The 71,484-nt window shown below is 42.8% G+C and overlaps 3 protein-coding genes across 4 annotated transcripts; all 3 read right to left on the bottom strand.

The window, feature by feature from the left end:
- Window positions 1–21,113: 21,113 nt before the first annotated feature.
- On the bottom strand, window positions 21,114–55,844 carry crppa (CDP-L-ribitol pyrophosphorylase A). Of its 2 annotated transcripts, XM_069720702.1 has the most exons (11): window positions 55,448–55,844; window positions 54,408–54,687; window positions 52,826–52,975; window positions 50,410–50,514; window positions 48,488–48,533; window positions 46,923–47,020; window positions 41,906–41,983; window positions 41,700–41,792; window positions 38,557–38,688; window positions 24,667–24,719; window positions 22,483–22,566 (listed from the first exon to the last, which is right to left on the bottom strand). In XM_069720702.1, the coding sequence occupies exons 1-10, from the start codon at window positions 55,696–55,698 to the stop codon at window positions 24,678–24,680; spliced, it is 1,275 nt and encodes a 424-aa protein (XP_069576803.1). In that variant the 5' UTR covers window positions 55,699–55,844; the 3' UTR covers window positions 22,483–22,566; window positions 24,667–24,677. The 2 variants fall into 2 exon arrangements, with proteins under 2 accessions (XP_069576802.1, XP_069576803.1); XM_069720701.1 differs by lacking the exon at window positions 24,667–24,719 and having other exon boundaries at window positions 21,114–22,566.
- Window positions 55,845–56,882: 1,038 nt separating this feature from the next.
- On the bottom strand, window positions 56,883–59,266 carry sostdc1a (sclerostin domain containing 1a). The gene is made up of 2 exons (XM_069720703.1): window positions 59,019–59,266; window positions 56,883–57,919 (listed from the first exon to the last, which is right to left on the bottom strand). The coding sequence occupies exons 1-2, from the start codon at window positions 59,233–59,235 to the stop codon at window positions 57,462–57,464; spliced, it is 675 nt and encodes a 224-aa protein (XP_069576804.1). The 5' UTR covers window positions 59,236–59,266; the 3' UTR covers window positions 56,883–57,461.
- A 2,019-nt stretch (window positions 59,267–61,285) lies between these two features.
- ankmy2a (ankyrin repeat and MYND domain containing 2a) lies at window positions 61,286–68,507 on the bottom strand. The gene is made up of 10 exons (XM_069720708.1): window positions 68,369–68,507; window positions 67,811–67,875; window positions 66,054–66,192; window positions 65,840–65,938; window positions 65,168–65,328; window positions 64,373–64,587; window positions 64,004–64,139; window positions 63,683–63,811; window positions 63,424–63,553; window positions 61,286–62,813 (listed from the first exon to the last, which is right to left on the bottom strand). The coding sequence occupies exons 1-10, from the start codon at window positions 68,433–68,435 to the stop codon at window positions 62,707–62,709; spliced, it is 1,248 nt and encodes a 415-aa protein (XP_069576809.1). The 5' UTR covers window positions 68,436–68,507; the 3' UTR covers window positions 61,286–62,706.
- Window positions 68,508–71,484: the final 2,977 nt, after the last annotated feature.

Here is a 71,484-nt window from a genome sequence, read left to right as displayed (position 1 = left end):
TCTGTTTTCACGATGAAAAAAACCAAAAACATTCTCTCCCATTTAACTTTTACACAAAGCAGACAATCTGTCTGTTTTAGTTACTTCATTTATTTTTTCATTTCCATGTTAGGGAGCACTTCCCCTTGGCCAAGATAATCCATCTGTCTGACAGGTGTTTTCGCATGAAAAAGCTGATTAAGCATTATTATTTGCATAGGTGTGTCTTGGGACTAAAAAAAAAAAAAAAAAAAAAATGTGCAGTTTCATCTTGTAATTTTTAGGGATTTTTTTTTTGAGGGACGTGCATTCGGTACGTGGTGTGCAGCATCTGTCAGGTGGACGGATTGTCTTGGAAAAGCAAACATGGATTCTAACAAATCTGTCAACAAAATTAGGGAGAAATCAACTCTTTGTGTGCACAGAAGTCTTGAGATGTTTTACTTCATCTCGTGACAAATGGGAGGAAAAACCAAGTGTTGTACTTTTGTTGAGTGCAGTTTATAGACATCGTGTTTCTCTAATATTCATCTGAGAGCATGCCAAGCACCAAAAGTACAAATACAGGACATTTGTTTCTTAGAATAATTATCGAGAGCTCTGAAATGTTCCTCCGATGGCCGCTCCTCCCGACGCTCCCCTCAGTTTACATCAGACTTTCTTTTTTTTTTTTTTTCTACTGAAGGCATGTTTAAAATTCACAACTGTTTGCTTGACATTTCTCTGCCGGCAAATAAATAGCGTGTCTCTCCGGCAGCCCCGGAGTCAAGGGTTATTGCTGTTCGGTGTCAGTCAGATTTAGCTCTTGCCCAATAGAAACCCAGGTGACCTCTGCATATTTTTGCACTCGGCGGGGTCGCCGGGGCTCGAGCCTCCGGGGAGCCGTTCGCGCTCTCCGTCTCCTCTCACGCTGGGAAGTGGAGTTCCAAAGAACCCCCCCCCCCCCCAATCCCCGCCCCTCCCCACCCGACTGCTGTGCAGAACAATCCCATGTCGTCGACCCAATCAGGGCGACTGGAGCGACTGGCTTGGGCCGTGTGGACGTGACGCATGGCCGGGACAATAGGAGGATACAGAGAGTGCAAAATACAGACGGGCTTGGATCGGTTGTTGTGCAGTCTAGTGCCGATTTCCTGTATTTTATGTTGTGACACCTAAAGCCAGCCGAGGTCCTCCTTTGTATGATAATATAGAAAATGTGTTGCCTGTGGATCAGTTCCACGGAGTCACGCTATAAACTGACCGGACTCAAGTCCTTTTTTCTTGCTGCCTGTGTGTGTGTGTGTGTGTGTGTGTGTGTGTGTGTGTGTGTGTGTGTGTGTGTGTGTGTGTGTGTGTGTGTTGTCGTGACATCTGTTGAAATCATAGCCCTGTTTTTCAGCAGGACCCTGTCCCGTCCTGTTTGCGGTTGCCACAGCAACCGGTGCTGTGTGCAGGAGGCAGAGCAGGGTTTGGTCCGAGCTCGCTGGGACTAAAAAGAGGAGGCGGCGGTTTGGACGGGATGGACTGGCCTTTTTCGGTTCCAGGGCTTTTCCAGAACCTCCCGGGGGCTTCATTAAAACAAAAGGAGGAGGCGGAGGATGAGGAGGAACTTCCTGTTGGAGTGTAACAGACCAACACCGTTCACATAGGAACTGCACATTTTAATCTGGACAAACAGGGTCTGCACGCCGGAGTAATGTTGTGTGTGTGTCAGTACACCAAAATACTGCAACACAAACGAGCTACAATTAATCACTAAGCTTTGATGAAAAATCTGAACTAGAACAGCATCAAGCACATGTCTTCTGTCAATTCACACTTCCGTCCTACATATATTTCCTCTGAAGCCTTTGAACTCGCACCGACGTCCTGTAAACGAGAGAAATTTAACCCCACGTTGCCCGTTTCATGGTTAATCTCCCCCAACTTTGACCATATGATTGGTCCATAAAGTCACTGCTACACAGTGTTTAGAAACTATTACCGTGCTGTATTTAATCATCACATTCAGTATATGATCACACCAGTAGCTGTAAAGGTCTCTCGTACACAGTTTACAGTCTAGTGATTGCTGTGATTTATAACTTAATTCAGAGAAATTACATGATGTCCTTTCTCTGGACCTGGAGTTATGGTCCATAATTAATATTGCGATATTTCTAGGCTGTCCAACGAACTATAGCTCACTATTATTGTGATGATGTTTAGTCCAATGTGACCACAGTCATGGACAGTTAGCTCCTGAGGTCGGGGTGTCCTTCGTAGGACCTTTACCCCGTTCAGGGACTCGGAGGAGTCTCAAAGTATGTCAGGACTAAACAATAGAGTTTCCTTGACAATCATGAAATCTCCTCTTGTTAGAAATGGCACGGGTAGCTGGTGTGTTTAAGTTGGAGCAGTTGGACAAGATGAACCTGTCACAAAGGAGACTGAATACGAAGTAAAACAGAAAACACAACAAACTGAAGGGGCAGAGTACTCGATTGTAATCATTTACTACGTTCCACTTAGAACAAGCCGCATTAAATCAAGTTCAATATATCGCTCACCTCTTGGTCGAATCAATTCGGAACCCAGTTGCATATTCTAATATCAAATCTGAATCCTCTCAGATCCTTTCACAAACTTTCATAAGGCGTAGTGCACTTTTTGGTTTGCGGTAGCTACCAAATTTATCTCTTTATTACAATTAAGCGAGCTAGTTGCAACCCAAAAACTGGATGAGCAGCCGAAGATATGAACTATTTGATTGATCCCGATTGTTGTGAAACATCAAATCAAACATCTGCAACATTCTGACTTTTGCACCTGATTTTTCACAAAGTCCTTTGTGTTGAAGCTTCTTTTACATTTCTATTTGGTACATTTACATACACTTTTCTCTCCGCTTTACACCTCCCCCGTCTCCCCTCCCTCCCACCTCCCGCCAAGAGCTGGATCGACCAATCAAATGGTTTGACAGGCGGGTTCGCAAAACCCGTAGTTACGCTGCAAGCCTACTGCAATCTACACCCTTCGCTGCATAAGTGCACCCAGACTTTTTTTTTTTTTTTTTTTTTTTTTTTTTTTTTTTTTTTTTTTTTTTTTTTTTTTTTTTTTTTTTTTTTTTTTTTTTTTACATGTAACTTCAGAGAAGCACAATCTGTCAAACTGTCAGTGGTTGACTTGCATTATGGGTAATGTAAGTGCTTTTGACAAGGAAGAAGAATGGAGTGGAATAAAAAGATCACATCTATAGCTCTAGTGCTTAAAACGCGACCCACTGTGAGTCCAAGTGCAATGCAAATCAAATGATATAAAAAAACAAAACAACAACACCCTTTTACTATAAATAAAGTGATTCAAAAGTTTCAGGCAATTGCGTGAAGCCAAACACACATTCATGTCCTTCACTATTGAGCATGACAACTTCATAATGGGGAGCTTGCGGGGGCGACTGGAAAGCATCTTGATACCGTTTTGTTTCAAAACAGAGAATAAGCCAGAAAAGTGAGAGCCAGAAACATCAACACGGAAAAGTAATCCATGAGTCTTTGGCGATGATAAACAAATATATCAACTGCCTGAAGATCTCCCGTAGTCGTTTTGTGACAATGAAAATGTGGCTGTACGCAAAAGCTGAGTCGAAAAGTGACTTTATATTAAGATTACAAAGAGTAAAAAGACAAAGTCGGGGAAGCAGGAGAGCAACACCTGGACTTTGACAGTTGCAATAACCGCAGTTTATCATCCAGCAGGAAACAATAGGGATGTTGTCAGTCTGGAGCAACGGACTCGCTCAGGAACCTGGATGGGAAGTCTGCCACTTGGATAACAGATAGTTTTCCACTGCATTGATTTACATCTCCATTTTTTTTTTTTTTTTTAGCTTTTATCCTTTGTAACTTTGAGAAAGATCAACAATATTCTTTGGTTAAAATCCATTAAAATTAAAAGTAACAAGTGGTTACGTCTGAGCAGCTGTGACCCGTTAGGGTTCCTGTGACACATAATGGAGCCCGAAGACAAATATTGCACCACTGGATAAAGAATACTGTGATTTTGATCAAAAACTTGTGTTGGCCTCATTACCAAGTGTTCTGAGAGATGGATAAATAAACTCTGCAATAAATAAACGTTCCGTCTTAAATTTAATTTTGTGTTTTTGCCACATGTTTCACAGCTATTTGCCAAGTATACAAATAAAATCTGTAAAAATATTCAATCCCCCTTGAGGTATTGGTTTATTTTCTATTGTCCGTCAACCAAAAAAAAAAACCCTCTGGGCAAATTTGTCCAAAACTCCACTTCACTGTACAAACACTAAATACAGAGAAGCGTTAGAGACCACATGACGGTTGGTTTTATTACACCATAAATAATGAAGAAAAAAAGGGTGCTGCATGTAATCAATGTTATAGATTAATTAAGAATATCTTGCCACAATTAAAACTCCATTACACTGCTGTTTCAGAAGATTGAGCTCAATAGATAATCCTCAACACTTTTCCTCTCGATCTTTTTTCAGTCCTGTTTATTTCATCACTTTGGAAGTTTCTATACAGAGAGTCTGGCTAAATGTTAAATGCTCGTACAGCTTGATGTTTCCATAAGACCTCCGTCACTAAGCAGCTCTGGCTCCAGTTAAATTTTTCACAGCAGATATTTTGACTTGTAACGTGAGTGTGAATGGTTGTCTGTCTGTGTGTGTGTGTGAGCTGGTGATTTGTCCGGGGTGTACCCTGCCTTTCAAACAGTGTCACCAGCACATAACATGACTGTAATGTCATGACTGGTTCTCTTCCCCCCCCCCCAATCCCCAGTGCGGGAACCCACCAGTGGTGGATGACGGGTCCTGACCGACATTTGGGTGGCAGCTTGTGGAGTTTCGGTGCACAACGGACAGCAAATGGAGGTCGACGCCGTATTGGTTAAAGGCTGCTCCAATAGCTTCAAAATGAAATAAAAACATCCTTAATGGAGCGTGGCCCTATGCACATATTTACACAGTGAATATTGGTTTTGGTAATAACCTTAGAGGTCCAGGCTAAAATGTATTTTGCATTTGTTATGTCCCAAGCTGGTCTTTTGCATTTCTATTTTTCCACAACAGATGTAAGATTCAAACATTATTTACTTTAGTTGAGCTGCCAACTGAGAAGAAAACATGTTGTTTTGTATATATTAAAGCCTCGTTCACGCCGCACTCTCAATCATTTGAATGTCGCTGATCCATCTGAGCAAGTGCATGTTCCTGGTGGAATACTATGAATTGATATGGAGCCTTTTTTTATGTCTGATAGGCCTTCAAAACTTATGGCTCTGTTAATCAAAGCAGACGCAATAAATTCCCACCAACATAACGTCATCCAGACTTTCATCTGTAGTTATTTTTAGGCAACAGAAAAAACACGGGTTAAGATTAGGGAAATATTGTGGTTTTGGTTAGAAACATGCACGTTGTGTCTCAAGTCACTTCAACAGACAGCTGCCTGGTCCTAATTATAACCATAAAGTTGAACGATTCTGAAGTTGCGACACACGAACACTGCATTTGCAAGATCGGATCTTTTTTTTTCTTTTTTTTTTATGTTACAAACATGTAAAAACTTCTTTTTTTTTTTAAATCAAATGATGATGATGTTCTATTATTTTGTGCCACTTTAATCCCGATTACTCACCGGTTCACTTACGGAGACCTGGGAATGTGTAACATCGCAAACAAAAACACCAGACGTCAGATGGTTTGAAAAAAAAACAAGAAAAACAACCTTGAAGTTAGCTAAATATATTTGAAAGCACAAACAAAAGAGAACGGTTATATTATCACCCAAACTATTTGCTGTAAACAACCGTCACAGTTTACAGACCGACTTCCTGCTTCAGCTTCATGTATCGCAACAAAGGATTACTATACTGACAAGTGAGGTCGCTTACGTCCAAACTGCGGTTAAAAAGTGTTTTTGATATTCTGTCTTTTTGTTTGTTTACGATGGATCTGATTGTCTTGAGTGTTTTTTGTCCCGTCAGACTATTTTACCCAAAAATACCAAATAAAAGACTCGATTTATAATAACTTGAAATCACTCGTTAGGAGAATCGAACGGGAGAATTGCTTAAAAATGTGCTTCCCTGAACCAGAAGGTAGAAGCAGGGTGACCTTTTTTTTTTTTCGGTTTCTGAGCGGTCGACATTAGAAAAGCAGTAAAGAGCGCAGCAGCTCGTGTAAATAGCAGAACGATGGCTCTGTGATCACACGGCTCCATTTTCCTTCTTAATGAAGTGTGTTACACAACCGGGCCATGTTTATCTTCCAGCTGATTGATCCTTTATAAAGTACTGATTAGAACCAACTACTTACACAACGCTGAGTGGGAAGCAGAACACACACACACACACACACACACACACACACACACACACACACACACACACACACAAACTTGCAGGAACACACACAAAGTTAAAAGACACACAATTAAGGAGGAGACACGAGGTCAAGACCGTGTACAAACACACACACTGACGCACACAGCTGTAAATTAAAAAAACATGCAAAAGTCGAAAGAAGACACACAGTATAGATACTGTGCATAGACACACACAGACAGACACACACACACACACACACACACGCGGTGGGCATGGCTGCCTCATTCTCACACCCACACAAACACTAACACTCATTCCTGGATCCCAGGCTCTCGTCGGATGTGTTTACATGCCGCCATCACTTCGTGGTCTGGCGCGAGGCATCGAAAGTGATCAGAAACGGGACCAACAAAAAAGCCGGGCCAAGCCGGAGAGTAAATAAGTAATAAATCTATCCCACATCAGCGGAACGTTTCTCTGTAAACACGCTCTTTAAAAAACAGAGCGTGTTGTGGCGTCCCGGGGCTTGATGGGAAGATGGCCGACATTCCTGCCGCTCTCCACAAGAAAGAGCGGCGATAGAAGAAGAAGAAGAAAAAAAACAAAAAAAAGAGCGGCGAGTTTACAGGTTTTTTTTTTTTTTTTTTTTTTTGGGGCCGGTTTCAACGGAGCATCTGGTGGCTTTCATCACAACAAAGCACAATCAGTCAACGTCTCTTGGTTAAGACATGGAGGAAGACTTTACAACAACGTGTGAGGACGAGCGGGTGTTGTTGTGCCAGAAAATTGTATCTCACTAACGCTGTGTTTTCCCCAGAGATCTGTACTGTACGACACTATAATGAGGGACATTTCCTCTTTAATATATCCAGTGAACTCCAGGGCGACAGCTTCCTCACAGGATGATAGTAATGTTTGTCATGTGTTACGAGAAGTCTATTCATCACTTTAAATCACTTGGAAGTTTAAAAAAATAATAATAATACATTTTAAAAAAGGGGGCGTGTCTGTTTTTTTTCCACAGCAAAAAATATAAATTCAGAGGAAACAAGTGTTTCGGAAGAAAAAGAAACGCGGAAAATCGCATTAGACAAAAAAAAAAAAAAAATGTATTGGAATTTACTTGATGAATGTTAAGTGCAATATTCACTCATCTTTAAACTGTACTTTGGTCAGAAGGTTAGTTTAATATACAATATGGATGATTAACTAATTATATATTAAACAAAGAAAACAAAAAATAAAACAAACAGGCATTATTAAATAAGTAGCTGAAGAAAAAAAAGAGCCACTCAATGATGAATCAAATTATATCAGTTTATTTTACAAACTGATTGGTGGTAAAATAACACAATAACTCTTTGGAGGTTGAATTAAAGTATAACTTCATATTTACTTTTACACTGTGTTTCCATTTGTGCTTTTTAAATACTGAATTGTGATTATTTTGAATGTTGACTGGTGTCTGCTTCGCTTAATTCAGACAAAATCATTTTCCGAAATACTGTAATTCCAAATATGACATTTATTTAATTAAAGATGGAAAAAATAAGTAAATCATTATGTATTTAATTTGGTGAAGATTCACTTGTTTCCTTTCGCTTTCATGAGTGTGTTGTCGAGTTTATAGCTTCTATTTTCTGTAAATCGTTGCTGCCTTCAGTGAAGCATCTTATCAACAATACTCAGTCTGACTTTTGTCTCTGCAGCATCTCTGCAAAACTGGACAATCACTTTGTAATATTTAAAATCAGCCTCCCCTGGGTGCATTTTGCCTCCCGTGTGTCGTCGTCCCCCCCCAGCCGATTCGATCGGGGGTCACACATGAGCGACGGCGATCATTTTACTGGTCAACATCGGGTCCGTTTAATAGAGATGGAAAGAGGCTGGGATTTCTGGGGGAGTTTGAAACTGATCCCTCTCTCTAGCTTGTAAAAGTTGCACACTTAACTGGACGCATGCGAGGAGGTGAAATTGATCGTAGCAGAGTGGGTGTGAAATATACGCGCAAGCTCCGGGGGCCACCTGGAGGCGCACGTACGTGTGTGTGTGTGTGTGTGTGTGTGTGTGTGTGTGTGTGTGTGTGTGTGTGTGTGTGTGTGTGTGTGTGTGTGCATGAGAAAAAAAAAAGTGTGTTCCAATCCAGGACACCACGCACCGCTGAGAGCTGGAGGTGAAAGCGAGGAGCAATAACCCCCCCCCAATAACTTCTACGGCTCAAATTAGAGGTGAGTTTTTTTTTTTTTTTTTTCTTAAAAGAGGCCTCCCACGCCGCTATCACCACTTCCACCGCCGAAGACTCCTAATTATCGGCCGCGAGTTCGCTCCGGAGGCCGCACCGCCGTGTCATCGACAGACGGACGACAACCCCTCCTCTTAAGAACGGGAACAGTATCGTAAAAGACCTCGATGATATAAAACAAAGTGATTGGCTTTGACGTGGGAGGAGATTGTATCTCAGTTGGGGTTTTAAAGAAAAAAAAAAAAGAGGGGGAAACCAGTTCTGAATTGATCCTGTGCTTTATGGCCTGCTTCCCCACCCCCCACCCACCAACCCCACCCCCCTCTGCGCTAGGTCGCTGGATTTATTCCTGCGTCTGCACAGCAGGACATAAATCATCGTCGGACTCTCTTTCTTCTGCTCCCTCTTTCTTCTCCCTCTGAAAGCGAGGGATGTGGCTGTCTGCAGCGCCGAGTCCGGCTCTCTCCCCTCCGGAAGAATTAGGCCCGCAGACATTACCACATTGTATTTTGCGGTGCATAGTTTAAAAAAAAAAAAAAAAAAAAAAAAAAAAAAAATTGGGGGGGGAACCAGTCCTGGCTCCACCACAGTCACAGTCCTGCGGGCCCCTCGGGCCTCTTTCCCTCACTCTGTAATTAGATTAGCCGGGTCCCCAATCTGGCAACCCAGGGCTCCAATCTGGCAACCCGGCTACCTTTTTTGCGGGCGGAGCAATATCTGGTCTTAAGAGGAGGAAATGACCTAAATGTTGGTCAGTATGGTATTCTGTTACACCCAATGGTGTGCTGGCAAAACAACTTGGGTAATGAAGACGTTGGAGGGCGAAGGAGAAAGAAGAGGGGTGAGAGGGAGGGAGGGGGGGGGGGATTTACAGCCGAGCTCTATGAAAAGTGCTGGGCCGACCGAAAGGCTTGTGGTCGGGACAGCCATTTTGGGAGGAGAGCTGGCGGCTGAGGGAGCCATCGCAGGTCGGGTCAGTTCCAAAACAGCCAATTAGGTGCTCAGGGGCTGTTGCATATCAATAAATATCACCGGACCGTGTCGCTACTTGGAGGCTTGCAGTTAATTTGCAAATGAAAAAGTGGATCTTTTCAGTGGCTGAAACATTACGGGCCACTTTCTGTCTCCCTCGTCTGCCTTCCTCTTGTGCGAGCGTTTCAGCATCTCCGAGCGTCTGAGCAGAAGGCCGTAAAATATCGTAGCGCCGTTGGAAAAGGGAAGTCGTCAAGCCGACCGATGACGCCAAAGCTGAAGCCAAAAAGAGGTTTGAACGATTTTAGGAGCCAGAGAGTCTTACAGGACACTTGTATTTCTGTCAGTACGAATGCTCAGCTCGCTGCCAAAGAGATGATTAAGAAATATAAAGAAAACACAAAGTGAGCCTGTTGCATAAAAAACAGAAAAGCAGTTAAAAGTGAATGAGGACAGTCAAACGGTACAAAGCTTCCCGCAGCGAAACACATGTGCGGACAAGAGTAATCCAGCCGTGCACTAAATTCCACAGCCAGCCATCTAGATGGGACGTGACAGTATAAAACAGACGAGGACGTCTGGAGGTTTCACTGACAGGAAGTGAGTGCTGTGAATGATTTGGCCTCATAAATCATTTTTTTTTTGGGGGGGGGAGATGCAGGGAGCTTCCAAAAAACCAGGAGACTTTTTTTTTTTTTTTTCATTGCACAACAAATGAGTTGATCCCCCGAAGGGTGCTGCTGTGAGCCGCGGTGTGTGTGTGTGTGTGTGTGTGTGTGTGTGTGTGTGTGTGTGTGTGTGTGTGTGTGTGTGTGTGTGTGTGTGTGTGTGTGTGTGCGCGCGCACATTATCGTAGCTCCCACGCTCCAACACAAATCAAGATGTTATGGCAGGTTGCGATGACTGACTCGCTGTTGTTGTGTTTGAGGTTTTTTGTTGTGGGGAAAATAGTTACGATCCTTCACCGTGGTCCAGAGGGAGCCGAGGCTCGGAGCTCGGGCCTGGTGAAAGGAAGAGGGGGAGGGCGGGGTGGGGTGGTGGTGGGTAGGGGGTGGAAGGGGGGGGGGGTCCTGAGTCAGAGAGACATGTTCATGGGAAAGATCGAGTGGGAATTTGTCTCTATGGTGTACTTGGTCTGTGAATGTATGTATGTGTGTGTGTGTGTGTGTGTGTGTGTGTGTGTGTGTGTGTGTGTGTGTGTGTGTGTGTGTGTGTGTGTGTGTGTGAGAGAAACAGGGAGTGCAGCTGAGTCCGAACACATATTCCTGGAAATTTTGAGAAATTAACACGTCACTTGTTCTACCTTTACAGCCATTCACTCCTACATTTTGGTTTTCAGCACCCTGAAAACAGACCTTTTTTATTTAAAAGATTCAATTTTTTTTTAATTATTATTATTATTATTAAAGTTACCCTGCAATATACTAAAGATAACAGACGTGTGGCACAGCTCTTGTTGTAAGAGTCAATTTGTAAAAAGGTCACTTAAAATGCAGGCAGGCAAGAAAAAATAAAAATATATAAAAACGAGATCCAGTTTGACAGAGGTCAAAGGTCAGGACATTAACAAGGCGATAAGAAGCCAGGAAAGTTAAGGCAAAGTGCATAGAGACAATCTGGCAAAGAAATTAATGGATTAACCGATAGTATATATCCACCGATGGAGCCGGTGAGTGTGCCGTCCATCGGGATGACCCCTCCATCATGTTTATCATCGGTCCTGTGGAGCCTATCCCGGCTGATTCCCATCAAAGGACGGGTCGCCGGTGCGTCGCCGTGCCGACGACCGTTCACGCACACACCTTTGGCAAATTTAAAGAAAACTACCACACGGTCTGAAAATGACCTGAGATTTAAGAGTAAAGGAGGAACAGGTGAGCTGTCACAGTTTGGTCACGGGGGGTGGGGGGATTACCTGATCTGAGGACCTGAGGAGCAGGTGAGGTGGACATGAGGAGGACAGGAGACTGGACATGGAGAGAGAGAGACGCTGGGGACCTCTGCTGGGAGGAAGGAGAGAAACAAAAGGGCTGAATGACAAACGGAGAGGCAGAAGAACCACAACACACCGAGAACAGGACCAACGGCTGAGGAAGAACCGTGACGAGGGGGAAGTTAGGCCTTACTAGACAACAAACAACAACAAACAACAGAAAAACTTCAAAGATCGCCCAGATCCCTCCGAGTTGCTGCAGTTTACTCCAGGAGAACTTATTTGTCCTTTAAAACAAGACAACAATAAATCACAAGGTTCAGAAAAAGGAGCCGTCCTTCATTATTATAAGTTCGGTGACTACGTCATTCAGAGCGGCTGTCAATCAAGATGAAATACAACCTTTTTAAAATCCCATCAAATAACTAATTCAAATTAAATGAAGATGCATCAACGTGACAGGAGGTACATTCATTTGAGGAGTTTTTAAGTTCACCACCAGAGGGCGATCAATAGCCTGTTGCTTAGCAACTGTGTTGACCACCTTACAGGGCAGGCATCCCAACCGTGAGGTCACTTTTCCTATATTGGCGTCCCCGAATCTTAACGCGACATGTTTTTAAAAATTTTTTATTCCTATACAAATTAACGTTCATTAGTGAGATAGAGGGTTTTATGCGAGTTGATATTTAAACTTTGAGCAACTTTTTTTCTTTTAAAGAGTAAATAGTTCATCAAAGTCTGGTACGATTATTATTTTTTTTTTTTGTACTGGACTTCATGCGTCTGAAATCACACCCTTAATTTACTTCTCCCTACAGAAAGCAAACTCAACAAGTGAGCAGTAAATTGAGATTTTTCTAATCGTATTATTGCGTCATCGCCATCAGCTCGCGCGGTGCTACCAAACGGGCGGAAAAAAAAGAAGCTGATTCGACATTTTACTCATGATGTTGGAGATTATTTCTTTTTTTTTTTACGAATGATGGTGAATCAGGTCAGCGTGGGACATCGTTAGAGCAGTGTGTGTGTGTGTGTGTGTGTGTGTGTGTGTGTGTGTGTGTGTGTGTGTGTGTGTGTGTGTGTGTGTGTGTGTGTGTGATCTTGTGATGGATGGACGTCCCGTCTCGCCCGCTGGAGGAGGAGGAGGAGGAAGGTGCTTCCAACTAACTCGGTTTCGGCTGTCGATTCGCAGAACTTTATTGGCGTTAAAGTAAAAAAAAAAAATAATAATAAAAAGAAACATTTCCTAAATCGAGAGAAGACATTTTTTTTTTTTTTTGTACTAAATCTCATTTTTGCTCTTTTATCAGCGAGCAGTTCAGTAGCTGCTCTTTCTTTCCTTTTTTTTTTTCTTCCCTCTTTGATTATTTCAATCTTTCTTCCCTTCTTCCTATCTTGCTTGTTTTTCCTTCTTTCTTTCCTTTTGTCTCTCTTTCTAAAGTTCCTTCCTATTTTTTCTGTTTTCATCCTTCCTTCCTACTTTATTTCCTTTTGCTGCTCGTTTGCACCATTCAACCTTCCTTCCTTCTTTCCTTCCTTTTCCCCCTTGTTTCCTTACTTCTGTAAATATTGTGAACAATACTTTCTACACGTTCCTTCCTACTTTTACATGTTTTGGCTTCCTTCCGCTTTTCTTTTTTTCCCTCCCTTCCTTCATCGTCTCCTTTCAACGCTTCCTTCTATCCTCCCTTCATTCTCCCACGTTTATTCCCTTCGCTGTTCGTTCGCCATTGTTCTTTTCAGTTCTTCCTTCATATCTCCGTTTCCAATCTTTCCATCCCTCACTTCACTCGTTTGAAATCTCTCACGTCTCTCTCTGCACTCAAACAAAACATTTTCTCACAATCTCTCACGTGTCACATTTCACCCGCTCGCCATTTTTGGACGTCCTCGTTCTCAGCAAAAAAAAAAAAGAACGAAAAACCCACATAGTACGTCCGTGTGCACATGCTGAGAGGATGAATCACGCCCATTAACCACCGGGCCGTATCCAAAACAAAAATAATCAGCGCTGATGTGCAATCCCGTCCTCCCACCAGCGTAATTGTAGATAATTGTTGGACCTAATTTGGACCGATTCACCACATTACTAAACTCATCCAACCTTTTGGCGCTGGTGATGTAGACAACGTGTTGGATCTCAGACTGCTGACGAATACTCGAGAACATCGGCTTTGGAGGAGAAAGCTCAAAACTTCGCTGCAAATGAAGCACAAGAAGAAAAATAATATATCGGGCTGCAAACATCGACTGTATATGAAAATGTTCGTAGTCTCCACATTAAAGTGCAATACCACTGAGAGCCACTAGAGGGATGGCAAAAAAACAAACAAAAAAAAAACACCTGTGGTTCTCATAGACTCGCATTCAAAAAGCATCAACGTAACTCACTAAATACAAAGTCAACACTACAATGAGTATAAACACAATAATTATTGTCTGAATTAAAATGAACATAAATGAGAAATTTCTTCGACTTGGGCCGGTTGGATCGCAAATCGTTGGAGCGTTCTACAGGACTCTTGGGTACCACCGGGTGGAGCCAAGTGTACCAGCATTGGTATATACACCACAGTTTGGGAATCAGTGCCCTCGTGCAGGCTCTGAGGCAACTGTCAAGGAAAACAAATGTAAAAAAAAAAAAAAAAAAAAAAAACATTTAAAAAAGAGAAACCTTGAGCAGAAGTCGGTTTATATGGGGGACTCTGTGATTTTCAGCTTGTTGTGGCCCTTTTTCCGCCCTCTAGTGGCCATTGAACTATTTACGGCAGCTTTAAGCACAGATTTGAGATAATTGTTCACATCGGAGGCTTTCTGGTTTTTCTAGTGACATGACAATGCCACACAAAATGATTTTGAAATGACTAAAACCTGTGAAATATCTTTTTGTCCTTTTTCTTTCACCTTCATCTGAAAGTACATTTTACTTTAACTTGTAATTTTACAAGTAAAGAAGTCCTTTTTTCTTTGTGGCATTCCTACATATGTTTAAGTACAGGCTTTGAGCGATTGCCCTACTAATAATACTGTCGGACTCGATCCACAGTAATACTCATAAATCCTATCTTGGATGACTGGCTCTTTCCCTCTTGGTTGTATTGGATCCAAATCGTGCCGCTGCTCACTCCGTGTCAAAGAAAAGAAAAAAAAACCAACCCCTCAGGTTACTAAATAAAAACCCTCCCTTCATCTGCAACCAGCTGTGGCAGATCCTCACAGCATCGTCACTCAACACCAGGTTGCCTCGCCACACAGTTGTGGTGCACCACAGCACCACCCGTGGGCCCCGGGGTGGTGGGTGAGAGGGGGAGAGAGGGAAGGTGGTGGGCGGGATGGGGGGGGGCATCCGGGAGCCGGCCCGAGGTTTTGAAGCGGAAAGAGCGTCGAGATGAAGCTTCACGCCGACTGACTGGATCTCCGTTTTCCAGGAGGTTTTGTTTCAGACGTAGCTGTCAGCGAAGGGATCCCGGCCTCTTTTTTTTTTTTCCTCCTCTTAAAGGCGAGGCTCAGCTGTGCGTGGACCGGTGACAGCTCGGGAGGGGAAATGTGGAATTCATTTGGCCCTCAGGAGCAGTCGGGCTCAGGAGGGACGGAGAAAATGTGTGTGTGGGGGGGGGGGGGCACAAAAAAATGAAATACAATAGAGCGAAACCTGCCAATTTCTACTGTTGGACGGTAATTGAACACCAACACGTGAAACTGAAAGAAAGTTATTCCCCCGACAGCGTCGCTCCCCGTCATTCTGCAACAGTTGCCTGCCAGTTATTTCAGCATTTTAGTTCTGCGGGAGATATTATAATTACATAATGAAGACAAATTAAAGATATTTGTCCTGTAGCGACCCATCAAAAAAAACAACAACACAAGTACACTGAGGGTTAAATCTTGAGATTTTTTTTATTTTTTTTGGGGGGGGGGGACTATAACAACTTAATAAACAAATAAAACTAAAAAAGAAGAAATGTGTAAAAGGATGTAAACTTATTTGTCTGAGACTACAGAGTTGACATAAATCACAGCTGTTCACAAACTCCTCACTCAAAAAACAAAACAACAAAAAAACCCAGAAGAGACGAGATCGTTACTCTTATTTTAACTTGTCTTTATTGGATGAAATTGTAGAAACGGTTTCAAAGATTTGAATTTGTGGACTCAGCCGAGGCTCTGCTCGCCGTTCTGCCGTCTAGGCTATGGACCCCCCCCCTCCCGAGGAGATCCGACTGGCAGAGCTCCTCATCCTCTTTTAAATCCCACTTAAAAACACATTTCTGTGAGTTACGGCGTTCGCCGTCCGAGTACAACTTTGATCCTTCGAATCCCTTCTGGAGAACGAATTTGATCCAAAATAATTCCCGTCATTGATTTCGACGCTTTTATTCGTCTTGTGAATCACTTTATAATTCTGTTTGGAAAAGAGCTGTACAACTCAAATTTATTACCATTATTTCTTTTTTTTTTGCTGCCATTGCAAGTTGTTTTTACTTTTACTGCCACTTTATTTTAGCCAGATGCACCCCCCCCCCGTTCCCCCGATTCAGTTTCATAATTATCTACCATACAAGCCGCTTCTAACTTTAAGAAACCAAACTACACATTTACAATTTCAGTACAGTGTAAGAAAACTGAAGAATAATTTAACAATTACCACTTAATTGTTTGTCAAGCAAATTGCCTGCTGTTTACTTTATTAAAGGTTTGTGATACCAGTTTTTTTTTTAAGCAAACATTTCAATAAAAATCCAGAAAATTATAGCCTTTATGTTTCTACTGTATTCAATTAAATTCAGCTACAGATACATAGCAGGTTCATAAATAATTGTTTTAAACCCCCTCTGTGAAACATAAAAAGTAAATCTCCACCAGATGGCGCTATTGTCCGCTAGATGTGATTTCAGGTGCTCTGATGTGAAGCGACTTCAGATGCTGCCAACGCGCTGCTGCTGGAGCCGGTGGGGAGAAATCAAAGCCAGACCCGGAGGGGGGGGGGGGGAAGCTGCATTATGACTGTTACCACGGCAACAAAAAACAGATGCCGAGCCCAACCGATGTCGGGACGAATCACGGCGAGTTTTTTGGTACCCCGGGATAACCAGACGTTTTGTGGGTTTGCGGCGACTTAACGAAGGCCGCATTCCTGCACACCTTCCCCTCTGCCGTGTTCATGTCTGCATTATTGTACTTGGCGTCCCACCTCATGCAGCCTCCCTGACACCCTCCCCCCCCCCCTCCCCCCGCCCCTTACCCCGTCTAAACTCCTCATATTCTGAGTCTGCTCTTTTGACCCCGTCGCTCTGTTTGTTTTTTTCGGTCTCCAGGAAGACGAGCTTCTCTCTTGTGGGTTTTTTTTTGTTTTGTTTTTTTTCCCCCTCCCTGCGTTTCGGTGCCGATATCGTGATTCAGATTTATAAATCCTTCAGCCGAGGGGATGAGCTCAGGCGCTCGGAAGCCAAATTCAGGGGACGTCAAACGCGTAGAGATGCAAACGGGAACGGCTATTGTTGATGTGTGTCGTGGTCGTGGCGATGGGGAGGGCCTGGCAGACCTACAGACAGCACAAACTGTGGGATCTGGCTTTTTGGGTCTCCCTCTCTCTGCAGCACCGGCAGCGGTCGCTGTCTAAACAGTGTCCAGCCACAGGTTCGTGGCTCTGGTTTAGCATTAAAAGCTAACTGGGCTTCAGACAGAAGGCATTTCAGCCGCTACGCCGACCGGGACCGAACCGTCTGGCAGCAGCACTCGAAGGTTAGTCACGGAGAAAATTACAGGAGGTGGATTTTTTTTTTTTTTTTTGTTCTCGGGTTTTAAAATATGACACGTGTGTTTCCGAGGAAATTTTAAATTGTTGCTGACCAACTTTGTCTATGGAGGGTGAAAATCTCAGAGCAGGGGATTGTTTTTTTGTTTTTTTTTAAGGGGGGGGAGTGGGGGGTGGATCATGAGATTTGACAGTCGGGACATAACAGGAAATGAGGGCACAGAGAGAAATGGTGAAAATAACATGGTGTTCAAAAGCTCTGTTTACACCTTAATCCAATCTAATTCAAAGGTTTAGTCATAAAAGGACATAAAAATAACCCCAAAACACAACTGAGGCTTCCTGTGTATGTTCCCTCTGTTACAGCCGAATGTTGTTTTTATCTTGTATTATTTAGACTCTCGTCTGCAAATAATAGGACTTATTTTAACTCGTATTTTTTTATTTTTATATATTGCATTTGATTTCACATTATTTATATTTCTGTAATTGCATTTGACTGTGTCTATATTGATTTTTGTCGCAGTGTTGCTCCTAGCCCCCCCCCCACCTCCCCTCCATCTCTGTTATTTTCATGTTTATGTATTCATTACTTTAACAGAGACAGTGTTAAATTCAACAGAAAAAAAAAAAAAAAGAACTGAAAATGAGTCAGTAAATGGCCTTAAAAAAAAGGATAATTTTCAAAGCAGATGCTAAAATGTGCCGATGACGCACGTAAAAAACACAAAACACCTTTTACCTGAGAAATCACCGCTGAACTCAAAACAAGGTCCAAAACCTCACATATACCATTAAAAGAGCCCTCTGGTGACGAAAGATGATGTTTTTTTGTTTTTTTTATTGTGTGTATTTATTCATTGGTCTTACTTTTCTAAAAAAAAACAAAACAAATAATAATAATATACGTATTTGTAATTTGTTCTTATTGTGTGCGCCTTTATTTTTGTGTCCTAACTGTGTTTCTTTCTATGCTGCCGTGACGACTAAATTCCCCCCACTGTGGGATTAATAAAGTCTTGTCTGTCCATCTAACCATCTATGATCAAAATGAGACTGAATCAGTCCTTCCACCTCACCACTCTCTCCACCAGGGGTCACTATACTCAAAGAAATGCAGTACACGCTCAGAAATGCTGTTCTTCCATCCAGTGGACTTCATTTTCTTTTGGTTTTCAGTGAATCAGCTGACTATCATAATACCCCCCCACACACACACACACACACCACCACCTCCTCCACCACCTCCATCGCTATATTAAGATGCTCCTGAACCACTCATGTCTGACACCACGAGAGCAGCAATTTACAACATTACAGTGACATAAGTGAGAAACAATGCCAACATGTTTAAAAAAAAAACAACTACTATTATACAAACAAGAACATTTATTTAGCATAAACGTATTTCTAAAAGCTTCAAAGTGGTTTTAAGAAAGGTGCAGTGTGTTTGAAATCCAATTGATGTGGAAATAAAGGACTATTTTACGGCAGAAAAAAAAATCTAATATATCTCATTTACACTTGGTATTATTCTTTATATACCACCAGTTGTATTTTTCTCCCTTTATAAGTTACTTACATAAATGTATGTATGTGAAAAACTTACAGGGCAATAGTCGGTTGTGAGTTAAACGTATCTGATATGAATCAATTAATATTATTTTAGGGAAAAAAAACACGTGCCCTCGTCGTTTAGCTGGATATATCACATGAAGCTAGACAAAAAAAACAAAAACAAATCCTCGGTTTGTGATGAGTTAAAAACGAATTGATTCATTAGTACTCAACAAACCATTAAAATCTCCCATTGAATGTACGCGGCAGGTTTTACATCGAAGTGTGACGCTGCTCATTGGTTTTCCACCTGTCAATCATCCCGATACGTGACGCTTACCTGAACCCGCCCACAACGTACCAACCAATCACAGGCAGCGATCCAAATCTACCACCCCAGCCGTTAGCTCCCGTTAGCTCGGGTTTTTTAACACCGGTCCTACCTGTTGTGTTCGTCGTCCACGTCGCTCGTCCTCGGCGTCTTCTTCTTCTTCTTCTCGCGCCGGTTCTCCATTGAAATCAGCTCCAAAACTTGTTCCCCTCCGCTTTTTCATTTGCCCTTTTTTCAGTCTTACTGTTCACCACGGCTGACGGTTTGCTGACTGATCTAATAATACACGCTGTACCTGGTAATGGCGTCGTTGACGTTATTTTTTTTTTTTTTTTTGAACCAACACTTCGCGGCATTAGCCTCGACTCTTTTCTTCTTCTTCTATTTTTCCACTTCATCTTCCCCGCTCTTTGTGACCTTATTCCATTTGTAATTTAAAACACGAACGCCATCATTCTGGTTTGATACGATTATTTCCCGCCCGACTTCTTCTGACGTCAGGGACGGATCCATTTGAAAGGGTAGAGGGGAGGAGGTGACCTCTGTATAACCCGGTGACCTCCAACGAGATGGGCTGTTCCAACATCAAGCGTTCCGGGGGGGGGTCTCACACACACATACAGACCGGGTACCAGACTGCCAGCCTGAGCCTGGTACAGACAGGTTTAATGATCTGAACACAGTATAAGAGAAACATATGTGGAGAAAAAAAAATTATATATATATATATATATATAATTAAAAAAAAAAAAGAAAGCCTTAACCTATGTGGGATAAGCAGAGACCCCTAAAATGTCAGGTCCAATGTATGTTTTGTTTATATAAAATGGTGCACACAATATCAGAAAATATTTCCATTTGATGAAAAATGTGTGAAAAATAAATACAATCTTGTGCAATTCAGCAAATGTTGCATTCCTGAGTCTAAATATATGAATTATCCTTTTAAAAGGAAAGAAAGTATACATGTTTGAGTATTTCCCTGACTGTACACACCTTTTAGAGTTAATAAAGGATTTAAACAAACCAATACTGTCAGTTAGTAAGGAATACAATTATTTTTTTTTTAGCAAACTGTATGTTATGGGATTTTTCCCTTAATTGTCCACAGTATGGGTTGGACTTTGGCACTTTATTTAAAAAAAAATATATATTAGCACCATTAGCTGCTCACCACCTTTCTTCACATGTCACTGTGGGTCCCCAATCTCCCACATAAATCCCTGAAATATAAGTATATGTTTTGAGGAGTTCATTACAGGGATCCGAACACGAGGACGTGAGCCTGTCTCGCCTCGGGCGACTCTCCATCAAACGGCCTGAATGCCAAACCGAGCCGCCGCCGCGGCCCCGGAGAAGCGCAGGAAACCGGAGATGCCCTGGGAGCGCGAGAGGTGTTACGCGAAGCGCCGAGGCCTTTGTGGCGATCTTAGGAATGTTCATCAACTACTTAGAAAAATAACTCTTTGAAGTCCGGGGGCTGCTATTTTCTTCTCACCTCCACTGTGTGCGACGAATACGTGAACCAGAGGACGACTCGCATGCGAACATAATGTTTAAACACACCCAAGTTTATTCGTTCAGTTTGTATTTTATTTTTATAATACCCTGACGCGAAACCTTCTGCAGAGACGTTTTTTTTTGTCGGTCGATGAGCAAAATTCAAGGGAGTTGAAATCATGTTTAACACCGATTTCCAACTCCAAGCTGCTCTGCTGGTTTCACGTCGTTCTGCTTTCAGATATTACATTTCACGTGAATGATGGAGATGAGCAAATAAGAGAAATTCTCACCCAACTCTGCAGTCCCTCTTACAGCACTTTAGCCTCTTTCAGCTCATTGTTTTTGTTTTTACGGCCACAGCGTCAGATTAGGCCGAGTATGAAGTCGTAAATTCTTGAAGGAGGACAAACTACAGGAAACAAGAATGCAAAAATTAAAAAAAAAAGATCTGCATGTACGATAAGTGGCCGTCTTGTGTTTGGAAAAGCCCCCCCCACATAAGGAAAAGCTACTGTGGACACGTACCGTAACCGTAATCTAACGTAACCATGACAACAAACATCCTCTCACCCTAATGCCTTATTTTTTTTTATTGAATTCAGAAAATCTGTAACCAATCAATGTTTTGGTATTTCTCCAAAAATGTTTTAATGGGTAACAAACTGACAAAATAACTATTGTTTTATCTTCTGTTGGCCGGCTGGATGAATTAAGTAGTTAATAAACTATTATAAGAATATTATGGAAACATAAGCGACATAATATAGTTGTAATATAATGTGACTTCAGTTTCTCTGAAATCATCACGATCAGAATTTGGTTTCTCCCGTTACACCTGAAGGTGTGGCGTGTTAGCGAAGACCACGAGTAAAACATAAAACAAAAACAAAAACGGTTTCAAATCGAGTCCCCAAAAATATGTACAAGCTCCCTCATACTCGCGCTGCAGTCGTGAGCGTCTTCATCCGGTGGTACAAAAATTCTGTGGTTTTTCACACCCAGTTTCTTTGGCACTCATAACTGCAATTAAAATTTCCACGGTCGTACGTCATCGCGATGTTGGAGCTGTTAATGCGGGCGTGTGACAGCCGCGGCGATAATCGCTCTCGAAAAACCATCGCAGATTAAAAGACGTCGAAACCGATCCAAGTCGTAAGACGGGCGGCCAAAGCTCGACACGTCGTATTCGTCGGCGGGCCGTCGGAGCGCCGGCGGCGTCCAGAAACTATTAAAAACACATCGGTTGAACCACGTTGTTGCACGGGGGCGATGATATGTTCCTTCATTACCACGAACACACACACACACACACACACACACACACACACACACACACACACACACACACACACACACACACACACACACACACACACCACCCTGCTGCTGTTAAATGTTAAAGCACCGAATGTATTTTAATTGGTCCTTTGAAATGGCTTTAATAGAAAAAAAAAATGGACCCGGGACAGAAAAAGTAGCATCGATGGTTTTGCTTTAGTGCCTCGACAAAATCTTAATGACGACGTTTACGATAATACGCACGTGTTGTCCAGTCTCGTCAGAAACGCCGATGTAGTCGACGGTGGATCAGAGGCCGCTCCTGTTGCAGCACCGTGACTGAGCGAGTTACACAAATGAGCAGCGGTGCGTTGGGAGAATTTTTGTCCAATCCTTTAGGGAACAGAAAGAAATAGCCAGGAGCCCAAATCTCGGCGATTAGACGCAAACTCAATTCTCTTTTTTTTTTTTGTCCGTCTTCTGAAAGTCTCCAGTAGTTATTTGTGGGAATCTGTCATTTTAACACGCGATAGATACGAAGTTAAAAGACATTTTTGTCGTGCCGCTTTCCCACTTCATGCCTGCAGAAGCTGCCCGACCAGCGCCGGGCTCCTCCCCCGGATCAGGGCTGACGCCATCTCAGCGACCTTCAGCACCGACCTCTCCCAACGCCCGGCGTCCTGAGCGAGAGAGAGAGAGAGAGAGAGAGAGAGACAGTGAGGTCACACGTTGAGAAACATTTACACGACGACACGTCAGCGTTGTTCGATTTGATCTTTTCCTCTCACGCGACGGGGGTTTGAGTCGTACAACTGTTTTCTACAGCCGACGTGAGCAGCCGGTTTCAAACCAGCGGTGGGAAACTAAAGTTAAAGCAAAACCCCATGTTGTTCCACTTTGCAGCGATCAGCCAAAAAAAGTAAGAAAACAGACCTTCTAGACGGGAGTTACAACATCGCCGGCTTGGCTTCGCCGACATATTTCATGTTTCACATTTATCCCCCCCCCCCTCCCCCCCCCTACCGGACCAAAAAAATCAGCTGTGGGGGTCAAACAGACGCAGCGCGAATTGAACGGAAATATAAATACACCGCATATAATCTGATGGTGAGAATGACATATTCTGGTGTTATTTTTTTTATGGCTTGTTCAAATCAACACACGGAAGCTATTTTTTTTTTTTTTCCCAAAAGAGGGAAAAAAGAAAACTGCCACAGAATTAAAGCACTTTAACTTTCTTTTTGTTCATGAAAGTGAGTCCATTTGAATTCCTCCGAAGCCCGAGAACCAATAGTTCCCACTTTGAGATTGATGGCGCGTGATATTGGACAGATCCCCACGAAACCACACGTGAAGACAAAATGAGGCCGTCCGTTCTCTCGTTGGATCAGTCGTTTTTTAATTTTTTTTTATCTGAAGCCGGCTCCACTGTTGTGGTTGTTTTGCTCTCATCTGTATCTCTTCTTTGTTTTTTTTTTTTCTCCTCTGCACGATGCACTTTTAATGGCTTTCCCTCCCCTGACTTCATTCCTTCGGCTACAGCGACTCTCTTACTTTGATTTAACTTCTTGATGAGACCTAAGAGTGACCTGGTTTCCTTTTCTCTTTTTTTTATTTTCCAAAGCGAGCTGCAAGTTCAAGGAGCTTTACTTTGTTCCTTATACTTCATGCTCTACCTGCACTTTTTTTTAATAAATGAGATTTAATAAGGCTTTTGATGTGGCAGAGAGCGAGAGGGAGAGAAAAATATGAACAACGATGCACCGACTCCACAAAACACCACAGAGAAGAGAAGGCCTGGGACAGATTTGGGGTTTTATGCAGTGGAACTAATAGTTTAAGATGCATTCGAATACCCGAACGTTATATTCAGCCTTTTTGTTGTCGTTTTCATGTAAACCGCTTGTTCCAAGTTGTCCTTTGAGAAAACATCAGTACCGCAAACAGAAATTCAAATTCATGTGTTATATTTTTTCTTCGGGTACAACTTTACATTGATACGCACCATCAAAATCCACAAGGAATAATTGACAGAACGGATCCCTCGGTACATTTCTAGCTGAATCGTCGACGGTCGCTCATGTTTTTTTGGTTTTGATTTTATCTGATTTTGCCAGCACCCTGATTAAGCCTTCGCTGGTGAAATGATTGACTCGACTTTTTTCAGGTGTCTTGTTGTAGAATCAGGATCCTGTGAAAATAAATTGTGGTGGCTAAAGCTAGGAGCGGGTAGGCAAAACGTCATCGATGTAGAGAAAACATTGGAATAAAGGCTGTGATGACGACACCACGAAGAAGAAAAAAAATGCCTGATCACGCTGTCATATTTCTCTAACGTAACCCTGTTTAGTTTAAATACGAAGTCATTTAGGAACGACAGACAATGCTAACTCAGATAATGTCGCTGCAGTTGAAACTTCGCCAAATAAAAAGATGCCAACATAACTTTGAACTCATTCAGTACCAGCTAACACACAGGGGGAAGTACTAAACAATGGAGGTTATGAACAGGCTTTTTTTTTTTTTTTTAACGTAAACTATAGCCCCTCAACCTAAGTGACGCCAGGTTACTCTCGTGAGTAAGCTATGCTAGTTAGCTGGCCATGCTTGATGATCACATCTGCAAACAAACACACAGTTTAACGAGTCCTTTTATTTCTGTATTTTTGTTTTCTTTTTTTGGGAAAAGTTTTTAAAAAAAAACAACGTATTTTTTTGCTCTTACCGCATCGCTTTAACATGTTGAGTTGATAAACCTGCCACACCTTGTTAAAGCTCGCCTTTATTAACATTAGTCCTGCCGTCTTTTTTTCCTGCTGAGATCCCAAAATGTCTGAAAACATCAGACAAAAAAACAAAGCTATAAAAAATTAGATCAAAGTTGCAATAATTCAGAATTATTCTTTACAATAGAATTTAATCAGACTTCTCTCTTCTGCATCTGCAGCCAATATCATCAGCCAATTCTCAAATGGTCAGGTTTTCTAAAGAGGGGAATAAAACTAATTTAGGAAGGCTTTTCACAAATCTTTTGATGTCCCGGTCATCCACAGAAAGACAAATCAAATTATATTAAAATGTAATCCCACTAAAATGACAACAGATCCGTGATTTGCGATCTGGAACATCCTTTTTTTTAAAAAAAAATGTATCTGGCCTTGGAATACATTTTGCAGCATCAGTTTAAACGCATCTGGAGCTGAAAATAAAATAAATTGTGTCCTTATGGCCTCCCTCCCTCCACCGGGCCGGCCGGCCGGCTCCTAACCGCTCCGGTCCGTGCGGGGATTGGACGGGAGTGCGACGAGGTGTGAGAGCGATGAGCGTGGAATCGGGCCTGACCGTGGTTAATGGGAGCAAGAGACCCGGGGATCCAGGACTCCTGGAGCACTCGTCTCTAATCAGAACCAGCGGCAGGGGGAATCAGATGACATTGATTTTCCACACCAACAGAGTGAAAGAGGGAGTGGGGGGGGGGGGGTTAGGAAACGAGGAACTGGAGTGCAGATCAGCGACTGCAACCTCATTGATTAAAGCAACACAGGGGGACGAAAAAAAGATGGAATCAAAATGTGCTTCGGTTTCAATGAGCTCCAGAAGCTCCGGCGTACACAATCCTGCCTCGAGAGTACGTTTAGACCTTTGAAGAATCAAAGCAAGCAAATTAAAAGAAAAGAAAGCCTGATTTTCGAACATGCACCCAAAGCCATTGTTCTGTGGCCTCAATCACGGCTACAGGACGACGAGGAGCATGTGTGAGCCGTCGACGGACGAGTTGTCCTCGTGTCCCTCGGAAATAGAAGCGTATCTGACGTCTTGTCATTGTTTACGAGATGAAAGGAAAGTATTTTCTCTTTTTTTTTTGGGGGGGGGGGGGGGGGGGGGACGCCGGCCAATGACCACCCAAACGCATCGACGAGGACCGTGGGAAAGTCGCGGGGACGTCGGGCGTCTCGGTGCATTTTGAGGACGGCTACAGCCATCAAACCGCAGCTAATGACTCTATTACAGAAATCTGGTTTCTTATAGGCAGAGCAGCAACAACAAAAACAACAACAACAACAAAAAACACTTCAATTTGCGCAGACAAAATATGAAAGTGGAGATCACCAAGAGGGATCAAAGTTTGAGGCATGTCTAAGCCCCGGCACTGAATTATTTCCACTCCCGATTTGCGGCCTTTGAAATATGAATCACGCTTCATAAAAGGGCATTATTATTAAATCAAGTTGTTGCTTGCAGAGTGGAACACAAATACGACTTCAGATCTCCGTCGACTCGTGGCACGGCTTTAAGTAGTCAGAACCGCCACTCGGGGGCTTCGAATGCGGTCGACGAAAGAGCACGAGAGACGGATCGGGTTACTCGACACGACAACAAACTCCCCGAGACGTCGCCTGACATTTGCATATCGAACTGTTTCTCGGGATGAAATCTAGATGACTGGAGTGTGAGGAACTGATTGATGGTCGCTCCGGGGAGGGAAAAGAGCCACAGCAGACTCCAGTGAGTCCCGGGTTGAGCTGCTGCCTTCGGCTCCGCGTCTCCTCTTTCCACTCGAGGACCGTCCAGGACGAATAAAGCGGCCCGGTAACGAGCGGCTCCGTTGTTTTCGGCACGCAAACGTCCACGAGAGGGATTACATCTGTCGGCGCGCACGGAGGAGAGGGGAACGCATGCGCCGACACTTCATCGCGCACACACACACACACACACACACACACACACACACACACACACACACACACACACACACACACACACACACACACTTTGGACTCGGAGTCTGATCCTGGAGGATTTTGCGTGCCTCCAGATCTTCATCATCATCATCATCGTCATCGTCTCTTCCAGCAAGTGTCGAGATGGAGAAACCAGTTAAGCGTTTTCTCGCCGTGGAAGCACCGAGACAAAGCCGAACCGGAGCGGGACATTTTGGAGGAAAAGTGTAACCGAGACTTTGACGCGAAGCCCCCCCCCCCCCCACACACACACACCACCCCCACCCCGGCGAATTCGTCTGATTGATAGGACCGCTGGCGCGAATGGGCGCTCCTCACCTGCTCACAATGTGGAATTAATCTCAAAATGTTCCAAAGAGAGCATTTTTTAACCCGTGCCAAAAGTCTAAGTGCACTCAGCAGGAGCGTATTTGACTTTATTTTAAAAGGGACGGCTTTTTACGAGATTCACTTTACTATTATTAGACATGAGGGAACTGCACTTTCCACTTCATAATGATTAACTGCCACAAAATCCTCACTTAAAGGATTCGACCTGCCAAAAGTATCATCATTTATTCACATTAGTGGAAGGACTATCACCGGCAGCGTGTGTGCCGTATTAAACGGGACAGCGACACATTTACTTTTGGAAACGCAACACTTCATCCCGCTGACAGCGGCGCGTCTGCTGCGTCCATTACTGACGCATCCAATCTCTCGGTGGCCCCGATGGCATCGACGCAGTTTCCCTTGACAGGTTTTTTTTATATATATATATATATATATATATATATATTAAAAAAAAGGAGACTGTCAGCAAACAATATATGAACTGGAGTCGGGGGGGGGGAAATACCTCCGTGTACAAGTCACTCAGATGGAGCGAGTCCAGGAGAGAAGTCATGTTACAAATCGAAGTCGCAGCGTTGTTTTTATTCTATAAACCGAGCGGTACCTGAAAGTAAAAAAGGTCCTCGATCACTGCCATGTGTATGAGTGCGCAAACACGTGCGGCGGCCTTGTTGTTCCGCGCTGCGACGGGGAGCTGGTGGAAACTTCAATCATTAGCGTGCAAGTTTTGCGTACCGGTTTAAAATGGAAGGGAACTTTGACAAGTCGTGAGGCGACAGGTCTTTGAAACGCGGAGCGGCGGGGGAGGAATTGGGGGGTGGGGAGGGGGCGTCGGTGGACCACACAATAAGTGAACTCTCTAACTCTTAAATGCCACCGATGCGATCAAGCTTTCCGTCCGAGAGGAACGCTTCTGCCGCACAAGACGGGCGGTTGGCTTTGAAGCCGAAAAGGTTTCAGGCAATTAGGACCTTTAACTGTGACAATTTGCACGCCTCTGTCATTCTCTGGAGATCTCCAGCCCCGAGGACTGCTGCTGCTGCTGCTGCTGCTGCTGCTGCTGCTGCAGCACAGGACGGCTTCCACTTCTGTTGCCTTCATGAGATGCCAAGCACCGGGTACTAATAGGAAAATGGTTTGTGGAAAAGCTTGGCGCGAAGCCCAAGCCGGGAGCACTGGAAAGAGTTGTTAGAGTCACACCGGCTACCTGAACTAAAGCGGCCAAGAACATTTAGAGAGTTTTTAAATCACCTCTTTTCATCATCCTAATATTTTACCTTCCCTGTGTTTTTTTTTTTCTCCCCCGTGACATGAAGGTGCTGCAGGACTAACGGTTGTAGCACCCACTTGAGGGCGGTATCATTACCGGCATCGGGGCCAGACGAGATTTCTCCGCTCGGGGAGTCTTACAAACCGAAGCTACCAGCTAAGGTGAACTTAACTGAGCGCTACGCTGCCTTCTTCTCAGAAAAAAAAAACAACTCTCCCCAAATGACCTGCGTGCTGAATCCCGTTGATACGATACGGCTAAAAACACCCAGTGCTTAGGTCTGGGGGAAGGGAGGGAGGGGGGGAATCGTGTTTCAGGGCTTCTGACAGCTCGTCCCTGAGTGGGTATTGTGCTTGCTCTGCCCTCCCTCCCCTCCCGTGCATCATTGAAGACAGGCAGTAGCCAGAGGCCAAACTGAGAAGAGAGAAGGGGACAACAGGTTCAATTACTGGTCAGTCCAAAGGTCTGATTAAGTCCTGGAGAGACTCGAATCAAAGCACAATGACTGAAGTCTTTATGGGAAAGTACAAATCCTGTTCAAAGAAGTTGGGACGCTGTGTAAAATATAAATAAAAGACTGAATGCAATGATTTGCAAATCACATAAACCCATATTTAACAAACATATCCAATGTTAAAACTGAGAAATGTTCTTGTTTTAGTTTCTTGTTTATATTGGGACGGAGCAACAAAAGACTGGAAAGGTTATGTAACGCTCGTAGAAGAGAAGAGTCCGGGTACTAAACTGGCCCACCTGCAGTCCAGACCTGTCACCTATTTAAAAGATTTTGCGCATCATGAAGTGAAAAAATACGACAAAAGAAGCCCCGAACTGTTGACCAGCTGAAATCCTATATCAAATAAGAATGGGACAACATTTCACTTTCAAAACTCCAGAGTCCAGTCTCCTCAGTCCCCATACGTTTCCAGAGTGTTGTAAAAAGAAGAGGTTCTGCGAAACAGTCCTAACTTTTTTGAGATGGGTTGCTGGCATCAAATTAATAATAAGCATATTGTTTTTCATAAAACAATACAATTTCTTAGTTTCAACATTTCATATGTTGTATTTGGTCTATTTGCAGTTAAATATGAGTTTATGTGATTTGAAAATCATCGCATTTTGTTAAAGTAAAGTAAAGGTCCCGGTATTTCACTCCTCAAAATTCAGCTGGATTTTGAAATGATTGTAACCAGAAGTAGAAATAAAGTTCTGTGTATTTATCTAACGGTTGCAAAATGTGAGCTTAAAAAGTTCAGAGTTCAGAGACTGCTCCTGTTACGTGAAAATTCAGCGCAGCACAGAAAAGCTATAACCTTTGTGGGTAAGCGCTCCGGGTTTCATCGCTTCATCAGAAATCAGCATCGGCGTTACATATGCTGCAAAAATCAAGCATCGCAACAATCACAAAAAAAGGGACTGAATAATTAGAGGGATGCTGACTCAAGTACATTATGAGGATGTATCAGTGATCTACTGAGATGGAAGGAGTTGAGGACGCCTAATAATCCATCAATCAGGCAACTTCGGGTCCTTTAAAGTCCACAGATCGAGAAAATGTCCCCCAACAGTTCTAATATTTACTGCCGAGCTTCGGGTCTAAATAACCTTTAATCGGGCTTCCAACCGAAAGTTCAGCCATAAAAATATAAAAGCCGCTTGGACCCAAGCTGTGAGACCGAGAGCTAAATCTGCCGGAGATGACAGCAGCGACATGAGCATTACTTCGTACTTCTGGAGAGATGAAGCGTCCCCGGGGGAACGCGTTTTATTGAATTTCGCCGAGGCATTTAGCGTCGTTGCCTGAATGTCTGTATTTTAGATATCCGTGTCGTTCCCACTCCGCCTCACTTCATGTGAAAGGGATTGTAATGCGGGAAAATGAATACGTCTCTTTCCCACCCCTACTTTTTGTGCGGCTCCCTCAGACTTTCCAAAAGTCGCTTCGGAGTGCTCACAGCTTTATGAAAAAAAAAAAAAAAAAGAGAGAGGAGTTTTGTATTGATAACTGCTTTTCAGACCCTATTGAAGAGAACGACTGCCGCCCGCCGCACAACCCTTTTCACGGTACGCTGGTGAAGCTCTTTCAACACGGGTTCCCCAAAATATCCTGCGCAGGGGCGTCCGTCCGGCAAACAAAGCAGTTTGTCAGTCTAAAGTATGACTTCTCTTTCCTGCGTACCCTCTTCAGAGGAGGCAAACCCTGCTAAGAACCGGGACTCTGAGGGGGTTTGTGTTTTCCACCGAGATCCCTTCAGTGGGAACATTTTCAACAAGCTCCGGTGAGAGATGACTTTGTTTGAATTCGACTCACCGAAAGACATACCTCAAAACAGCACGCGGAACAATGGATCCTCAGTCGAGGAGGTATGAAAGCATGAAGGCGTGGGTGGGATTTATGGACCGGCACATACCAAATCTTCATTTGCTTATCACACTGTATCACTTACAGAAACCCGGGGAAGCCAAATACACTCTGTATCGCGGGGCATCTGAGGTCAGCTGCAGGTGCAGGAATATTTTTTACAAAACAAGACATTTATTACTACCTGGGTTTTCAGCAGCACGCATCCCGGCCAAGGGCTTACTTCCCTCACTTCCATCCCTAATACAAGCACGAGATCGTAATCGCGGTGGGCCGTAAGCCAAACACACAAACATAGGTGCAACACTGTGTTTTTGTACCGCTGTCAAAATACCGATGTGCCGCAGACTAAACAGCAGGGGGATAAAGCCGGCCATGTGGCTTGACAGATGTAGTGCGAGAACAAGGGAAGGACAGCTACCAGAAACTGTTGAGGGAAAAAAATAAAAATAAAAATTTTACGTGACAGTTCGTGGGAAAACTCCAAGACTGAGATTTGAGTCCGACCTTGAAATACGGTTACCTTTATAAACGTCCAGTTTCTATGAGAGCAGGAACATTCAGCTTTAACATAAAGGCCCAATTCACAAAACTGACTGTTTTCACTTCATTACCAGCCAAATCAACATTTCAGCTGCTGGGGAGTATATCCCCAAAAACTTTGGCTGGTCGTTGCCTCCACTGAAGTTGTGTTTTTCCATCTGATTTGGACCCGTTTAGTTTAGAAGTAAGTTATTGACGCTGATTATATTTCCAGCAGTATAGGTATGGCGTGCACATAGGGACTACAGTGATACTAAATGAACTTGACAAGAAACGGTGATCGGCAGCTCGTGTTTTCTCCATCCGTGACGTCACCTGTTGGTTTGTGAAAAGCCGTTCTAAAGCCTCGAGTTTGGATTTTGGCCGGCGCCATCTTGCTATTTTGGACCCAGATGTGACCATAATTAGATGAGCTGGGGGACTGAGTTAATCTGATTGGGAACAATAAGCCCCACCCACCTATAGTGGAAACCCGACTGCACCGCAGGCCTGTCAATCAAACTGACACAACCGTAAACATGTCGCTTTTTGAAGCCTAAAATCAAATTAATTATGGAATTATTTTCAGAAGGACCACTAGAAAACTTTTTGGAGCCAGCCCCTAGCAGCCCTGAGGGGAATTGCACTTTATGGCACTTCTGCACTGGCCTCACTAGTCAGACCCAGAAGCTACATCCACTTTTATATACAGTTTATGGGTCTCTGTGAAATCCAAACCTTACCCTTCGCCTTGGTGCCAAAAACACCAAGACAGTGACTGCAAAAATGTGAATGTAATTGCTGCAGTTTATACTGATGCAGATATGGATCCAAATTCATGTTTAAAAATGATAATATTGACAAATTTGCCTTTTATAGGGCTTCTAAGACATTTCTAGTTTATCAAAGGTGGGCCTGAAGTAGCAGAAAACCTACAAGCCTCAGCTGAAGTTTTTCCCAGCATTTTAGGGCATCTGGTGCTACTTTCCCTGCTCCGAATACACTATGTGCTATTCCAGTTATTTTCCACCACACCCAGCCAGACATGCATGTGTACCGAGAGGTCCCTGCAAATAAAAGCACTCGCAGAGCAGGAAGGTGAGTGGCACAAAAACAATCTTTGATGAGGCCTGTTAAATGAAAGCATAATCCCTGCAGAGCCGTGTACTTTCCCCACAACATAACTGCAAGGAAACTCAAACCAGGACTACTGTGGGTGGTCAGACTCAGCTCAAAACCAAGTGGCAAAACAAACATACACGCATGTTTTTGGGCCTTTACTCTGTGAATGATTGAATGTTTACAAACTAATTGTGAGGAACTGGCTTTCATTAATCTTCCATAAGAACATACCGTCTGTTTTGTACCACACAAATTCTCCAATGGCATGTCATCCTCCGCAAAACCGTCTGCGAGAGCCCGAGTCGAGTCACATCAACCCGAACAGAACGCCCGCCGAGTCTTTTTAATCTACGAAAAATCAAAGCTGAGTAAACACCGCTTTGGTATGTGTAATTCCTCGAGCCAAACTCCGGCGGTCAAGTTTCACACATGCCGACACACATCTGGAGCACTCTCGGCATGGAAGATCGAGCTTGATATCATGCACATGTCAAGGCAGCGCGAGGCTCTGACCCTAACACTCTACAGATACATCACTAAGGGGGGGGAGTGATCCTCGGGCTTCTGTCCGTATGGAGATGTCAGGATAGCATAATTGTCAGAACAAAGACGAGTGAAGGGGCAGGTTGGACGCTGAACTTTTACTGTGATGTTAAGTGCACTGGATCCACGGGGAAGACTTGCCAAATCCGTCCGAGACATGTTGAAATAACCGCTCGGTGAAAACGCCACATCGTTTCTTATCTGTGCGATGTTTTGATTAACTTATCTAACCTTTGTTCGGTTAAGTGTTTCTTACTCCTTTCTTAAAAAATGTCTCCCCAGCTGTGAATCGAGCTACACCGGCCAAAGCGGCTAACGGAGATTTCCATAGACTTTCCGAGTAGATTAAAGAGTCCGTCGCCCCGTTCATCGTAGAAAATCTAACACCAGTCACTTATTCCTTTCAGGACAATTGCTGGATTTTGCAAAGAGAAAGGTCCGGGACTGTGCCGAGAGAGCGGAGACGGCAGCCGTCCCGGATCTCCCTTGACCCCGCCAGGATGCGAACGCATGCGGTGTCACAGCACGAGCTTCAGAGGGTTGTGTAGGGTTTCACCTGTCGGCCTCGTCGGACGTATGTCACCTCACGAATGCGGCGTGAGAGTAAAGTTCGGACAAAGACCTCTGGAGAAATACTTTTTCCCTCGATGCTCCATTTAAAAAGAATTCTCTCCAGGACAGTGCAATTCCTTCTGAACGCTGCCAACCTAAGGACCAGATTCTGATTGTGGCACTTTGCCTTAAAACCTGATTATTGATGACTTTACAGAATATTTTTTGGGGCCATGTCAGCTGGGTGCTTAGTATGAGTGAAACATCTCAACAACTTTTTGCATGGATTAGCTGGCAATCTTGTGTAGACATTTGCAGCACCAAAGGGATAAATGCTTAATGTCTTTGGTGATCCCTGACTTTCCTTCTAGTGACACCAGCTTCATGGCTTCATACGAGATGGGTTGTTTCATTCCAGAAAACCATGGTGGTCATCCTTTGACTATTTCGTCTCTTGCACCACGATGAGGTTGACATCTGTAGTTCTGAGTTAAATGCTTTGACAACTTTTGGACAGACGACATCACATTACTCCAGTTCTGGCCTCTCTCCACTGGCTCCCGGTTGGTTTTAGAATTGATTTTAAGATTTTGTTGATCACTTTTAAGGCCCTCCTCGGTCTGGCCCCGAGCTACATTATTGAAATGTTAGCCCCCATATGAGCCAGCTCGCAGCCTTAGATCCTCCGGTGGGGTCCTTCTGGCCGTTCCAAAGTCGAGGCTTAAATCAAAGGGTGACCGTGCTTTTGCCATTAGGACCCCTCGACTTTGGAACGACCTACCCGAGGAGATAAGGCTTGCAGAATCAATAACTTCTTTTAAATCACTTCTTAAAACCCATTTTTATAGAATTGCTTATAAGTGACGTCGTCCTTTTATGCAGTTCTTTTGTTCCCGTTTTTGTTTGTTTATTTTATTTATTTGTTTGTTTTCAATTCCATTTGCCCGTTTTGGTTATTTGTTTGGTTTTGTTGTATTCATTACCTTAATGGTATGGTCATTTTTGCCCCGTTTTCTTAAATGTTTACCGGTATTGACGATATGTATGACTAATGCTTTGCTTCTCTGTAGAGCACTTTGTAAACTCTATTTTTAAAGGTGCTATATAAATAAAGTTGTTGTTATTATTATTATTATTATTATTATTGTAAGGGACAATTCTAATATCCTAATGGGCTTAATTCTCACATGCCACGTTGCCATAAGATTTGGTATGTGAATGGTACGTGAATTTTAATGCTTGCATCCCCATCTCATCGTACAATATATGATTTCCGGAATCTCTGTCTGTATGTTTGTTTGTCCCTTGCGTATCTCAACAACCATTCGTCCCACCTGTTTTGAGCTAGGCGGGTGTATTCCTGGATGTGAATCGGCAAATTTGGTGTGATTTGGACACGTGACACCTTTAATATAAATAAACTTTAATAAAGGGGAAATCGGCGCTCAATGCAGCAGCGGGGGTCGGTATTTTGAACTGGCACTGCACTAGTAAGGTCAAAATTTAATCTACCCTAACCAGTGCTCGATTTTAGTGCGAATTTGGGAATGTTAGTTTGCTAATGGGCCAAATTTTAGCACATTGCTATTGTCCTTTTTAATATATTGGCATTCATGGCTTTAGCATTTAGATACAGTATTGTAGTGGCTGGCATAACTGTACACTAATTTTCTTGTTTAAAGAGATTGTTAAAGTCTTTACAGTTGGAGTTCCTAAAGTTTTTAGCTTGATATATTGTCAAATGAATGAGTGTCACCCTTTGCCTTCTTGTTTCAGGTTACATATATGTATTCATGTGTATGAGTTGTAAGAAAAGAGTGAATTTGCTTTCATTTTGAGCTCTTTTTTTTTTTCTTTTTTCTAACCCCATTCTCATCCCATAATTGATATTAACGACCCTCGGATTTATCTCGGGGACCCAAAGTTCGGTAGGAAGATGTTTAACGACAAGTTCTTCCCACATGGCTCCCTTCTTGTCTCCTTTTGTACAATTCCCAGCATGCCCTATCAAAGACCACTCGTTTATTCAGCAGAGGACAACAGCTGGATTTAGCCTGAGAAAAGTCAGGAGTGTGCTGAAACCACAAAGACGACAGCTCTCCCCTGATCTCCCCTTGACCCCGGCAAGGGTACAACTCCACGGGTGTCACAGCAAGATCTTCACCGGGGTCGTGTACGGTTTCACCTGTCTGCCTTTCAGACCTGGATCTGAACAGGTCGAGGAGAATAGGCCTATAGAGGCCTCTCCCTTTTCCTCCTCCCTCTCTTCTCCTTTTCTCTCCCTCTCTTTTCTTCCCAAGCCGGCTAATCTCTTCTCAGGTTTAGGGTTCCCGGTCCGGGCTCTTTGAGGAGGAAATATGGGGTTGGGTAAACATCAGGGCTCTCGCTGCGGGGATTACAACACCCATATATCACTGTGACAACTCCCTTTTCAGCGGATGACAAGTCGCCAGGACCCTGTGCGAGGAGGGATCCAATGACACTTCCTATCGCCACGGCCGACACCGATAGCACACGCCATCCCCGTTTTCACAGCATCGTGTCAGTTTATGAGGATCCGGTGTCCGAAATATTCTCAGCCGACGTCTTTAGACCGGGTTGAGGTTTTCACACATTGTCGCACCTGATGTTTGGCTTTTACGGCATCTTCAGAGAGACAACAACACAAAACGGAACAGGACTCTCGAGAAGCGCTTTGATCAAATCCTTTCTGAGAGACCGCCGTTCATTGTCCGTGACTCCATTTCACTCTCGCTCCTCTCGCCGAGGCAGAATGGCATGCGTGGCAGCGCGCCCGCTGGATGCATTGTGCCTCGGCAGCTGGGTGCTAACTCTTTAAAAAAAAAAAAAAAAAAAAAGTGAAGTCATTGTCAGGCCTCATTTGAGAGAACCCGCTTTTTTATCCAGAAAGACATCACTAAGGGTCAATGAGGTGGATCGTTTTCCCAACCTCGCTGGTTCCATGTGCTCATGCATTTAAACTGTCAAACGGTTCAAATTTAATTAACCAAATGGTGTTTCTTTTCCAAAGTGGTGGGTGCCTCCAATAATTCCTCAAAGTGATAGAAAATAAGAAGCAATGAGGGACACTTAAATGTGCTCCTTCAGTTGCTCTTTTCACCGTTGTGCGGTTGACAACAAGAAGTCATGTCAGAGCAGAGGATGAAATCATTTAGGGGAGGGAATAAAAAGCATTTAGACTTGATGGAGGAGTCATTTTTGACAATGGGCTCTGTAAAAATGTGAAAAATACACTAAGTATTGATGTCAGACCATCCATCCATCATTTTCCACTCATCCAGGATCGGGTCGCGGTAGGTGATGTCATACCTCTTTTACTATTCATGGCAAACTTGAATATGAGAAAGTCGCCTGTAAAAACGCAATCATATGTCCTTACTCCCTGTACTCGTAAGATTTTACTCCCCGTAAATTCTTTCTGTCCCCCCGAAAATTTTACACAACATTTGACTGCTTAAGTTTCAGGTGCATGGCGAATTCACAGTGCGCCACAGAAAAGTGTGTAACTCGGGTGCTGATGACGATCAACTGAGGAAACGTGGGATATTTACTCACGAAAGTTATAGTGTTCCCATTCTCTGAGCACTTTCCAGCGCTACTTACCGTTCCCATGCAACAGAAGTAGTCTCAGAACTTTTTGATCGACCCTCATAATAATAATGGGTTTTTTTTACAACTATTTTGTGCCTAAATAGGTAATTAAATGTATTTTGTTTATGATGCATAGCATTTCTACTGCCTGAAAAATAACAAAAGTAGCCTCAGTGTAATGAATAACAAAATAAAAGAATGATCGTATTTCTAGAAAACAGTGGCAAGCTGCCTTCATAAAAATGTGTTCGTTTTGAAAAGAGTGAAATAAGGTATTATATCAAAACAATTGAACTAACTTGAAACCGAAAGAATGTATCGACCGCTCGGGAACGTAGATGCATGAGAAAGGCTGCGTACACAGTCCCAAACAATGTTTGATGATAGAAAGTGAAATGTGAAATGTCGCAAGAAAGACATGCTGTACGCATCAAACTCTGGACAGTGGCATAATTAAATGTTTTCAGTCCTCTCACAAAACTATTCTGAGACATCCAAACAGGAAAACTTGAGCAAGGAACACAAAATGTAATCCAGACCACACAATATGTGACCGAACTGAGAATATGATCATTCTCTGGATGCTAAAATAGAAAAGATGAATTCAATGGCAAATTCATTCATCATCGCACACGTAAACACAGTGCCATCCCAGATCCTTTCGGTTTTTACATCATGTTTTAATGAATTGAAAATGAAATGAATAATAATTGTAAAAATAAAATAAAAAGACATTAAAACAGATGCAGCGCATATTTCACTAACATTTAAATATTAGCAATGTGTGCATTACCGCCTGCTGTCAGACATCTTTTATTAAAGCCAAACTTAGGCTTGTGAGCAAAATTCATGCATAATGTACGTCTGACAGAGGAAGTGTTGGCGGGCTTCTCGACAAGTATGAATAAGGCCATCTGGGAAGAATTAGCCTCATTATAAAAAAAAGCTAACAGTGATTTATGCGAGGCTGTACTCTGTTGTTCCACCATCTCATAACGATAAGCATTTAATCATGGCGAAACACGCATTACCCACCCCCCCTCCCCCGTCTTCCCTCCCGGAGGAGTCGAACACGATGAGCAATTAACAGCATTAGTCTCCATAATTCGGGAGGAAAAACCGTGATGTCCAACATCCGATAGCGGAATCAAACTCGTGTGTCGGAGAGCAAAACGAAAAACACCTCGTCTTAATTAGACGACACGGAGACGTCGAGGTCCGACGCGCAATCTCGATCGACCGCAGACTAAACCGGAGGCCTCCGTCAGCTCATCGCTCACGTCTTTCCTTTTCCTTTTTGTTTTGTTTTTGCAGGAGAGAGTAAACCCGGCCTGCTCAAACATCCCGCTGCCCGAGGCGCACGGACTCTTTCGGCATTGATTTGTGAAGTGACGCGGATGCCAAGAAGCCTCATCTGTCACACTGCTGCGGTCGAGTGCTGAACGCAACTCGTGATTGATGTCATGTTTGGGGCCAACAATGCCATGAATATTCAACGTTTGTCTCAGGTTCGCTCTGCACATCTGGTCCCCCCAAAAAAAACAAAAAAAATTTGGGATTTGATTTGACGGCTTTTGGGGGGAAGGGGGGGGGCAAAGACGAAAGCTCCTACCTGCGACCGATGAAGCTGGATGCCGTAGAGGAGGATGTTCCCGAGCTTGGCGGTCGAGGCCAGGTCCACGATCGCCGCCGGCTCCGCCACCTTCCCGCTGACGGACGGCTCGTCCGCGCTGCTCAGACGCACCTATGAAAACAAAAGGCCACCGCGCAGCAATCAGAAAACACTTGGCAGCAGTGAGGATTGTTTCACCGGGCCTGCTCCCGCCTTTTTTTTTTTTTTTTGGGGGGGGGGAGCGTTTCGTTTAAACATGTTGCAACTCAACAGACCTGCTTATCTCAGGTTGTGCTCGGGGAAGCGTGCGCTCTGCCGAGTTGATGGTAAACAGAGATCAGTTGACACAAAATCCTCCCCGAGGTTATAATGACGACTTAATTTCGTTGTAAATCTTTTCAGACCTTTGGGGTTTTTATTTTCCCTAATTTGGAGCGGCAAAATCCAGACTCGGTGGTTCGGGTTACCGTGTCGTCTCGCAAGCTTTTAGGTCAATTCCCAAAAACTGAACCGCTGACAGAAGCTTAAACTGAGATTTATTCAGCGCAATTATTCTGTCACACATCCCTAAAAAACTGCGGCAGCGAGACACGACGGACACGAGAAACGGTTTCAAAAGTGTCGAGACATCTGCTGCTAAACGTACAATTATTACACTTTATTTGCGTATCAATCAAATGTTTTGCTGTCGTCAGCTGGAGTTCAACTTGAGGACCGATTACTCAGCACATTGGCTGGCGGTCGAACAGCGCCGACTATTCGAGTGCACCAAACCGGCGTGTTCAGAGACAATGGAAAGACTCTGTCACGGAGATATTTGTTTGTTTGAAGTATCGGAATGGAAAAAAAACTGTCATGGAGTCAATGAATGTCGCTTTAATTTTTGGAAACGTATTATTTTCAAGAGCAAAAAGCGTTTGGTTGCACGAAAAAAAACAGGAGTGCAACACCGCGACGTGCACGGAGCAGCGGGAAGCACCAACCTCTGGGAGGAAGAGCTGGCGAGCTTTGACGCTTGAAGCAACATCACTTGAGTAAGAGAGCGCACATCCAATTTTGGGCAACTGAGACCCCTTGAAATGCTTCAGAGGGGGCGGAGCTCCACCGTCCCGAGACCGAAGGAGGCGTCAGGCTCAAGGAGACACCAGCTGGGATTTTTTTCTTTGACTTTAGCGGCGGTTGTGTCACCGTGAATTCGTTCCCTCCCCCCAAGGGTCAGACTGTCAACACCGAGTGCCACCGTGGCGTTCTGAGGGAAAACATTCGTTCCGTACCACCTGAACCGTGACACGTTGGTTTTCCATACACGTTGACAGGTTTCTTTGCTTCCCGTCACCCCTCTTCACCTGATTTCGCTCCTTTTCTGTTCCCCCACAAAAGCGTATAATAATAAAAATGACCACACCGAATCTTCAAAACACTCTGAATGAAAAAGAAAAAAATGCCTCCAGGCTAACAGTCCCACAATGCAATGCTTTTTTTTTCTCCCAGAAGTGAAATTTGCAGTCGAGTTGCTCAACGGCTGTCAGAGTGTCCTACGTGTGAATGTTCTGCTCACTGCTGGGTCATTTATTGAGTTTCTATCTCGTGGCGATGAACAGCGAAACAGGGGAATGATTTTGGACATTTTGGATTGTCCAAGTCCAAGTTCAAGTTTTGATCAAAATTGTTGGTTGATCGATCAATTAATCATTTCAGCACTTGTGACATGTGGCGGGATGTTCGATAAAAGAGGAAGGAACGGAAGAGAATAAAACATCAGAAGAATAGAATAGAATAGAATAGAATAGAATAGAATAGAACAGAATAGAATAGAATAGAATAGAATAGAATAGAATAGAATAGAATAGAATAGAATAGAATAGAATAGAATAGAATAGAATAGAATAGACACATGTTCCAGTGGCAGTTTTGTGGGAACCTGGTTTTATTCTGATGCGTGCTTTTGTGTGTGTGTGTGTGTGTGTGTGTGTGTGTGTGTGTGTGTGTGTGTGTGTGTGTGTGTGTGTGTGTGTGTGTGTGTGTGTGTGTGTGTGTGTGTGTGTGTGTGTGTGTGTGTGTGTGTGTGTGTGCGTGGGTGTGTGTGTTCACACAGCTTCACACTGAGTGTTTACACATCCGAATCTGTGTTTAAATCTTGATTGAATATTAAGCCAGAGCGGAGCGGCGGCTCCGGAGGAGGCTTGTGTCGTTGTAGAAATCAGCCTCTGCGGGTTTATTTCATTCCGATTACTTGACATTGTTTTTCGGAGCATGTAAGTGTTTCTTTATTTAGTTTTTTTTTTCCCTCTCGGGTGTTTGAATCGGGGCGAGCGGTAAGCGAGGTCGAGCCGCTCTCCAGAGAGGTGTCGGTTTCCTGACAGCTCCAGAGCTCCTCGAGGGACCCGAGGTGGACCACAGGTGATGTTTTTACAAGTAGGAAAAAAAAAAAAAAAAGGTTTGGCTCGCCTTGTAATACAACGGACCTCGACGAAACTGAACCTGTGCTGCGCCAGATGTGTGTACTCATAAACGTGTTAAAAAAAAAAAAAAAGAAGGAAGTTCATTCAAAGTGTGAGAAACGATACCGAGACGAGCATGTCGGGATGTAAGGAGGCTGTTTGTTCACCGAGTGACCTCCGAGGAGACACGAGCTTCTCTAACAGCAGCATGAACTATCAAACACAAAAAACAGCTGGAGTTATGAAACAAAGGAAAATAAGCTTTTAAATAACACGGCATTGATGTGGCACTTTGTCCCAAATATTTGCAGGCGAGTATTTCACATCAAAAATATTCATGCCGGCAGCGAATTTGGGACAGTTTAAAAAGAAAATATTTAAAAGCTCAAATAGATTCGTGGCAGTTCGTTCTTTAGAAAAAGAAACACGATGCTTTCAAAATGGTAAAAATATCTGATTGGAAGTAAACTTCTATAGCGACCTCCCTTTTTTTTTTTGACACACAACATACGCTTTCTGTGTGAACGTTTTCATGACAAAAACAACAGTTTAATAAAAACGTATTGACGTAAAAATGAACGGGGCAAAAACAAAACTAAAAAAAATGAGTAAATGTTAGCATGCTGAAATGCTAAACTACGGTGGTAAACATCGGCGCCGCAGACTGACTGGCGCTAGCATGCGTCCGCCGCGTGAACTCACCCAGACGACGACCGGCGGGTGGAGAAGAGCTCGATTCGCTTCCTTTAAAGCCACAAGCACGGCCTCCACTTCAGGCAGCCAAGAATCACCGACCTGGAGACCCGAGGGAATAAAAAAATACGAAATCCAGTTCAGATTTTACGCCGGCCAGAACGGATCACGACCCATTTACACCGACGTGGTTTCACTTAAATTTGTGAACTTACAGACACCCGGATGAAGTTCCAGCCCGTTAACAGATACCCGGCGTTGTCTCCCGTCAGATCCGGGACGACGTCCAGCTCCTGTAAAGAGAGAGGTTACACATTTGGGCTGATATAATCTGAGGGGTAACATTTTTAAGGCAGGTGCTGCAGCGCCGGGCGTCCCGATGCATTTTGAAGGGTCGAGTGACGGATCGACTCAAAAGGTCGCGAGCCGTCTGGGTTTTGTTTCACACACTTCTTCAATCATTTACTGTTTCGACTACGCCCACCTGCTTTCCCTGCCATGAATCACTCTGCGATTAGAGAAAAGGGATAAAACATTTTTTTTTTAAAAACAGAAAGACTGTAACTGAGCTTATTTCCATCAACTGCAGTCAGAAAACGTATTAGAACAAATGGGAGGGAGTTAAATAAAAAAAAAATTAACTTAAAAAAATAAACAATTTCTGGGCTCCTTCATACTTCTGAACTGGCAGGAAAATTCTGTCATATGAGAAAGACAGGAACAGCAATCATACACAGGCCAAGTTTAATTTCATTACGTTGCAAACTGAGTCGGAGGGCCGACGCGCAGCCAAGAAGTGTAAAAAGAACCGGGACGTTTAGGTTCTGATCTTTCCGTTCACTTTTCGTCTCTCGGCACACGAACGACGCGAGAAAAAAAAAAGAAAAAAAAACGTTTACATTCGCGTTTGTCGTTGTGCCTCCATAATTACAGCCTCGTATTACAAGATCACGCACAAAGCACTGGAAATACACACAGAAATAAAACGCTTATCGTCGTCTGGTGTTTGGCGTCGAAGTGCAGTCGTTCTGCCCAATAAAGAAACAGAAAGTAAATGAAAGCCGGTGACGGGAAACAGATGTCGGAGGGTTAATTGATCCTGAAAGATAACTGCTCCACGGCCTTCACCGGGGAAATCATTTCGGGCTGTTTGCGAGTTTAAAAAAAAAAAATACAAATAAAAATAAATTGACGTGATCTAAAGCAGGTTGGCCACGAAGTCCCAGAGCGGGATTTGTTTATTCAAGTTTAGACACGGCCCCGAGAGCCGAGAGCCGAGGAGCCGAGGAGCCGCGAAAGGCTCGACGACCTAAAACCCGCTCAGAGGGGGAAGAAGAGAAACGCCTCGGAGCGCCGCACGGGAGTGAACTACCTGCTAATATTCAATTCAGTTATATTTACATAGCGCTGAATCATAAACACAAGTCATCCACCGGGGAACTAAAGAAGAACCCAACAATTCAACAGTTCCCACGTGAAGAAATCAGGCGGCCATCTGCCTCGACCATTTAATATGGGAGTTTTAAATGTGTGCGGAAGCACCTAGTTTCATCTTTTTGGTTTTAACACCTTATTTAAAAAGTTAACTGAAGCAGAAATTATGATTTTTATTTTTTTATTTTTTTATTTTAAGCTGTTATACGACCCTGGCACGTCCGTTATGGTCAACTTGATTGCAAAACGCTGTTTATTAGCTCATTCAAAAGTCTCTTTTTTAATTTTTTTTTACCTCTGATTTGGTCTCCACCAACTCCTGAGAGAAAAATATCTGACTCCTGAGCTTCTAGATGCTCTAATACTTTTGTTTTGCCTTTAGCTAGTTTCTGACTTTGTCTGTTTTAAGGGACGGTGGCGATGATGATTCAGACTTATAAGGTTATACGTTATTTCATCCCATTTCAAATGAGAAACTGACAACACCTACAAGCTACGAATGCTGCCGATGTAAATGCGCGTCGTTTGTTTTAAAGCTACCAGACACTTTCCCACCCTTCAAACATTCAATGATCAATTACCAACTTTAAAAAAGCATTTGGTTAGTAAATTCCTAACAAAACTGGGGGGGGTTCCCATTATTTATCTCTATCAGTGGCGGACGGTCAAAAACAGCTCGTTCCCACTGGGTGGTGTCTGCTCAACTTTCCGTCTAAATGACAAATCCTCGTTAGTCGAGTGCATTTATTATAAAAAACCTTCACCGAGTTGATACACGAGTCTGAGGATTCTCTTTGATGTGAAGTGCGTATAAAAATATGATCGTACATAAAGATAAAACTAAAAAGAGAAGTGATTAGGGAGAACAGGCAGAGGAGGGGATTCGACTTTTTTTAAAAAAGCTTTTATTTATATTTTTGTTCCCATAAAACATCCACTCGTCTGTGTTAGTCTTTGTTCTGAATCCACCGAAGCCAAACGCTGAATAAATGATGCGTCTAAATTATGTGACAAGAATGTAAAAAAACAAGTTAAGGTTGGTGGAGAAAAAGTTGAGGTTTTCAATTCCACGTTAAAAAACTACAGAAAGAGAATTAAGTTTCAGTAAAGCAGGCTGGTTTGTCTGACTATTATATTTGTGGTATCATGCTTTACCATTTCTTACAGATTGTCTGTTTTTGTAAAGATAGGATAGGAAGTAATTACATATTACTCTTTACCAGGTAAAGATTTCTTTTGAAAAATTCAACACGAAAAATAAAGATTTTTTTTTTTTTTAATTGCAACAATCAAATAAAATTGCACAAACTCCCGGAGGGACGGACTTCAGAGGCCGAGACATTTTTTTCTTCACATTTTACAGGAAATACATTGAAAAAGATCAAAGAAAGATCATTCGGTGTGGGTTTATGAGTTATTTAGCTCCGTCTAACATATTTCCTGTTTGAGACACATAAAACTTGTGCTGCCAGTTAACTTGGCAGATTCAAAATTTGACATTAAACTTTTTCCTTCCTTCTGTGAGCCTGGATTTAAACTGGATCAAACGTATCTCCCATCCGGCTGAAAGAATCCTTAATCTTACTCCTGCTCTGAGTGTGTTCGTCTCTCACAAACGTACACACACACACACACACACACACACACACATGCTGCCAAATCCTCCACCTGCACACACAACACACTGCTTATCCCTGTATTAGATTCACACAGTGGCACCGGGACAAAGGTAATTCTTCATCTTCCGCTTCTTCATCTTGCCTTTCATCTCCCTCCATTATTCTTCCTCCCTCAAAAAAAAAAAAAAAAAAGGGACGTATCTGGTTCCGAACACGCGTGCCGGACAAAAAAAAACAAAAAACACAAGGACCCCGCCGGACACCCGAGTGGTGAGGCGGGAACGGATCCAATCAGCCGATCCAAAAGGAGGCCGGACCCCCGATCCGTCTCCGGGGGGGATGGAGAGTGTGTGTGTGTGTGTGTGTGTGTGTGTGTGTGTGTGTGTGTGTGTGTGTGTGTGTGTGTGTGTGTGTGTGTGTGTGTGTGTGTGTGGAGGGGGGGGGGGGGGGGGGGGACCGGTGCAGCACCGGACAGCGAGATCCGCTCGTTCTGACGCCGGGCTGAAGAAGAACTTGGAGCGAGTTTAAAAGGAGGATGATCTGTTCGGATCGGCTGCGGAAACATGGAAACACGAACTCCGCTGTCGGCAGTCACACCGAGAGAATTAATCAGGAATGGACCGGGAAACATGTTTCAGTACGCCAAGCCGCGTGTGGGCGATTTGTCAGGGCCGAGCGTATCCGCTCCGGAGGCGAAAGGGAAAGTCGATGGGGGTGAAATATTACAACGAATTAAAAAAGCTGCGGAAATTTACGTGATTTATTACAGAAGTGCTCGGTGAATTTTATAATGATATCAAATGTGTCTTGAGGAGGTGTTAAAAGCCTACGCACATACTTTTATTCCCAAAGTATAGATTTGCTGTAAAGTAAGTCTTTAACGAAATAAAAACATTATAAGCTGCTGGAAATGCAACGATATGGAATTTCAGGGCCGATAACAACATAAGGTCAAGCGGCCATCTTGGTATTTTGAAGCCAAAAGTGACCATAATTTGGACGAGGTGGATCTGACTCGATCTGATTGGAAAACCGAGGACGCTACGCCCCGCCCACTGATCGCACCACAGGCCTGTCAATCAAACAGACATTCGAGCATTGCTATCGGCTTAAATGCCATTACTGACCAGATTAAAATAATCCAATTGTATTTATAACATTAAGTCCACCGCAATATTCTTAAAACCGACATAACATCTTAAAACATAGATTTTTGTATTACGATCATCACAACCTTTCAGTAGCTGGTGAGCTTCACTTCCTTGGTCGAAATTAAACCGAGCTTTTTGCACAGGAGCTCATATTTCAGACAAACTTGTAGTCACATGTCGAGGCATTTGTTTCATTTTTTTTTTTTTTTTTCCTCGCATCCATTTCTTCTTCTGTCTTTTTAAAGAGAGGTTATTTGAGGTACCGGTTACGTGGCTGGCTGAAGGGAAACCCCGACAGTCGTCGAGGTAACGACGAGTGTATTTCACATATTGAAGCTTTATGTGGTCTGAAGCAGTCAGGTTTAATGTCTCAGCCTGTCGCTCTTCGCCAGTTTTGCATGTGGATGCTGTTTCCCGTCGTCTATTAAGAACAATTTCACTCATTAAATGGAGGATGTTTGCAACATGGAGGAATTTGATGTGCCCAAAAAATGATTCAGAGTGAAAGGGGGAGGAAAGGGAGACGAGCCGTGGTGGAAACTGGGAGCGTGTCGAGTCTGACTGAGCTGAGGTGAAGGAGGAAGAGGATGAAGAAGAGGAAGGAGGAGGAGGAGGAGGTAAGGACTCATCGCTAAACACTAGATTTATCAAGGAAACTCCCACGGGTCGCGGGAGGACAGGAGATTTGACTGCCATCTGCTCTGTGGGGGGAGTGAGAGGTGGAGGTCGAGGGAGTAGAGGAGGAGGAGGAGGAGGAGGAGGAGGAAGAGCTGCCGAGTGTGGACGTTCCCAGACGGGCTCCATTAGAAAGTCTGACTGCAGATGGCAAGTCTCGCCACCGGGGCCACCCAAGTGGAGCTCACAGTGGGGTTTTGTTGGGGATTTGAGGACGGAGGGAGACAGTGACGAGGGGAGGTAGATGGCAATACGATGGTAAACCGGTGAGGATATTTATTTTTTTTACGCCGCTATCATCACAATAACCGTTGTTTTTGTTTGTTTTTTGTTTGTATTAATGTCACACTCACCATCTCCAGAGCTCCGACAGCCTTCCGCAGAGCTTCGGCCAGCGACACAGCTTCCGTCGATCCACCTGTGACGACGCAGGCCGATCGCGACAGAGTCTCTGAAAGGGAAAGGGAGGCAATTCGATTGGCTCAAAGTCAACCGTAGAAGTGATAGACAGGAAATAAACTGAATAAACGCCTGAAACAGGCCAGAAAGACACGTGATTAACTTGTGATGCGAGTACAGGTCGCTTCTCCAAGTAAAGACAAAACACATCTGATGAGTCGTTTGCAAACGATGCCGTTCTGTCACAAAAAACTCAGGAATCTTTAATATATCGAATAAATATCATCAAATATCAAAACACGACTGCGTGACGTCCACCTGTTTTTGTTTCTTTCCCCTCAATGGAGACCGAGTGTCTGAAAACTACATTTATTCACATAGCTGAGCTCCACCCAAACCAGCTGAATCAGCATTTAACAATTTAATACTCTTCACACGCATTTCGGATCACAACAGCTTCAATTCAACAGCATGTGCATGATTTTTTTTTTTTCCTGTATGCATTTTATTATGTTTTCAATTGAGGGCTGTTATTTTCTGTATCTACAATTACACTGATGTTCCCTAAATTGCCCGCTGCAGTGCGCTCTTGTGTGGCCGAACTGGTTCGAAAATTGTCAAATAAATGGTTCTAATAGAAGATTTAACGAATAAGTTATCTTAACTCCATTTGTTATGGCTAAAGATGATAAGCTAAACTAAGTTAAAATAAGCTAAGATAAGATGTTTCCTTTGTTCGAGGTGTTCAAATGAAGCATTTTATATTCTGTTTGATCTTTTAATCTGAATATTAGGCTTCAAGTAAATGTCGCTGATGCTGCAAAAACAAATCTGGACCTCCTATGTCGCCGTCAAGCTCGAAAGCCGTCCCGTTGACAAATCAAGTCATACATGTTCACGCGCGCGCACGCACGCACACACACACACACACACATACATACACAGGACACACACACACACACACACACACACAACAGTTTCTCACACTGACGGATGAGAGAACTTTTCCTCGGCGTCTTTTTCTACAAATGGCACAATGAATGAATTCATGGACTTCAGAGAGCTCCGGGAATAATCAGCGAGCGCCTTGTGTCATCATCAAACAGGTACTTGTTGGCCCAGGTGCTGGCGGCGGTGAAATATGGGGCTGGTGTGTTTATTTCCATTTTCTACTGATTGTGATGGGTCTCTCCCTTGTCCCGACTTGCTCTGCGCAGCATTCACAGAGCACGCGGTTCACAGCGGGCGAAACAATGCCACAAAGAATGTCTCCCTCCGCGCACAGCGACAGGATATTTTAGCTCAATGTCACCTATTCACGTCCGACTGGAGACCACACAAAGAGACAAAAAAATATATATATTTCTGAACATTTCAACCCGTCTGAGAGGACCTACTGCCTTCGGCCTTTTCATGGAAACACGTCGACATACAAACTGCACAATGTGCGAAGATGGGAGGAAAAAAATAAAGTCCACTGTAGACAATGCGTGCAGGAAACTGTGTGACGGTGACTCACCTTTGATGATGGACTCTGCGGCAGCCAAATCCCGTTTGTAGGTCACCTAGAGGACAAAATAACTATAAAAGATCAGTTGGCTCAAATTAGACATTTATTTTATTTTTTTTTTTTTTTAAAGCAGATAGTTTCGGTTTTATGTGCCAAGATTTTGGAGTTTTGAGAAATCCCTTTTTTTTTTTTTTTTTTTTTTTTTTTTTAATGGCCATTTGGGCCGATGATGTTTTCAGTTAATGGATCACCAATGTTAATAGGATTCATCCTCAGGGGATCATTTCTGTGCTCATCAATTTTCCTGGCCATCGGCCTGATAACAGTTATTTGACTGAAAGCAGGAAATCTAAAGCTGACTGCGCCAGAGGAAAAGTCGAGGAATCACAAAACACATGAGGGTTCAATTCTCTGAGAACCACAAATATCTGTATTTTACTGTAATTCGCTCAACTGTTGTTGTGATATTTCAGTTTTTACTTGAGTGGTGCATCAACCACATGACAGAATTACATCGGCCTCTTTCGAGCCGTGCTGCTGACATGATAAACAACAAACAAACAAACAATGATTATGATTTTCCACAAACAGGTTTTCCCCGGATCAGTGATTTGGACCTTGAATCTCGAATTTGGAATCTTTTGTTTTGTGATGTAGTGTCCCTGTTTAATACACTAAAAAATATCCAAATAAAACAATTAACTTTTCCAGAGAACAAGGAACCATATTTGTCGGTTTGACAAAGTGTAGTCCTTCTGCCGTTGTTCCTGGAGGGACAACGACTGCGGTGTTCAAACAGCCACAAAACTCATTCCTCATGTATGAAAATAGCATTTTAAAATGTCACTTTAGGTTTTGTAATGGATTTTTTTTGGGGGGGAGGGGGGGGAATTTGTGGCTCCACAGATCATCACATTACTTTAAATGGTTCCTCAAATGGTTCTAAGAAAAATATCTTCATTGATGGAGCAGCTACAACTCAAGCAACCTGTGACAAGAGGTCACGGCTTCAGCTCGGGATCAGCCGAGGTTGGATTATCCAGACTCACCTGGACATTGTTTATTTAAAAAACAAAAAAAAAGCTTTAAACGTGCTGTATTTTAATGCATCTCAACATCTAGATAAACACCTCCGGGATTTCAGAGTTTTTTTGTGATTGTTGCTTCTCTCAACTGTTGTATTTTGTAGAGTTTTTTGGTGTAAAACTGCAGGGATTGGTTAAAAATTGCAAGTCGAGGGGGGAAAAAAAACGGTGATTTCTTTAACAACTATATGATAGAGGAATGAACATGCTGTACTGGGAATGATGTTTTTTTTTGTATTTCGTTCTTTTCTTTTTTTTAAGTAGAGAAACATGGGGCTCAAAGTTACAAAACATTTTTTAAAAAGTGACGTAGCTTTACAAAACAAGAAAATCCGTGACAGAAAACAAACGCTACATCTGCTGTCAAAAGAACAACTTTTAAATGCTTTTTAAATTGTGTTATTTCCACACTAAAACAAAGTGTTTTACAACTGGAAAAGTGTATAAAACAATCAATCCTTCATTCCCATGAGAAGACCACATTTTCCATAAACTATTTTGTAAATAAAGTGAGTTTTCTTTGGAAAGACTACTTAATGCTTTAAGTAAAAGCTTCTGTTGAATGCATTTTATTTGTTATAGTAAATGACTACATAGAGGATTCAGAGCAACGTATTCAAATATGAACTGAATTGCTAAACCTGGATGTCCCATTCGATGCATTAGCGCTTCCTCTTTTTGCCAGCAACCTCGTCGCTTTCAATTCACGAGGCTCTCACTCTGACCATTTTGATAAATCAGCTGCGGGCACACAGCTGCGCTTGGACTAAAAAAAATAAATTTCACCACATCCACCATCTAAAAACAAAAACAAAAAACGGAGCGGGGGCCCCTGGCGAAGCTCACCTTCCACAGCGTTGGCGGCCCCTCGATGAGCTTGGCGTTGGTCCCGCAGTACTGCAGAGCCAGATGGAGACACTCGGTGCCAAACTCAAAGTCTGACTCACTGCACTGCAAAGGGGAGGGTGGAGGTGGGGTGGGGTGGAGTAGGTGGGGGGGGGGGCAGAGAGCACAACTGTTGACTGTTGTTGGTAAATTTCACATCAGCCTGCAATTGTGATTTTTGAAATTGTTGCAGCCTCGAGTTCAACGTCAACGTTCAGCCGTCAGCGTCTTGTTGTTTTGAGGGCCAGAAGTGACCGTATTTGGGCGACCGTATTGGCCCGGAAACCTGTCTGCACAACAGGCCTGTCAATCAAACAGACACCCCCCCCCTCCTCCCCCCAAACATACCGCTTTGTGGGGCCTAATTTCAAATAATAAATTGTGGGATTATTTTGCAGATGGACCGCCAGAAAACAAACAAGAAGGAGCGACTCCAGGTAACAACACCGAGATAACTGGTGGAGGCATTTTATCGACTTAATTGAGAAGTTGAATGGGAGTCTATGGAGGCTTTTTTGGGGGCCGACCTCTACTGGCCCTCGGTGGTATCCCAGTTTAAGGCACTTCTGCATCCGCCTCATTTATCAGAGCCGGAAGCTACGAACACTTATATTTACAATCTGTAAGAGCGACAGACAAAAAAAACATGCGATTTTAAAGTGTGGTTTAATATCATCTAAAGATACAAAAAAAAAAAACATTAATTTCGAGTCATTCAAATATCCATTCTCCTGTTATCTCTATTTTGATCTCCACCAACTATTGAGATAAATATTTGCCTATTAACCTCTTAAATGCTTCACTGTGTTCACCAGCTCGTCCCGAAATGCTTCTTTTTTTTTTCTTTTTTTACGACCAGCTGCTGAAATCTAAGTTCAATTATGTTCCAATATTTGTCCCTCGTTGCCGTTTGCTATTTCTCTGCTTAATGAAAATTTGTCTGTTGCTGTTAATTGGTAAAAAACAATTTAAGTGTGTAACTGACTGCTGGGAAAGCTCAGTTGGTGATGATCGCATGGAAAAGTTTGGATCGAGGCGATGAACTCTTATCTGGACTACAAAGACGATTTCAGGCTACCTGAGATTACAGCTGGGTAATATTTTATCAAACTATAAAAGAGAGGAGAGGGTCTTTTATTCCAAGGAACCGTAGGAACCGAGGAGAGAAATTACAGCAGAATTACGCTCTCGGTCTCGAAGGTAATTTAACCTTTAGCATTTTCTCCTGGTACAAAAGCCCTCGCTGGGGACTGGATAAAGTGTCTTCCCTTTTGTCTTTTCAGCCCTAAGTTCTTCTGCTCTCAATGGATGTCAAGCTACAAATGTGGAGCTCTCAAGAGATTTTTCATGAGCATGTCCTACAGTCTTAACCTGACAGATACCTTACACTTTCCCTGCTTTTGAAAGGCTGAAAAAGGAGGAGGGGGAGGGAGGGGGGAGGGAGGAGGGAGGGAGGGAAGGAAGGTGGGCGCGCTCCCCAACTTTGTCTCTCTTGCAACTCGACTATCCCTCGACACCGCGGCGACAAAAGTGAGCTCATTTTTTCTGTAAAAAGCCAACAGGGCTCTCAAAGGCAGTCTGAAGCTTCGTTATGTGCCAGGAATTTAAAATAAAAAAAATTGTAAAAAATAACGCTCCAGTTGAAGGCGGGCTTCGGCTCTTAGCTCAAAGTCAGCTGCTTCCTTAAAAAAAAAAAAAAAAAAAAAAAACAGAGGGCTATCGGAAAAGATCCATCTAACGATGTCGGGGTTGAAACAGAGAAAGTGTCTGAAAAACAAACAAGTTCTCCAACTCGGGGCTTCGTAGTAAGTTGGACTGCCACGTTTTGTTTTTGTTTTTTTGTTTTTTAGCAATGAGCTCCCCTTGCTTTGGGAGAATCTACACGTTTACAGCTCAGCGGAAAAATTCTTCCCATTTTTCAGGTATAGGCGCGTTAAAACGTACTCAACTGAATCCACCAAATTATGCTCCTTTACCGTTTTTTTTTTTTTTCTCCAACTGGGGGGCTTTTGTTCACTTTTTTTTTTTTTTTTAGTTCCACAGACTGATTTCTCTCCAGCGCGGCGGAGAACATTAGAAAACGACATAGCAGGACGAGAATAAAACATCTTGATTTTATACCTGAAATAATAGAAAGAAATCGATTTAACCTGATTGCTAGAGTATTTTTCTGTTACAGAAAATGTACACGTTTTGATCATTTTTACGAAGTTTTTGACATCCTGCCAGAGAAGCATTCAAAATGTGTGTTTCATCACTGGGTCGCTCTTTTTTTTTTTTTTTTTTTTTATCATCCAATGCATTAACTGCTGCTTAATTTAACATTATATATAAACACATCCACAACGTATGTTAAAGGTGCATTAAAGGTGCCTACCCTCTGATAGGCCCGGTAGATGACATCATACGTGAACCCCTGAGGCATCTCGCTGGCTCTGTACTTCACTCGCTCCAGAGAATGATCCAGGTAGCCCTCCGATGTGGTGGCTATCACCGTGGAAACCAGAGGTCGGATAGCTCCGGCTGCCTGCGTGAAAAAATAAATAAATAAAATAAAATAAAAGGTTTAAATATGACTACATTAGTCTGATTCACTGGCTGTAGAGGGTTGAAACCTGAAACTGGTCGACTCTATTTTTCTCGCCGTCAAAAGGACGACGTCGTCGTCGTCGTCATCATCATCATCGTCGTCATCATTTCTAGTGCTTTTCTCGAGTGCTTTCTGTAGCACAGAGAAGCTACAAACTTTACAAGTAAAATGTTATCGCTTGATCAAAATCAGCCCAAATAACACACGTTATTTATTTTTTTTGTGAGCAGTGAACCGGGTGAGCCTGTGAAACTAGACAACACAATCTCACACACACACACACACACACACACACACACACACACACACACACACACACACACACACACAGAGAAACTAAGTCATCACTCTGATAAATAGCTCACGAAAAGAAGGATTCATCGTGTCACAAGGAGGCGACCTAAAGGCGCAAAATCACAAAAGAAACGTAGTTTTCTTTGAGTTTTTTTGGGGGGGTTTCTCGTTTTGTTTACGTTCACGCTGCCCGTTGAAAAGTGAACCACAAAGAAAAGTTTCCACTTTGTGACTCAGCTTTAAACAAGCTACAAATTGAAACGCTCGCAGCGAGTAAAAACAAAACAAAAGGGGCCTTGTTTTTTTGCGGGTGTTTGGATAAAAATCACAATAAAATCTTAACAAGTAAGAAATCTGAGCTTTAGAGCTTTTGAGTATTCTGACGATTTGGTTTAAATATGAAGCATTTGGTCTCTGAGGGCATTTGGTTGCATTTTTATCACGTACAAATGATCTTGTTTTTTTTTTTCCAATCAATTAATATGCATCAATTACTTTCGTCTTGAATTAAACACATTTTTGGTCTCGGAAATGTTCATCCCCGTTTTCCATGAGTCCAAGTTGATGTCTTCAAATGTCTTGTTGTGTCCCACCATCATACTGAAACCCAAAGATATTCAGTTTACTGTTAGATTATATTTCTATAAGACTAAAGCTGAAACAATTAGTCGTAACTATTTAAAACCCTGTATTTTAAAACATGAGCATCACGTGATTCGATTTGATTTTTACACCCGATACAGTGGAAACACCATCCAGATGTTTTATGGATTAAACAACTATTTGGAAAAGATGACCGACAGATTAATGAATTAATGATGAAAATAATCAATAGATGCCGCAAATCCTCACATTTCAGAAGCACAGAATGTTTTGCTTGAAAAACAACTCAAATAACAAATTTGTTTAAATAATAAATAAATAACAGAAAATGTTGATTTATTGTTTCTTACTTGGTTCGAAAAAATAAAGGAGGAAGCAGTTTTATTTGATGAGGAAAAAAGCAGCAGATGTAATATTTTGGATGAATTTCAGCTCCTGATTGTTTTGAGGTGAATTTTTAAATCGCACTGACCCCTTGTTCCTTGGCGGCCATCGCTATCTGATACAGGAAGTCCTCCTCCACAAAGGGCCGCACGGCGTCGTGTATGATGACCACCTTCGGCCTCTCCTCCTCCTCCTCCTCCTCCTCCTTCTCACCCAGAGCCAGGACTCCGTTGTATATCGACCTGTGACGAGTGGAGCCGCCCGGCACCACCTGAACCCTCCTGTGCTGGAAGCGCCGGACGACGTCCATCATCAGGTCCACGTTTTCTTCGGCGACGACGACCGCGATGGTTTGGATCCACGACACCCTGCGGGAAAACGTCTACGTTACAAATTACAAGGAATTTGGGGGCTTGCAAGGAATCATTTAATGACGTTTTTCTTGTGTAATCTGAAATAATCTGGAGGAAAACGCAGGGTGATATATTTTTTTTATATGCTGCTTATTTTCCGACAGTTCCACAAAAAAAAAAATCAAAATATATTCAACATCTCTGAGTTACATATAAAAAGCACAGCAAGGAGACGGTTAGCTTAGCTTAGCATAACGACTGGAAGCAGAGGGAAACAGATAGCCTGTTTAATCTCGTTTATTTAATCTTATTTTTTTCGCTCCTATTTTGCAAAGTTGGTTAACAAGTAAATTCGTATTATTCCATCCGAGAAGCACGGAAAAGGCTTCTTCAATAAATACTTGATTTTTTTTGTATATGAAATGTCACAAAAAAGTGAAAATATGTCTGTCATTATTACCGGAAGCCCAATATTCAAATTGTTTCAAAGAGTATAAAAGTTATAATATTAAGAGTTTATTTACTTAAAAAAAAAAAAAAAAAAAAAAAAGCGTGTGTATTGGTTTATGATTAATGAAAGAAATAATGAATGTGGGTTAGAAGGGGTCCAACAATACATTTTTGGCCCCGGGTCCCCTGAGGAAGTGAATCCGGCCATGGCTGCAGTGAGTGCGGCATGTTTCCAGCTCCTTGCTGCCTCTCTACTTCCACAACCAGATTGTGACATTTCACGTTTCCTTTTTTTTTAAATTTTATTTGTTGTATCTCTTCCTACCTCTCGAAAGCCTGGATAGTGTAGCTTATGAGCGGCCTGCCCAGAAACGAGCAGAACTGTTTGGGCGTCTGAAGTCCGGTTCTCTCTCCGGTGCCGCCGGCAGGAAGGACCACCGACACCGAGAAGTCCACCGAGCGTCCCGCCGGCTGGCGGTCGCTCTTATCGGCCTCGCGAGCTGGGAAAATCCCGGGATGCGCGGGCCTCTCTGGTTCACGGTTGTCACCCTGCATGTTGACGTGTCTGACCTCCATCAGGTCATGGGTGGGGGTGTGTAGCGGGTGTTGAAGAAGGTCTTTCCCCCAAAACGGTTCATTCCCAGCCGATGGGCGGGCGCCAACACCGCGGGAACGTGGATGGAGGTTTGGGGGAAACACCACGGTGGAGCTCGTGGAGCTAACCGCTGTACTTCCGGCGAGTGCTTTCAAAATAAAACACTCGAGGTGTAATTTTTTTTTTAAACTCAAATGACCATAGCTCCATAAAAAGGTGACAAATGTATACTTGTAAACTGTTTTTGAAAGTCTTATTTGATTAAGCTGTTACTTAACACCACGATTAATAATGATGATTATTGTAATAAAAGTCAAAAGTTGTCCTTAATATTTTATTGGCCTTTTAAATAGTTTGACTTTATTTGAAATTCACAACAGCTTTGCATTGCAGGAGTTAAAAGTGTGACAGCTGTTGATCTTGGAAACAGTAGTTTGACATAGTTTTAACTGTATTGATAACATCAGCAGCTTTATTCACTCGTGAATACCATGGCAGGTGGTTGACAGCTCTAGAAGAGCAAATTTTACTACTGCACTGTGGGTACTGGTGGCAGTCTGTATTGTACTTAAAAGGGAAATGTAATATTTGTGTGCCAAAAGTTTTATGAAAGATAAAGTCAGTACCGGAACATCTTATTTTGAAAATGTCCGTAAAAGTCAAACGAGTCGATTAAATCATAAACTCACTGTAGCTACTTTCTTTAATGAACAAAACATATTTGCTCTGAGTCGTATTTTATACTCGTAGTGTTTAAATCTTTTTTTTTTTTTTATTGTTAAATTTACTTGATTTCACTTCCGGTTGCGTTTACGTAAATCCTACGAACTTGACGGGTATTTAAAGATGAATCTGCAGGTGCCGCTACTTCGGCACAGGTCCAGGTTCTCGCGTGAGTTGAAGAAAGTAAATACAGCGGTTGCAAAATCCTACAATTTACCTTTTCAACAAAATATGAGACCCTTTCATGATACAGACAGAACTTTACAACAAAGCATTTCACTGGAAAAGAGACATTTTCCTCCCTTAACTTCCTCTTGGGGAAATTTAAATTTAAAGGTGTATTTTCATTTGTGATAAAGAGTTTTTAGGCACCATTAGGGCCCTGATTTCATTTTTAAAGTCATATTTTCTGAATCAGTTTCTACTGGAAACAACACATTAGAAAAAAAAAAGATATTTATTTCATACAAAGTTATTACAAGAATTATTGATGACAAAGTTTTCCAGACTTCACCCGCATGCCGACGCCACTTGACCAGAAAATATATATTACATCGTACATCATAAATCTTACGTAGTAAACTTTTATAAACATGGCCATACTTCAGAAGTAAGAATTTGATATATGTACAAGTAGACTATTTACACAAGATTAAAAAAAAAAAAAGATGTTTGTTGTTGTTTACTGGTCCATCTGCGTATAAAAAACAATGAATATAGGAGCGCATGCACAGGGCTACAGCTGGGACATCACGTGTTGCCCCCCCCCCCCCCAAAAAAAAAAAAAAGCTCTGCAGACTGTCCACCTCAGTCCTGTTCACATTATCTTTTACCGAGTCCTCCGGAAGTTCTCCATCGTATAGTGAGGAACCAGCTTCACATAAATCACACACGAGATAATCCACAGCTGATGTCTCGACGTCACGGAAGACGAGGAGACTTCCTGGAAGTTTTTTTTTTTATTTTTTTACCCCCCCGCCCCAGTTTCCTCCCCCGAGTCGGTCTGAACGTCCGCCGGCTCTCAGGGTTCGGTCTCGTGCCGGTTCCCGCTCAGCCGCGTCTTCCCGGGCCTCCTCTTGCTCTTGGACTTGTGCAGGACCCGCAGCGGCGGCGACACCACGGCCGGCTCCGCGAACTTGCCACCCGACTCGTTGTGCTGCCTCGAGTACCTCTTGCACTTGCAGGACGTGACCACGGTGATCTTGTACGTCCTCGTGCTGCCGTCCTGGCACTGCAGCTGGATGCGCTGGGTGCGGGTCTTGTCGGTGACGCACCTCCAGTCCTGGCCGCCGCCGCCGCCGCCGCCCCGCCGGCTCCACAGCTTCCTGCCGTGGGTCCCGCCGATCCAGTTGTCGAGCATCTGGGCCGGGAGACACTCGCCCGCGCACACCAGCTCCTTGATGGGGTTGATGCTGGTGCAGTGGCCGTCAGAGATGTACTTCGTGGACCTCAGCTCCCTGCATCCGATCTGACTTCGCTCTGCGGGGGCGGACACAGGTGAGGAAATTAGGAAAGAAGGCAGCAATAGACAGAATCCCTAAATCGTCTTAAATAGAGCTTTTTAAAAGATTAATACTTTTGTCTCTAATGACTGAAACTAAACTTCTTTTTTTTTAAGCACTAAATTAAGACAACAAAAATTGCACCTTACAGCAGCTCAGTTGTCGTCACTTCATCCCGTAATTGAAAGACGATGCTTCCTAATTGAGGATTGCTCCCACTTGCGTGTCGCAGGAACACAAAAGGAGGAGCGTCGTGACCTTTTACCACTTCCAAACGAGTATTTACAGCATTGTGGAAAAAGTCGGTGGAGCAGATTTTTTTTTCCCCCAAAAAAAATCCCACTGTAACCCAAGCTGAGCTCCATTCACGCATATCCATACAGCACACTGACAATGCACCTCCCCCCCCCTCACCCGCCTCTCTGTGACAAGTGTTTGATGAATGAACTGAGGGCTCGATACTCTGAGCACTTTCTGCAGCCCCTTAGCGACGGGCGGATGTTTACACGATCACATTTTCCCTTTTATAGTAACCACTAAGTAAACTCATTGTGTATCCAAGACTGTATAACTAACTGGGACACTTAAAAGTGGTGTTCTGACATAATCCCTAATAAATGATGATGGGATGGTATAGGAGGAAGTGCGTGATTTAATTATTATTATTATTTTATTATTATTATTATTATTAAAAGCCCTACATTTGGCTCTTTTTGACAAAAAGAAATAGCACATTTGGTGCTTAAACCCGAGTTATATTTACAGGTTTTAGCATCTTGCAAGTTTTAATGAAGAAAAACAGAGATATAAAAGGTAAAAAATGGAAATCTGAAATGGTGCAGCTTGCAGGAAGTGAGTTATGTTTTACTCCTTAAATTGCACAACAGAGGTTATAGAGGGGGAAATGTTAGTCCAGTTTTTACCCAGAGTGTCTTGAAATATTGCATCCGAAGACCGACACTGTTTTAATGTCACGCAAAACTGGAAGAACGTCACCGAATAAAAAGGAAAACATTTTTTTTAAAGACCGACTCCAAGACGGTTCAAACATCCTCTCCGGTCCTCCTCCCACTCACCGCCTCTGTCGTGCGTCGCGCCGCCCGCTCCTCTGCCGCCGGTCCGCGCGCGGTTCAGGGACACGTTGCTCTGGACCTCCGGCACCGGCGCCGGCACCGGCGCGCTCACGTGCGAGAACAGGAGCTCCGTGGCGTCGTTCTTGAAGGTTTGGCAGCTCCTCAGCAGGACGCAAACCAGGAGGAGGGAATGGCACGAGTCGCGCGCGCCGAGGTGCATGGCTGTTTTCTCTGGACTGCAGCGGGAGGAGGAGGAGAGTGTGTGTGTGTGTGTGTGTGTGTGTGTGTGTGTGGGGGGGGGGGGGAGGAGGGAAGAGAGAGAGAAGGGCGCGTGGAAACGAGACGGGCTGGATGCTGCACGAGCTTCATGTGGGAGCAGAGGTTTTATACAGCCGGCCCGCCTCTCGGTTTTGGCAGCAACTCAGGTGCGTCTCTGATGCGAGGTTCTGATTGGTCGCTCGAAAAGATAACCACGCCCACTGTTACGTTTATTTATTTTGGAGTTAAAATGTGGTTTTGGAAGAGGAAGCTCTTTTCTCCGTGAGGATGAGGACGACATGTGTCTGAGTAACTGGCATTGAAACACGTGAAACATTTATTTTCAAAGTAGTACAACCACCGGTTATCGTTTTATTTCATCTCTGACATTTAGATTTATCAGAAAATTACGAGCAAAAACACTAGAAAATTCAATCATACGGACAACTGATGAGCTTTTTCAAAGGGGGCAACAACAGTAATGTTTTCCTTAAGAATAACTTGGTTGAATCTGAAAAGGCCTTCGGCTCCATAGATTCCCATTTATCAAGTCATTGAAGTCATTTTGGTTTCATTCACTAAAGTGAAGTTTTCTGGGGGGGCGGGGGTCCGTCTGAAAATCATCCCGTTGCTAATTAGATGCGAGGCCTGTTGATGTCACAGTAAAGTTGACCTTTAACCTATTAAATATTTGTGTGAAATTTGTATAAATAATTAAACAGTGTGCATTCTTGACTTTATGGCCTCCGACCTGTTTGGTGAGCTCACTGACTTTCGACCACCAAAACTATTCACTGAACATTTGTGCCAAATTTTGACAGAATTTGCTCCCGAGATCGCAATCCTCGATAAAAACAAAAAACAAAACAAAAGGATTAAAAAAATAAAAAAATAAACTGAAGGAGAGGAAAAAAAGAAAGATGTGCGAGGCGGCCATCGGAAATATCCTACAAATACTTTCAGTACCAGACTCCTCAATCTGTAGCTGAATAGAAGTCCTTGTTCCTTTTCTAACCTCAGCAGGTGAACACTTTCTGTCACTTCGTCATCGTTTCCTCTTTTTGTTTTTCCACAAACACGCCGGACTCTTTTCACTCCACTTCCGAGAGACAATAAAAGGACAACAAGGCCACGGCGTCTCAGAAGATTATTTACACTTCCCTCTGAGCTCCTTACAGCGGCGGGCGGGGGACGGGGGAACGGATGAATGGACAAACGGTGAATACGACAGTCTTTTGTGTCCTCCCTGTGTAAAGAGAGGGAGAGAGAAAGACGAGGGAGCCGACTCAGGACATAGAGGGGTCACCGTGGCAACGCAGTGTGGAAAAGCTCCCGGCAGTCCAACGAAGGACGACGGGTCGTGTCTCAATCACTGCTGTTCATCATGTCTTGTATATTATATTTCTCATATACATACATCTCATACAGCAGGAAAACGTAAATAAAAAAAAGCAGTTTTATAAAATGACTTTCCAGCTCTGGAGGCTTCAGCGGTGCGACCACACCTCAAGTGAAAGTCAACGGAGGCTCTGTTGAAATAAATGAATAATCTGCTCCTGTCTGAGCTTTAAATTGTTTTGTTTTTTTTGTGAAATCAGCTGTCGACCTCCACAGCACACATTTAAAGCAACCGAGGAGGAATAAACCTGAAAATTCAATTCAATTCTGCCCCCTGCTGGATTTCTGCCTCAACTGCAGATCAATGATAGATAACTGAAACCAAACTGACAGCGCCGGCATAAAATGACCACAAGTACACAAATTCAACAAACCGAGATGCAAAACGACCCATTAAAAGAGCAACAAGTGGCCACAAAGATGCAAATCTATTAAAAGATGACACGGAGTGACCGAAATGAAACTCTTATTTATCTATCCATCTAATCCGATTTAGTTTAAATTGCACCGCAGACGAAACATGAAACTCCGCCTCAGTTTGCAGGATCATCGCTCGAACACGGAGAGAAAAAATAAAGCCTAAACTAGTGAAATATGAGAATCGTCTCCAGAAATCAGTGAAGTTTGTCTTTATTTAAATGCAGTTAAGATCAAGCTGTCATTCGTGTTCAGGACAAACAAAGCTCAACTGAACGCAACAAAAGTGATATTTCCTACTCGACAAGGTGTTTTCGTGGATGATTGATTTGAAGGGAAAAACATTTTCATTTAGTTATATATACTTTTTTTTTTGGAAAATCCTGAGCATTATTTCACGACACACTAAAAATAAATTCATGTTTATGTCATTCATATTCAAAAAATATAACTTTTTTTTTTTTTTTTTTGGTCAACATTGAGCAGCCATGCTATTCACTCACAAGCTACCATGAGGTTATCAGTAAAAAACAACAAAAAACAACAACAAAAAAAAACATCCCAATAACAAGTCAAGTATAATTGCAAACGAACAAACAGCTCTGATTGGCTACACCGTCACATCCTTCCCGCACAGTTTGCTACAGTTTCTTAAGGCAGAGTTGTTGTTGTTGTTGTTGTTTTTATATCGTGGATGAGAACCATTAAGCTCTTCGCGTGTTCCCAAAACCGGTGACCTCGAACCACGAACACGTCGGCCTACTCGCGTGTTCACATTCACGTATGACGAAGATCATCTGACAAATTAACATTGGGGGAAAAAAAAAAAAAAAAAAAAAGCGAGCACGACAAGACGACGGCTGTGGCACAAACATTCCTCGGATGGTTTAGCGTCTCCCTGCAGCGGTGACAGTCTCAGGTTTGATAAATAAATACGGGAGGTCCTTCTCTCCTGCTGGACCAGTCCTTTGTCTGGATTTTCTGTCTGTGGTGTTTGAGGGTGGATCATAAAAGTTCGGAGACCGTTTCCGTTGCGTGCGAACGGAGCGCGGCACGGAGCGGGAGGACGCCACAACCTTCGTGAGTACGATATTACAAGTTACGTCGCTTGATCGAAGAGTTACGCACGTTTCATTAATTCAAACTCTGGACGTTCACGTTTTCAAGAAGGGGGCGGAGCTTCACCGTCCGGAGGAGTCGCGTCAGGTTCAGGAGCAACCGAAAACAGAAAACCACAATATCAGCATTTTTTTTTTTTTTTTTTTAAACGCACCCTACTTGAATGTACTGAGGATGTAAGGATGTTAACCGTGACTTCTACCCGTTTCCCCCCCAAACAAATGACGACACCGAGTTGGATGTGCTCTCTCTCTCTCCTCAACTTTCAGGTCCTGATTTTTACAAAAAGTTCACAAAGCAGTGGTCATAAAAAATACAAGTAACTCAGGCGCCAATGTTGATCAAGCGACGTGACTTGGGTGGACTCGCTCCTGAAGGTTATACCCCCCTCCCCCGCACCCCGCTCCGGGAACCGCGTCAGGACCTTTTTGACTGCACCTGGTACTCCCCGGAGAAGGCGGCCGGGTTTCGCCGGCGCCGACCGTTAAAAGGCCGTTCCTCAGTCGGAGGTTTCCGCCGTCGGGTCCGAGGGGGCGACGTCGCCGCCGGGCGCCAACGAGAGCTCCTGCATGGGGTCGGTGGCCTCCCGCACGCCGTCGCCCTCCTCTGAAACACCAACACAACGAGCCGCATGTCAAGATTAAACTGAACTTCACTTCCTCCTCACAAAGTACAACCTGGAAGAAATGACAACATTCAAAATTCAACTGAAGTCCATTCGAATAAGATTTTCTACGCATGTCATTTTTTAATTTGTTGGTTAAAAAACAAAAACAATATTGGTTTTTTTTTTTTAATGTCTCTGAATGAATCACTTAGTTTGTATGTTCGCAACATGCGATTACAGTAATTAGACACCGACAAATTTTGCAAAAATGCAACATGACGCAACGGAAAAAAACACGAAATAGTTAAACTCCAGTGAATTTAATTTTTTGTCAGATTTGTTTATATTCTTTCTTTTTCATTTTTGCAGATTTTGAAAATGTAGTTTTCAAATATTTTATTGAACAAATGTGCGGGTTTTTTTACTTACAAAAATTAAAACCAATCAACTCAGCCCTCCTTTAAGAAAAGAAGAAATTCCCGAGTCCTTCACTGAATCTGTAGTTCGTGTGCAGATGATTTTTAAGTCAGTGACGTGTACTTGCACTATTCACCTCTCTGGATGTAATCTGTATGTTTTGGAGGAGTGACTGTTTTTTATTTGAAATACCTTCGCTCTGCTCCATCCTCAGTTTTTCCGCCTCTTCTTCTTGCCCCTCTCTCTGCTCTTGGAGCTTCTTACAAACTTTCTTGTGGGTGAACCAGTGCATCTTTTGGCAGGTTTGGCCACAGTAGATCACCTGGTGTAAAAAAAAAAAAAAAAGGAGTTAATTTATTTGTGCAGTGATTAAATATCAAAGAACGAAAGACAAAAATAGCAGTTGAAGGTTCCCGTACGAACAATCGTTGCTGCGAGTTTCGACACTCACCATTTTACAGATGGAGCATCTCTTCTCGGCTCCTTTCTCTCCGCAGGAGGTGCAGAACTCGGCGTCCATGAAGCCGACCTGGCCCGTGATGGCCTGAGTCAGCACCGACAGAGCGGTGGGGTCGTTACCCTGCAACGACGTCGGGAGGATCAGACAACCGAGCAGCGAGCAAACGAGAGTTTTATATCTGGATGAGACGCGTGTCCTCAGTTTATGATGACCAGATCTCAGTTTCAGCATTTTATAGCGCTACGTTTTAAATGCACTCGGAGGACGGGATATAAAAACCAGACTAGAAACCATTTGATTTTTCCAACTCACGATCTCCACGGGAGCGATACTCCGCACCAGCTGCTGCAGCAGAGTGGCGTCGCAGTAAGGGAACTTGCGGATGCACTCTCTGAGGAACTTCTCTTGATACACGGGGAAACCGTCGCTGTCCCGACCCTTCAGCAAACTACAGAAACAGGAATTAAAAAGGTCAAGATATTTTAGGAAATGCTCATCACAAAAGACATTTAAGTGCTAATTCAACATGTTTTGGGAATTTTAACACGCATGTATAAAAAAAAGAAAAAAAAAAGAAGAAGAAACAAGACACACAAAGACAAAGAAAAGTTCAATTAAACAATTTCCACCGAGTTTGACCCGAAATTAAGAGTTCTGGATTTACGATAAATCAGAAATCACCTCTTCATGAGCCCGTCCAACTTGTCCTCGCGGTCCTTCAGGAAGGACGCGCACTTCCCCAGCACGCAGCTGATGTAGTGCATCTTCATGGCCAGCACCTCGTTCATGTCCTGCTGCTTGATGCACTTCTCGCAGATGAGCTCCATCACCCGCCGGCATTTTCCCAGCGCCTCCACCTCGGCCAGCAACGGGTTCTCCTTCACCAGCATCACCATCTGGGAAACGGGAAACCATCATCAAGTTTTATTTTTTGTTTTTTTTAATGTTGTTTTTCAATCTAGCAGTTTTCTGGTTTTCTTTCAGGTAATTAATGTTGACGTGGAACTCCAACTTATTACATCTTTCCAGGGGGGGCAGAGTATGTAGAAAATATACTTTTCAAACAACATAAAAAGGTTTTTCTTCTCTTCTCCGGGATTAACTGTCGGCTGACCGCCGTCATCGTTTTCAGGTATGAGACATTACTAAATACAAAATTTACATCCGACACCTCTTTCTCCAAAATCCCATTCAATTCTTTTCACATTTTAGACCTCGTATTTAAGGAGCAAGTGTTTGGAAAGATACATAGTTTGAGATTTTGCAATTCAGTGTGTATTCACGTAGCTTTAACGTCTCTGGTCGGTGTCAATACGTTGATTTTTGAAGGTCGTACATTGAACGGATTAGCCCAAAAAAAATAGACATTCCCCATTTGGGTATTTTATTCGTTTTAAGTAAAAGATGTTTGAGTTGGGGTGGCGGATCTTAATTCACATCCTCTTTTAAAATCCACTAATCCAGCGATGCCCTTACCTTGACAGGGTTCAGGTTGGTGCTCATGATGACCTTGTGCAGGGGTCCGGCCAGTTTGGGCGGCAGCTTGGGTTCCTTCTCCAAACCCTGGGCCTTGGTGTAGTAATCCAGTCTGGCACGGGAGAAGAAGTTGTTGATCACCGTGACGCAATCGTGCTGCCCTGAGGAGGGAGAACAAATTAGCAAAAGTTTCCAGTCGAGGAAAAAGTTTAGATTAGGAAAAAAAGCTACCAACTAAATACAAATCATATTTAATCACTTCTACGATAATAATCACTGCCCAACATAGAAATATTTTACTTGTAGTGTTACGCTGTTGATGTTTTTTTAACTTCAAGAATCATGTGGTTCAAAATTTTATGAAAATTCTTAAAAGGTGACGTAGCATTTTAAAACAGTCTAATAGAGAATACAAAGTAAATATTCTGTAAAAAATAAGGTCTTTAAATGCTTTTTTAAAATCTAATAATTCAACACATAGTATGCACAAAAACAAAACACAGCCTCTTATGACTAGAAGTGTTTATTATGAAAGCATAAACTGTCGTTTCTCTCCCATGAGACAAAAGGAAGTGAAAGAATCTCCATGATAACTGTATTTAAAAAGAAAATCAATGGGGGAATTTTTTTTTTTATTTTTTTTTACTTGAACACTTTACAATCCAAACGTACCAACGAACGCAGCCATCTGCCCGGCGGTCCTCCCGACAGAGTTGACCACGTCCGTCTCCGCCCCGGCATCCAACATCATCCACGTGATGTTGGTCTTCCCTGCGGGAACAAAGCGAACGAGTCACGACCGGCCGTTTTGTTTTTTTTGTATCTTCACACGATCTAAAAGATATTTTCGCCGGGATCTGACGTTGTATTTTCATCGGTGACGCACCTGACAGGCCGGCAAACATCAGCGCCGTGTAGCCGTGCTCGTGTTCGTTACAGTTCACGTCGGCTCCGTGTTGCAGCAGCAACTTGCACATGTCTGCTTTGCCTTTGTAGGCGGCGTGCATGAGGGGAGTCATCCCGTACTGCGGACGAGAGACAGAAGAAGGCGCATTTGTACATTTATCACACATTTCAAATGTGAAAATAAAGAGTTTGAACCGTTTTACAAAATCATTTTTTGCCATCTTGTGCTCATCTGGTGGTTATTTAGCTTCACCGGTTTCTGTATGTCCTGGGAAGTTGAAAAATGCATTCGGATTAATGACTGCTATTAATCTTAAAGGGATTTAGTCGTATTAAGGGCGAGAGCCAGCGACTGTTTACGTTCTTCTTTTCACTGTAACCCTCCAAACCCCAAAGATATTCGGTGTGAATCATCAGAATCAGAATCGCTGATCGATCATGTGATAAAAGAATTTACATAAATAGACATAAGCAACTACACGTGAAAGCTGAAACCAGAGCGTGACTGAGGGTTGTGCTGGAAAAAGAAAAGGACATAAAACAATCAATCTTTTATTCAAATACCCATTTTCTTTTCAAAATACCCTTTACATGCGTTGCACTTTGCCTTCTGGACGTTTACTAGTCACATGTCACGAGCAGAAAATTTGTTTTCTCAATGTGAGCCTAGGTGTACTTTTATTTTTCATTAACCCCTTATATACTACCAAAAAAAAAAAAAAAACATTAAAGACGTGGAAGTATTTTGTTTGTTGGACTCTTACGGTGAAAATACACATTACATAATAATTCAACAAGTTCGTGGCCCTTCAGACAAAAAAAAAAGAAAAAAAAAAGAATTTGCTGTTTTGTTTGTGTTAAGAGGTTAAACTCGTGCTTTTCTCATTGAACTGAATACATTTCTTGTTTTTTTTTTTCCCTTTTATAGTAGACACAATATGTTTGCCAGTGAACAAGTCCCATGTTTACCTTATATTTCATATTATTATATTGTTTTGTATTTTGTCCCCCCCCCCCCCTCCCTTGCATGCAAAGAAGGAGAGAGAGGAAGCAACTGAAGTACTGAAAATATCCACACAGCATCCATGACTAAAACTTGACGAAAACATCCGTTTCAAACACCTGATTTTGACAGGCGGACATGAAAAAAGTGACAAAGAAGAAAAAGGACTTTGAAGGAGCTCATCCAAAGACCTGAAGTGTGGTGACTCGTTGTCCCACACATGTCACTGAACAATGGAAGAGCTTTGTTTCCTCTTTTACAAAAATAAACTGCATTTGCATATTTGACAGTGTTACTAAAAACCCTTCGGGAATTCATCTGAATCTGATGCTTTATAATAAACCGGGAACCTTTATCCGCTTGAAAAAAAAAAAAAAAAAAAAAAAAACTGCGGCGGAGCGTGAAATTAAATAAGAGCCCTTAAAGATTGTTGAAAAGCCCATTTAAAAAAATAAATAAAATCAGGCTTGATATTCAGGCTTAAAATGAATCATAAGACCACAAGCATAAACCTCAAATATAAAATACATACATGTTTATATTAACACTGAATATGGGGGCTGGCATTAGATACAAAATGGACAGAACTTTATTTTATTTTTTTCTACCCGAACAATCCTTATTTGTATTGGGTTTTTTTTAACAGTGTTTTGCAAATAAATAAACTAAAAACACAACCAAACAAACTACCAGCACCAGTAGATCAGGTACTTTTATGAGTTCCCTCCTGTTACCTCATCCAAACAGTTGACGCGAACATCCCTGCAGCCCAGCAGCCTCGAGGCCTCTTGAACGTTTCCTAAAAGCACACGGAATAAAAACAATTTTTTTAATTAAAAATAAATTTAAAAAAATCAATGTTTTTGCAGAATAAATCCAGCAGCAGGGCAGTTACTGTGCCTCTCGGAACAACCTGCAATTTTTTTTTTTTTTTAAAGATGACGTCCTGAACTCGTCTGTCACAGTGCTTTCGAGGAAACCACGTTAATAAAATACATGCGACTCATTTACGATGTTTATTAAAGCAGGAAATGTTGAAGCTGTCAGAAGTAAACACACGCTGTTAGCATTTTGCTAACGTTAGCTCTGGTACCAAAAGCCTCGCCGGCAAACTAAACCCTGAAAATCAGCCGTGATTTCCGAGCAGCACAAGTGTTGAACTGACGTGTTTGTTTTGCCTGTATAATATCTCATCGTTTCATACGAGCTAACGAAAGCTAACCGTTGTGTACGTGTTGTTGTTGTTGTTGTTGTTTTTAAAAAAGGGATTAGCGTTAGCAGAAGAGGCTTACCGGCAGTAATAACGTCAAACAACTCCTTTTCGCTTGAAGACAAGTCTCCCCTTTTAGGAGCAGACATGTCGGTGATTCAACGTTTCAAATGGAACTACAAGCGACGCAGATATATATATAAAAAGTAAAAAATAAAAACCGTAAAGTTGTTGATATTAACTAAAACGACGCTTCCCGTTGGTTTCTGACGCGTTGTGACGCTCTAGAGGCTCGCGCGGGTCGAGCTGTCATACGGAACGTACCATTACGAACTCCCAGCGAGGGGTGTTGCGTGTGAGAGCCAGAAATAACTACGGCAACGTTTACAGCTCGAATAGATTTTTTTTTTTATTTTTTTACGAATAACATCATTACCGCAGACAGATAAATATACGTAAAAGATATGATGGCAAATGTTGTTATTAACTGACGTTTGTTTTGAATCACAACTAATAAGCTCTCTCTCTCTCTCTCTCTCTCTCTCTCTCCCCCCCCTGTTCTTTCCGGAAAATAAGCAGTTCCACGGGAGTCTAGAAAGTTCATTCAGGACGAGAAATGCTTCACATGTGGGAGTAAGACAGAAGAAGTAATGAATCATTTACTCAAGTAGTAATACCAATCATACAGTAAAGTAAATATACTCCAAGTCCTGCACGCAAAATCCAACGCAAATAAAAGTATATCAGCAGCAAAGTGTAATTCAGGTATCAAAGTAAGAGTTTTGATCCTCTGACTGATATATTATCATTATTATCACATCATGAGATTATTAATACTAAATTACTTGTGTATAAGCAGCATGTTAGTGTTGTAGCTGCTGTATGTGGAGCAAGTTTGAACTTCTTTAAATACTTTTTATAATATATATATATATAAGTGTAGTAGAGGAGAGGAATTATCTTTCTCTGGGTTAGATATCAGTCGAAATGCATATTTATCTTCAAGATAATCAACTTTTTTTTTCTTTCTGTGTGTCACTGTAAAGAAGCAAAGGAGTCCAGGTGTTACACGTAAATACTTTATTGAGCAATAAATGAGAAGGCTACACTTCCAAAACATGAATGACTGGGTAGGTTCACTTCATATCATCCGGTTAGACATCGTTTTTGATTTATTGCATATATGTTTGCACATCATAACTAGTAGCAGGGGTCCGGCCAGTTTGGGCAGCAGCTTGGGCTCCTCCTCCAAACCCTGGGCCTTGGTGTTGTAATCCAGTCTGGCGCGAGAGAAGAAATTGTCTCTAACTACTGATTTGTCATTGGATTTATAGGATTGTCTCTTGTGGAGGATATTTGCTTCCTTTCAAACAGATGTTGTGCTTTTAATACAGAACAAGTCCAGGCAGGTTCATTGTGCATCTGTTGCATCTATTGATTCATGGAAATATTTATTTCGCAGGATGTAAAATGTATGGAAAGCCTACTTACAAAAATGCAAAGTGTTGTTTATCCGGGCTAGCTAAAGATCAAATTTTACTGGATGATGTTTAAATAAGCTAATCATTCCTTGACATTGACAAGAAAGTGGAGATTGCAAAATTAGCATAATCCATAGCCACAACAGGAATTACAAGAAAATACACCAGGTTGTAAGAATCTGGAATTAGTCTTTACGGTGTTTAAAAACAATCAATGCGCTGTATTTACTTTACTAAGTGACTAATAAAGACGTTTGAGTCGCTACGCCTCAATCATTTTCATATAGTATTTACACATAAACAAAAAACACATCGAAACATATAATGTGACAAAAAAAACTTCACAAAATAAAAAATGATTCAATGCTTTCTCAGGAAACTGATCGAACCTGTCATGAGTACGCTCTCAACTGGGACATTGAAAGTTCCCAAATGGAAACTTTCCCATTTCCCAACTGCCTGAACACAGCAAACCTGTAAGACTTACTTGCTCCAAGATGCTGTGTTGTACTGAAGGGGCGTTAAGATCCAACGCTGAGTCCTGTACGCTGATCCTCACTTTAATGTACCTCAGCTTGCTTCCTAATATAAGAAGAAATAAACCGAATTCATTGGTTCATTGTTTTGTGATTGCCTCTTTATCAAGCACATTGCTACCAAAAAGAAACAGATTATATTTCAACTTTGAAGTCGAAATGTTTTAACCAACTTTACTCACTGCAGAAACAGAGGAATGGATGTTTTTCTTCACATTTCAGTTCATCACATCTACCAGATTCTGTCTTCAGAAAAGCAACACAGTCTGTCAGGCCTACTCTCCACTGGTTTGCCTGCTTTCCAGTGTCTGAAATCGGAGTGCTGGTTTGACCGCTCCCAGAAGTCAGCGAAGAGGCCAACCCACACCTGGGAGCCATTGGCTACTTCCTGGACTATCTGGTACTGTGCATCATTGCTCAGACTGGCCAGGTCTGTGTAATGTGCTCTGCAGTAATCCCGAGCGACAATCCAAGTCACTCTTTGTTCAATGAGAACAAACTGATCCGCACCTTGTTTTCTACCTAAACAGAAAAGCACAGCGTCTGCGATGTCAGCATACACTCGATCAGAAAGCGCGCATCCTATTCTGTTTCAGACAGTGAATCCAGAATGCATAATCAGCGTTTGTTGGCTTGTACGTTACCAGTATAAAAGAATGACTTGGCCTCAAAGCTATTTGATTATCAACAGTCTCTGCAGGTAATTCAATACAATTTCCCTTCTTTGTAAGCTGTTATTTACTGAGGCCACTGTGGCTACACAGCGTACACAATATTTGAATGTGTAATAATAGAATGCAAATGAATAACACTCACCATCAAAACAAACTTTGACTCGGTACAAGGACGTGGATACAGTTTCCCGTCTTTGAAACTTACGCAGTTGTGAGGTTTTTCTCTGCCCCAAATAAAATAACATCTTTTACCCCGCTTGTAGAAATCTTCGTCCGTCAGAGACCAGTGCCACCTTGAAATCCCCCCACGCCGAGCCCCGATCCACACGGCGTCATCTTATTTGTCTTTGACAACTTCAAGCACTGTTTCCATCTCTCTCATGTCATCTATGGTGGGCAGGTCAATGCATTCCTCTCTGCAGAATTTCTGTGCCTCGTTCCAGGTTTTTGGTGTTTGGAATAAGACAAATTGAGGCTGAAGAGCAGATGACGCAAGAGAACACAACC

The sequence above is a fragment of the Brachyistius frenatus genome, unplaced genomic scaffold, assembly GCF_029030835.1.
Source record: "Brachyistius frenatus isolate BFR_SWC_R1_liver_20210118 unplaced genomic scaffold, ASM2903083v1 Contig_247, whole genome shotgun sequence".
Classification (NCBI taxonomy): Eukaryota; Metazoa; Chordata; class Actinopteri; family Embiotocidae; genus Brachyistius; species Brachyistius frenatus.
This window is presented reverse-complemented; position numbering and strand designations above follow the sequence as displayed.

Bases quoted from the DNA above. Each gene is read 5' to 3' on its own strand.
- crppa (XM_069720701.1), bottom strand. From the start codon at position 55,698: ATGGAGGTCAGACACGTCAACATGCAGGGTGACAACCGTGAACCAGAG. The intron at 50,515-52,825 runs GTAGGCACCTTT...TCCCCTTTGCAG, and splicing joins TCTACCGGGCCTATCAGAGG to TGCAGTGAGTCAGACTTTGA. The intron at 38,689-41,699 runs GTGAGTTCACGC...TTGTTTTCATAG, and splicing joins ACCCGCCGGTCGTCGTCTGG to GTGCGTCTGAGCAGCGCGGA.
- sostdc1a (XM_069720703.1), bottom strand. From the start codon at position 59,235: ATGCACCTCGGCGCGCGCGACTCGTGCCATTCCCTCCTCCTGGTTTGC. The intron at 57,920-59,018 runs GTGAGTGGGAGG...CCGCCCCCGCAG, and splicing joins CGCGACGCACGACAGAGGCG to AGCGAAGTCAGATCGGATGC.
- ankmy2a (XM_069720708.1), bottom strand. From the start codon at position 68,435: ATGTCTGCTCCTAAAAGGGGAGACTTGTCTTCAAGCGAAAAGGAGTTG. The intron at 66,193-67,810 runs GTAACAGGAGGG...TCTCGTCCGCAG, and splicing joins GCGTCAACTGTTTGGATGAG to TACGGGATGACTCCCCTCAT. The intron at 65,939-66,053 runs GTGCGTCACCGA...TTGTTCCCGCAG, and splicing joins GATGTTTGCCGGCCTGTCAG to GGAAGACCAACATCACGTGG.